The 72,089-nt window shown below is 38.1% G+C and overlaps 4 protein-coding genes and 2 long non-coding RNA genes across 12 annotated transcripts; all 6 read left to right on the top strand.

Moving 5' to 3' along the window:
- Positions 1-4,563: 4,563 nt before the first annotated feature.
- On the top strand, positions 4,564-6,272 carry LOC133732952 (E3 ubiquitin-protein ligase ATL31-like). Its single transcript, XM_062160860.1, has one exon. The coding sequence runs from the start codon at positions 5,082-5,084 to the stop codon at positions 6,219-6,221; it is 1,140 nt and encodes a 379-aa protein (XP_062016844.1). The 5' UTR covers positions 4,564-5,081; the 3' UTR covers positions 6,222-6,272.
- Positions 6,273-12,662: 6,390 nt separating this feature from the next.
- LOC133723564 (uncharacterized) lies at positions 12,663-27,775 on the top strand. The gene is made up of 9 exons (XM_062150420.1): positions 12,663-12,809; positions 13,104-13,168; positions 13,273-13,351; positions 13,485-13,603; positions 13,711-13,790; positions 14,744-14,813; positions 15,024-15,168; positions 27,121-27,184; positions 27,399-27,775. The coding sequence occupies exons 1-7, from the start codon at positions 12,791-12,793 to the stop codon at positions 15,054-15,056; spliced, it is 465 nt and encodes a 154-aa protein (XP_062006404.1). The 5' UTR covers positions 12,663-12,790; the 3' UTR covers positions 15,057-15,168; positions 27,121-27,184; positions 27,399-27,775.
- LOC133730819 (uncharacterized) lies at positions 20,888-23,996 on the top strand. Of its 7 annotated transcripts, XR_009857268.1 has the most exons (6): positions 20,888-21,366; positions 21,809-21,891; positions 22,334-22,381; positions 22,481-22,579; positions 23,190-23,262; positions 23,609-23,996. It is a non-coding gene; the product is annotated as an uncharacterized LOC133730819 (long non-coding RNA). The 7 variants fall into 7 exon arrangements; XR_009857105.1 differs by having other exon boundaries at positions 22,334-22,579; XR_009856736.1 differs by having other exon boundaries at positions 21,809-22,381.
- Positions 27,776-32,598: 4,823 nt separating the features above from the next.
- On the top strand, positions 32,599-35,464 carry LOC133730111 (probable E3 ubiquitin-protein ligase BAH1-like 1). The gene is made up of 6 exons (XM_062157970.1): positions 32,599-32,793; positions 33,442-33,692; positions 33,931-34,182; positions 34,315-34,452; positions 34,947-35,005; positions 35,135-35,464. Exons 1-6 carry the CDS (start codon positions 32,637-32,639, stop codon positions 35,235-35,237), a joined length of 960 nt encoding a protein of 319 aa, XP_062013954.1. The 5' UTR covers positions 32,599-32,636; the 3' UTR covers positions 35,238-35,464.
- Positions 35,465-49,220: 13,756 nt separating this feature from the next.
- Positions 49,221-51,311, top strand: LOC133724456 (protein FAR1-RELATED SEQUENCE 5-like). The gene is made up of 6 exons (XM_062151205.1): positions 49,221-49,397; positions 49,512-49,745; positions 49,834-50,472; positions 50,562-50,836; positions 50,919-51,143; positions 51,230-51,311. Exons 1-6 carry the CDS (start codon positions 49,221-49,223, stop codon positions 51,309-51,311), a joined length of 1,632 nt encoding a protein of 543 aa, XP_062007189.1.
- A 12,502-nt stretch (positions 51,312-63,813) lies between these two features.
- On the top strand, positions 63,814-69,943 carry LOC133729572 (uncharacterized). Its single transcript, XR_009856517.1, has 3 exons — positions 63,814-63,967; positions 69,588-69,731; positions 69,908-69,943. It is a non-coding gene; the product is annotated as an uncharacterized LOC133729572 (long non-coding RNA).
- Positions 69,944-72,089: the final 2,146 nt, after the last annotated feature.

Genomic DNA, 72,089 nt, shown 5'->3' with positions numbered 1-72,089 from the left:
TTCGTTTTCTTTAGCGCCATCTTTCTCTTTGCAGCAGCTTTCTTTGTGGTGCTAGGATGATGCGATGCTTCTAGACATTCTTGTGTTACAGGGACAATTTCATTTCCAGGTGTATTCGAATTAGTCGAATCCGAAGCCATTGATAAAAATTTCGGATTCGAGAATTGTGATGAATTGATGAAGTGTATACCAGATGAAATGATGAATGAATGAGGTGAAAAATATGGTTTCAAAGCACAGATGAATTCATGACTTGGAATAACAAATAAGGGGTGTAGGGTTTTTTGGGTTTCGAATTGGGGAAGAGTATGTTGAGATATTTCAGTTTGGATCTTTCTAAATGTACCCAGCAAATATCTAAGTATACCCAGCAAATTTTTTACACCCAATAAATTTATAAAATCTCTAAATACTTCCAGCAAGTTTTCCTATTATACCCTTTTGTTTTTTTTTTAACCTAGCAAAACTCATACACAGAAAACCCATGACGAAGAATACCAAACACTCAGTAGAGAAGAATTTTGCCATCAGACATTGATTGAGGAAAAACTTCATAAAGACAAAGAGTAGTTAGCCTATTGAATCCGTCAAAATCGGTTGTAGGAGGTCTTAGAGTACATGTCTCCAGTGACGAATGTTTTAGATTTAAGATTGAGCCAACAAATAAACGGTGAAAGAAAACATAATGATCTCCTCGAATCATCCAAAAACCAAGTTGACGATGAAGCTATTCAACCCCTTTAGTAAGTGCCCATTGAGTCCATTCATCAAGGTTGACAAGAGATTGTGCATCAAGTTCAAATTGCAATTTGAAAGGGTCGACATTGTTACCTTGATATTGCTGCAAATATATAGTCACTAATCTCATAAATTCATGGATCTCCTGCTCGGCTTCTCTACGTCTCGTTTTGGATATTTGCTCCAGAAAACGTTGAAATAATCGAATTCAAGATTGCATCTTAGGTTTAAGGTTGTGCTGGAAGAAATAACATAAATACAGTGAACTGCTGGGTACAAATAGAAAAAAGAGTTTCAAATTTTATGGTTTTTTTGTCATTATCTTAATTTATCATGACTTTTAATGTCATTTTTATGAGGCCACAATTGTCTTTTTATACAAAATTAATTTGCTGGGTGTACATAGATTTTTGCTGGGTACATTTAGAAAGACCCTTCAGTTTTGGGATAGTTTGATCGATAATCGGAAATAGGAGAACTCTGGTTGCATTTTTTTGGTATATATTATGTGTATCAAGTGTGGTCGAGACTATAGTAGTGAACCTAGGCTTTGCTGAAAAGCCACTAAAATCACGACACATGTTAACTACTACCCCCCAACACATGTTTTCTTAGAGGTTCCAAATTTTCCGAATCGGAACCAAACCGCAACATGAATAACGTTTTACAAAAAACAACGTTTTCTAATGTAGGAAAAAATTACGGTTCTCATATCCCAAGCTTAAGAATACCATCTTATGTGTTTAAAATCTGATGACTCTTAATTATTTTGCAATTTTTTTTTTCTTTTTATAGCACCCATGCTTATATTAAAACAACAAATCTTTTTTCTTCAATCATGAAAAGAAAAAAAAAATTCTTCATTATTTACTCATGCTTAGATTACAATTAATTACTGCCCAACCCTAGATCATATTGAATTTACATAGCATGACACCTAGAATAGAGTTATTGGTTTTTTTTTTTTTTTGAGGGAAACGGATGTATGTTCCATTAATAATAGCAACAACCTCTCTCAGTCAAGTTAGAGGGATTCGAGAATCCTTCATATTACATCTCGATGCACAAATCAGCCTACAAAGAGCAGAGCAACCAAAAACCAAAAAAATTAACTAAAAAAAGAAAACGCAAAAAAAAAAAATAAAAAACCTCTACTCCTATCCAACCTTAAACCGAAGCAGCCAACTTGACAAGCGTTAACGACTAAGACCTTCAATGGTGTATATCGCCACTCATCAATTCGCAAACAACAACGATCAAGAGCAATATAGGGTAAAAGTCGAGCGACGGTCAGTTATTCAAAGCAACAAAAACAAAAAGCCTTGCCACTCTCCACCAGCCCAAACCAACCCTGGCCCAAAAGAAAAGGAAAAGAGAATGGGTAAGCCCAACAAGATAGAGGCCTGTGGCCCATAGCCCACCTCCTTCCCTTCTTCCTTCAGATCGATCGGATCGGTGCCACTAGAGGGTAGCGCTCTGTCAACTCCTCTGGCGGCCTACCTCTGTTCTCCCCCATCTTCATGGTCTGGGAAGAAACTCCCGACCCGACCCGAACTTAAGTCCCTGATGGCTCTTCTACGATTCGACTGCCGACACCCGTCGCAGCTACCGCTGCGGATCTCAATGTCACAAAACTAGGCATAAGAGCACTGCGCCCTGGGCCTGTACCCTCAATCCCCTCAGTCGAAAGCTGCTATGAATCGGAGCCCTTACTGCCTGAAACTGGGTCGTCGAGCAATCCACCAGAACAACGCCCCCTCCAAATAAGAAGCTGCAACGCCGCTCTATCCCCTCACAGTCGCCGTCCCTCTGCTGCCTGGTCTGAAGACGGCAAGGTCACCGCCTCTATTTCTGCTGGTTTCTCCGATGTAGCCTGACAGAATGCGGTTCCCGCTAGCGGGTAATAAGATGGCTCCGAGACCCTGTCAAAGGAAATAGACAGCGTCAGAGGTACAGACTGAGCTGGTCGGTCTATACCCCTACGATGCTTAAGTAAGGTTATGTATGTAATTTGACAGAGTAACAGTGAGAGGTGAGAAGTTATTACCCTTATGAAGGTGGTTGAGCTTTATTTATATACTCTCAGCAGGGGAAAGGGTTTTCTCATATCTTCGATGTGGGGTGTAGTCCTTCATTTGACTGGTTCCAATGGCAGTTCTGGTGCATACTTTATGGAGCCCTACCAGGCCAAGTATTGTTCTACACTACCCAAGATGCCGCTTACTGTGGACACCACCTGGCTGGGTATCCACCCGAGCACCAAACTTAGGCTCTGGGTGGTCCTGCGGGGTCTTGTAGTGGTATGAAACCTTGTGACAGTCCGAGGTATTTGGTGATATGTACAGCCGCCGCCACACGAAACCATAGGTTTCGTCTCTCGAGGTCTCTCCATATATTACTCGGTGGCCTCCTATCTAAACCCTCTGTTTGTTTTTATTGGTTTAGTTGTTTTAATATTATTATCATAGTTGAATTTTTGACCTTTTATCTTGGGTCCGTTAATTTTGCTTGCGAGTTCTATGGACAATATTATAGAGAGATCAACCTCTTCTAGTCAAGTTTGCTCGTTTGTGATTTCTGATTTTGGTTGGATAGTGAATTGCTGAGGAGTGGTGGGACCAGACAGGAAGAGGCACCATTTGTTGGAAATGATTCCAAATCTCTGGTATTCAAGTTGAATCTAGATCTGTTTCTTGGATTTAGGTCGAGTTTTGATCAGATCACTAAATTCCGATCGGTCATATTTCAATTAAATTAAGCTCGAATTTGAAATCCGGTCCAAGTATGGATATGGACATTTCCACATCTTTTGACTCTAGATTTGAGATTTTTGACTCTTCATGCTCGAAATGAAGATTTGGTTAATTGGTTCTTATATTTTTATAACAGTAAAACAATTTCTTTTAGGTTTGTGATTACTTCATTTCTTGAGTAGATCATCTATATAATTCATCTAAATTTATATTGTCTTCCAAAAATTTTTACTTTTCATTTGTTATTGCCTCCACCCATCATGTCATTTGTAAACCTTTTATTATCACTGTAAAAAATCGTTTGCCGTCACATATTAACTGTTTACACAATATTTGAAACTGTGTTTTGAGTATCACACCACTATAAATTATTGAATTAACGTCCCAACTAATCCATCCCCATGAGTAAACAAAATAAATAAATAAAAAAGAGTCGAAATATAATTGACGGCATGGATTTCGGTAACACGTGAGTCATGCAATTATACTAGTCGCACTCGCTCCCTCCTCAATTCTTCCTTATCCTAAGCTCAACGATCGGTTGAATCCTAAACCTCATACATACATCAGTATGTGCATTGTTTGGTCCTCACCTACAAAACCTTATGACCTTCCTCCCTAAAAGAAGTAGATAAAGCCTACTATTCCCTTAGCCATACACAAAAAAAAAAACCTAAAAAGCCTCAAAATTGGCTTACGTTACTCTATCTGTTGCCTATGCACGCAGAAGCTAAACGCCTTCCGGTCCAAAATGAACTGAAAAAGGCATATAATAAAGAGAGAAAATACTATCAAGTGTTGGTGGTGAGTAAATTCGATTCCGTAACTTACCTTTTTAATTCTCTTTTTCACTTGCTTATTGGTCTGAAACACCCATAATAGGGTACACGGTTTTTGACTCCTCTGTTGCATCAATATTGTTTCGAGCTTAATTAATCGGATAAGTACATATACATATGCAGCGATGCATACCCTATTATTTTGTATACGAATACGCGACAAAATGCATGTTATCAACAAATCGAGACAAGAAAGCCAAACGGATCAAATTGTCATAATTTTGGAGGAGAGTCTAAGACAAGCAAACAAAAAGAAGATTTGGATCGAGTGCAGTCACTCGGAGAGTGCCGTTACCACCTTTCAGTCCTTTTCAGTTTTGCTTTCATCACTAATACTGCTTCGCCCATGGCTTTCCCATTTCTCTACAAGTCTACAGTAATCCCCAACCCACGTAGAATCAGATTCTTCCAGACATTTTCGTCTCCCTTATCCTCCTTCAAATCCATCGCTTTCTCGGCCAACCGTCTGATCTACTTACTTTATTACTCGCCGGTCAACCAATACAACAATAAATTAAAATGAAATAATTCTGGTTTCCAACCTCACACAAATCCCGTTCTTGCTTCCCAAGCAAAACCCTCGCTAGGGTCCCAGCCGCCAAGACACAGAGCCATCCTCACGCCACGTGGATAACCTGACTGTCACGACAAAAACCTCACTTGGTTAAATCCGACTTTGCTTTTCCTTCCTTCTTTCCCTTCTTCTTAGTATGAGCAGTACTCACTGTTTTTTCATCTCACAAGTTCAGAAATGAAGCTACATAGCTTTCTTCTTCGTCTTCTGTGTCTGGTTTTACTGACGTACACTGACGTCAATGCGCAGCAGTCGCCGGGGCCGATGCAGACCAACGGCTATGCCTACCTCGAGAACTTCAACTCCTCGATGGCCCTGGTCATCGTGTTCCTCGTGTGCGCCTTCTTCATCGTTGGATTCTTCTCCATCTACATTCGCCGTTGCGCCGAGACGCACATGGCCAACGCAGGCGGGTCCCTGGGCTCAGCGGCTGCCATTGGAATAGCCGGACGACGCAGAGGCGTCAACCCGGCTGTGATTGAGAAGTTTCCGATGTTCGTCTACTCCGACGTCAAGGATCTCAAGATTGGCAAAGGGGCTCTGGAGTGCGCGGTGTGCTTGAGCGAGTTTGAGGACTACGAAACGCTGCGATTGCTGCCGAAATGCCACCACGTATTCCATCCCGACTGCATCGACGCGTGGTTGGCCTCGCACATCACGTGTCCGGTTTGCCGCGCAAAGCTGACTCCCGACTCAAATCACCCACTTTCCGAGCCAAATAACAATTCGAATCACCAAGAAAGTACTGGTACAAATGAAATTAGTGATGATCAGCAAGAGAACGACGCGGTTGTTGTGAATGTGAGTGAAAACCAGAGCAGCGAAGCGATTGAGATAGAGAACCGTCCGGCGAGATCTGGAATATTCGGGAAGTTTCCAAGGTCACACTCGACGGGTCACTCGGTAGTTCAACCGGGAGAGAACACGGAGCGGTACACGTTGAGACTGCCGGATTCAGTGAGGAGGCAGCTGGTTTCGAGCCGGAACAATAAGCTCAAGCGGTCGAGTAGCTACGACGTCGTTCTACCGCGGCTTGGAAGTTCAAGAAAAGGCTATAGATACGGTGGCGAAGGGAGTAGTAGCAGTAGAGGGAAAATTAGTCTTGATCATCAAAACGGGCGGTTCGACCCGTGGGTGTTGTTGAAAACGCCACCGTTCTTTGGTAGGGGTGGTGGTTCCTTTAAGTCTCCTAAGAATGGTGTTGACGGAGATGGGTTGTTTGTAAAGCCTTTGTTAACGCCGGTGAAAATTTCGTTAGATTGTCAGAATGTCAAAGCCAACAGGTCTCAAGAACCGATGTCTCGGCCTCCGGTTTGATTTTCATTTTTTTGTCCGTAATATTTTGTAAATACTAAATAGTATCTTCTTAATTGGTACTTTTTTTTTTTTTCGATGACTTTCTTCAGTGGTACTTGGTTTCAATCTTGGAACAGGGTTAGAGATTAATTTGTGCCTCAATTATATTACGTTTATTTTTTTTGTCTTATTGGGAAGAACCACAGGGTTCATCGATCCGTTCATGTGTGATTCAAGGCTCGATTTTGAATTGGTGGCGGGTCCAAATGTTAGGCACAAAAATGAATGTGTTTGTCGATGTTACCAAACATTAATGATACTGTTGGGGAAGCTCACTTGCCACCGAACTTGAGCTAATTAAGAGTCTTGAGCTTCATCTTAAGTTAACTAATGACTACTTACTACCAATTTTCTAGTTTATGCTTTTTTAACCGACTATTCTAGAATCACATTCATCACATTACTTGGTTTCTCAGACAAGTTATCGAGGGTCATAGCATGCATAAAAGACTTGCTTGTGGTACCAAACTACCAACTCAATGTCTGTTTAACTTCATTGAAGGCTTGGGCAGTATGGGATTAGGACGTGTGCTACAAAAGCAGTTATTATGTACTAAGAGTATGAAGTAAAGCATTATTGCCATGACATTAGGGGCGTTACTTTTAGCTTTGTTAGGGATTCTCATCAATCGTAGTTGTACTTACGTTTCTATCTTTTCAATCACACTAATAAACTTTCTAGGCTGCTTCTTCTAACAAAAGAAATGAAAAGGTACGTTTAGTTTTTTAAGGGGTTCACATTAGGGCTGTCAATGGGTCGTGTCGGGTCAAGGTATTTGTCGTGTCGCAATATATAAACTCAAACCCAACCCATTTAATAATCGTGTCAAAAATTTAAACTCAAACCCAACCTGTTTATTAAACGGGTTATCCGTTTTCAACCCGCTTAACTCATTATTGCCTTGTTAGACAAAATGACCCATTTAAGCTTTAACAATGGGACCCATTTAACTAAAAAAATGCATAAATTAATTAAATTTACTAAAAACTCTACAAAACGAAGAATATAAATAATTATATATAATTCATAAATAATCAAATCTAATAATTAAAAAGTGAAATATTTCAAATTGTCTAATATTATGATCAAATACTCCGAACATCCAAAATTTCAAGATGAAACATAGCACAATCGGGTTACATGGGTTCACTTCGTGTTGGCAGGTTGACCCGTGACCGACCCATTTATTAAATGGGTCATGGCTGGTTGATCCACCACTGACCCGTTTTTTAATCGTGCGGGTTCAACCCGCTTTATTTCTTGCAGGTTTCGAGTCGTGTTATCGGGTCGTGTCAGAATTGACAGCCCTAGTTCACATTCATCCATACATTGATCGAATGCATGTTTTTCATATATGTTTTTCAAATAATTCTTATCTCATAAATGATCGATGAATTATTATTTTAGTAACCACCAAAAAAGTATTGTTCTGTCAATTAAAACTCACACTGAGTAAGATAAATTTTTATTTAAATAATTTACATATTATTAATATCGTAATTACATGTAATGTCATATAATACATAAATGAAAGACACATTATTAGTTAACATTAACAAATAAAGTGTAATGCCTAGAAACTTTATATTTTTGTTTCATCCAACAGTTCTCTAATCTATACAGCTGGTAAAGCAATTGAAATTAAACAAATCAAGTACTGTACTGAAAATCAACTATCCATTGACCGATCCAACAGTTTTTCGCTGGGGAAGCTACTTTTTTTTTAGGGAAAAGAAGTCAGACTTTATTGCAAACTAAAGGATTACAAATGAATGGTTTCAGCTGCTAACGCAGCTAATAAGAAAACAGGGGAAGTAGAAAAATAAAAGAAACTCTGCAGCTCAGTAGCAGCCCTTGCTGCCATAATGTGTGCAACCTTATTTGCATTTCTGCTGATGTGAACAATTTTCAGATTAGAATGGCTCTCCAACCTCAAAACAAGATCATCATACAAGCGACCCAACAGGGAAACATTACTCCCATCAGACTTAGTTAATTGCCTCTGCACGCTCTGTGCGTCTGTCTCCATGATAGCTGGAACAAAGCCATTGTCCACAGCAAACTGCACTGCCATATCACAAGCCAATACTTCAGCATGTTCAGGAGAAAGCAGACCATGTAGTGGTCGACCTCCCCTGGGGAAGCTACTTAAATGTACTAATTGCCACCTACATGGGCTAATTAAATAGTACGTCTCGTGCCCTATCTAAAGTTAATTATTTACTAGCTTAATACCAACCGGTATATATGCTTTTCTTTCCTTGATTATTCGACAATCAATTCATCACATTTGGACCTCATACTTGTAACGTTGCTTGGTTTCTCAGATAAGTTATCGAGGGTCGTAGTCTGGTCCCTTCTCGTTGTCTCTTTTATTATTGAACGTCTTAACAAATAAGCATATGTTAGGTTAGGATTCGATTTTCTCCAATGAAATAAAAAAAAAGAAAAAGAAAAAAAAAAGAAGCGCACAATTATTTTGAAGTAAAGCATAAGAGACACAGTTTTCAAACCATCAATGAAAAATAACAACTTAAAATCCTTCAGTTTTCTTCAAGAAAGTCTAGAGAAACTTTTATCTCCATCTCCTATTATCAGGAAGAAACTATCAAGTGGTTTGCTTCAAAGTTCGACCGCATTACTTTTTCACATGTTCTCCGAGAAGCTAATTTTGTCGCCAACTCTATCACTGCTGTAGGTTTTCGTCTCACCTCTCCTATTATCTAGGTTAACAAGATTCCAGCCTCAGCTACTATGGCTCTCAATCTCGATCCGATATGCTTCAATGTGGTTGCCCTAGAAACTTTTCATTGTAATTTTGTTTTCTCTTGAAAAAATAAAAATAAATTTTGCTCCATCTTATTCTACGAGAGTTTTCAATGATAGCGGACAAATTCAGTTTACCACTTGTTGTACTTTTCAATCTAATTAATAAAATTAAGGATCTTAATCATCGTATTCTATAATAGTTTACCACTTGTTGTACTTTTCAATCTTATTAGTAAAATTAAGGGTCGTATTCTGCTCAAACTAGGACGTAATCTTGTTTGATTTTATTGACATACCTACTGAACCGTACGCAGTGGCGGAGGCAGAAACATATTGACATGGGAGCGGAAAAAAAAATAAACGACTACAAGATAAAACTTCGATTAATGAAACAAAACTTCAATCGGTACATCTTATATCAAATAGATTGATCGATTTTCATTTAGTACATGAATTGAGAATAAAGCACCCAAATAATTAATATCCTAGACAATTGGAAGTAGATTATCTGAGGAATCAAGCTAACGAGCAAACCGAAACCATCTGATCCAAATACAATAATAAAAGTATATCTTATTACCAGAGCAAAAATGAAGTTTCTTCCTCTTTCTATTAATGATGGTATCATCTTTCCCTCTCCTCCGAAAACCATTTGTCTGATCATAATGATGAAGCCACATATTAACAATATGGTTGCAGGACACCCATCTGCTTTGATCAAAAGGGAACAAAAGCTTACTTGTAGAATGAAAATCTACATCTTTCATTGCTGCCGTTTTCCAACACTCAGTAAAAACTGAATCTTTTCGGTTCTCGTCTTCAATTTGGAGTCTTGGGCAATAGTCATTGGAAAAATTTGCATCTTGCTTGCTGTAGAAGGGGTACAGAAACGATCGCAAAAAGTACAGAGGGGTAGATCAGGGAAAGGAAGATACAAATGAAAGTTTTAATTTTTCAATCGGGTCCATTTAACAACCGAAGCAACCCAAAAGATCTTAGTATCAATAAGTTCTATACACGATTTCTACTTCTCCTTTAAGATGTGAAAACCTTTGTTGCAATACATAGATACGGTAGTTGAGTGGAAGGCACAGGTGAAGAGGAACCAGAATATGAGAAGTAGATAGAGGTGTGGATCAATGGATGCAGAATCCAAATCAAAGGGTCACTTAAGCAAGGGATACCAGAAAAGCCAGCATGCAAAGGGAATTAGATCGAGGAATGTTAGGGTTTTGACCCTAACTACTGGAAGTCACAGAGAGAGTAAGAAGAAAAGGATGAAAAATAAAGCAGGAAAAGAAATGTCTATTAGCTTGATTCCGTTTCTTCTACAGAATACCAGCATATATAGCTGGAAGTTGACATGCAAGATATGTGTCGCAGCGACATAGGCCTAGCACAAAGCATGATTCTTCTACAATGTTGAGACTAAACGACATGACACCTAACTTAATTAACTGAAACGCAGCGTTTCAAAACCAAACAACCAAAAGCAAATACATAGAAATTAAGTAACTTTCCCAGTCAACAAAAGAATTCCAGCTGACTTGACTTTCATAACAATCCACCCTGCTTCACAGAGAACTTGTCCTCAAGTCTCACATGAATCAAAATCCACTTAGAATAGGAGTCATCAATGTCTGCAAGAGAACTATGCAGAATGCACATGATTTCCTTCAGTTCATTCAAAGACCTAGTGGACAAAATCACAACCAACTGCATAATGGCCGAGAAATCACAGATTTGACCATCCTGTAGGAGTACCTTAGTAACCATATTAAGAGCAAACAACTTGGTTTTCATATCCTTCCAAGATATTGGTACATTTGCAAAAACCCAATCAACCAAGAAAAGCTTCTGGACATATAAACAAATTGCATCCGAAGTAGATAGAGCATGTGTTGAGAGAACATTCCAGACGGCCATAGTTCTATTTTTGAATGTCAGTAATAGCTGGTTCTCATACAGAATGATAAATGATGATGATGTCAGGAACTCAGCTCTGTTAACTTCCAGCAGCCCCACGTTTCGAACATCAAGAATCTGGAGATTTTCATTATCCTGCTTAACGAGAAGCTTTTCATTGAATTGTTCTATGAAAGACACCTTGTTTCGATGAAGAATGTTGTTAAAAGCTTTGAGAACTGTGCCATCTTCTATAGACATAATCTTCAGCAGAACATGGGTACTAACTCTATTGAAAATCAGCAGCATGAGACCTGGACTAATCTTGATTTCTTGTACATTTTTGTCTGGTATAGAGTAAAGCATGAGATAGTTTTTAAGGTTGAACAGCTTATATATACCATCTTGTGGTGAATGTATTGAGACCTTCCCATCAACATCATCAACTTTTGTCTTATCAAAGATTTTTGCAGCTTCTTGTAAACTTCCACATTTCAAGTGCAGATTGACCAAGGCACTTTGTACCATAGCTTCACAATCTAGAGCAACAGTTAGCACATGAGCATGAAATTGCTTGCCTTGAGCAAGCATCGCCATGGTTCCATAAACACTTGATACACGAGTAAAAGCATACTCATTTGGGTTTGGTACGTCCATTCTCATCACTACTACAAAAATCGAAACACACAACACTCATCACACAACAGAACTAAAATTTGCTGTTGTGTGTTAACATGAACTCTATCATACAACGGTACAAATATGTTTATGTTGTGTGAATGTAAGCAAACTGAAATTTTTTTTTTAGGAAGATATTGCACAACTGAGTTAAGAAGTTTCCGTTGTGTGAATGTGAAGCCTAAATGGAGGGAAATGAGCACATAATTCCCTCCCAAAAGGAGCTCAATTTGAACTATCCACACAACAGTTTTTTTTGATATCTGTTGTATAAGAAATGTTGTACGAACTTTTAGAAATCCTCTAGGTACACCAAGTGTAAGATTCACAAATTTGTACAACAGATTGTCATAGTTCTGTTGTCTGAGCATGGAAGCAACTCAGCAAGTTGCATAGCGCGGCAAAATTTCAATTTGATGAAACATATGTAGGCACAGGCGGCAAATTTTCCCTCCCAACCTGCTTTTTCATCACACTCTCACACAACGGTCATTTTCATCTGTTGTGGGAGAAACTTGAGACAAATTGAAGTTTCCCACCAAACAACTTCATTGAAGCCCGACAACCACTCTTATTCCTTTACTTCCCCCCAATTACTCCCACCAAGCCCAAAAATCCCTAGACCTAGCCACATATTGACCTAATTATAGAGAAAAGAAAACAAAAGCTCTCGACCTTCTCTCTCTCAGTCCTCTCTCAATTCTTGAACCCTCTAGGTCCTCTCTCTCTGTCAGACCTCGGCGCCGATGGAGGTCGCGGCATTCGTGCTGTGCTGGTGGGACGACATCAACGAGTCGACTCAGTGGCAAGACCGCATCTTCTACGCTCTCTGCATAGCCGAACCCCCTCGGCTCCTCCGTCGCTCTGGTCTCTCTCTCTCTGTCTTCTATTTATGATTCGATTTCGTGCTTGATTTTCTATGGATTTGAGTAGAGGTTTGGGATCGGTGAAATTGATGAATAGAAGTTATATCATTGTGTAGTGCAAATTCGATTACCCAAATCCTCTACTCCAATTTACTCTTTATCCTTGAAACCCTAATTCACCGGTTGTTCTTGCTCTCCAGCGGATTAGGGTTCGAATTGGGGCTCGCTCTTCACTTATCCAAACCCACCTCCAATTCAAGGCTTCTCGACCTGGTGATATTGATGAGCGCGAGGTTGTTACTCCTGATGTCATGACCAAGTATTTCATAGGTAAACCAAAACCAGTTCAGTTCAGTAGTATGTTTACCAATGCTTAGTACCCATTTTGTGCTACTCAAGTGACTAGTTTTGTTTCTCGTACGGTTGTGCTATGGTTATTGGCTTTATTAGTTTATCGCAAGATAAGCAATTGTTTAACTTGCTTATGTTGAAGATATTGAACTAGAATCAACTGAGAAATGAGATGGTTTGGAGTTTGTACTGCTAATGTTTAGTTTTGGTGGCTTGTTTGTGTTTGCTGTTTAGAACATTGGACAAGTTTTGATATTTGCCATTAATGCATAGGTGTCACACTAAAGGAAAGATCTCCAGACGGTGTTGGGAAGTTAGTTGATGTGGGCTTGAGTAAGGTATTCTCATTGTCTGGTTTTGCTAGTCTTTCACGAGTTATTGCCTGATACTTTTCTTAAATCCCGGGAGTTAGCGATTAATTGATTTTGTTGACAATATGCAGAATGTCGTCGTTGATCAAGTACTTGATCCTGGAGCAAGAGTTACAGTGGCTATGGGAGACAGTTGGAATTTGGATGCTGGTAATGAATGTTTTGTTCTGAATTCTTTTAACTATAATGATTCCTTTCTTAACAGTTAGTTAAGGTTTCTTTTCATCTTTTAGTATGAATCTTAGATACGTAATGGTTTCTTTTTCCTATGGCATTTATCTAGATATATCACGGCAGGTTGTATCATCATCCAAGCCAAGGGAAGAAGCAGGGATGTATTGGGGGTACAAAGTGCACTATGCTTCCAATATCACTTCGGTAATGATTGAATGTCCATACGAGGTATCCATACATTGACTCTATGCCTCTCTTTTCCTTATATATTCATGTTGTCTCTCTAATCGTTCGGATATGACCTTCCTTACCAACTTCTGTTATCTTAATGACAGGGTGGCTATGATCATTTGAATGGGACCTCAGAGCATGGTCAGATTATCAATTCCTCCGATCTCACTATACCCACTTTCAGGTACTAACCATTAATTGATAAGATTGTACTTTTAGATGAGGCGGGTATTGCTTTTCCTGGGTAGCTGGTCTTTAGCCACAAATGGCCGGTGGTTGTTCTCTTTGCTAGATGCATACTGTGTCCATAAACTAGATTGCTTATTTATAGGGAGACTCTTGATGTATGTGGGACAGGTTTTAAACATCTTTCAATCTGTCGACCTCTGATTTCTTTCAGGGCCAATTGCTTATTTATAGGGAGACTCACCTTTAATATCCTACTAAATGCATCATGCCAATTGAAATTTCTGAAGTTGGAGAAGTTATGAAAATGAACCATGCCATATTCTTCCTTCAATTTCATTTTTGCTGCATCTCTTTGCAACTTAAGGACTAGCTGGTGATAGCTCTATGAGGAACATCTCATCTCTTTCTCCATCAGGCTTTCGCAATTGAAGAAAATCCTTCCCTCCTATAACATGAGATAGATAGCGCACCTCACCCCACCTTCTCCATTTCCTTTTTTACTTTTCTAACAAGTGCTTGAATTGCTCCTTTAAAAATTGCTGGTTTTTGTTATTTTCCAATCAAGTAGGTGCCCTAGTAGCTTTTTCAAAGATTTGGCGTGAGGCAGCCATTCCTCTTTTTTTTTTTTTTTTTTATATTACTTTAAGAAAATATATCTATATAACATATGTATATATATGTACATATATATACATATATGTAAAGATGCATCAAGGTTAAAGGGGTTAGTAGGCATAATTCCTGTTGAATATTTTGGTTTAACAATTGATTGCTCTGAGTGTATTTAAGAGGACCATGGACCTATAATTAGTATCGATATATCAGGTTCCATTGCTTTTCTTTAGGAAAAATTAATTAAGACATGAAGCTAATGTATAGTTATATAAATAGAGATTTGTACCTGCTTATCCACTTATACTTGTTATTTGACTGAATGAAATTTGTTAGGTATCTATTGATTGCGTTTGGTGGACTTGCTGGGTTGGAAGAGAGCATTGAAGAGGATCATAACTTAAAGGTATGGTTGCTTAGGGATTTGGTTTGGGACTTGAATGTTAAACGCTGGGCAGGTGCAAGTCTTTGCTTCCTGTAATGCTAGAAATTAGCTATAAGCTCTGTGAACAGTTTTATGATCTTGGAAATGTTTGCTTGACAACTTGTAATAGTTTGTTTAACTGAAAGTAATAAGGTAGAAAGGAAAAGGTATTTAATACTTTTATTGACACAGGCAAAGAATGTGCGGGAGGTGTTTGACATATAGCATGAGAGCTTGAAGGAACAGCATGAGCTTCTCCAGAAAGTAGTGAAGCCTTTGACGGGTCGTTTAGAGATCTTAGCACCCAATGGTGGCCTTAACACTCACCGTTCTTCAGGTAACATTGTCTTCATAATTGTTTGTATGTTTTGTTCAATATTCAGAAATTGACCTTGCGTAGTCTACATTGTGACTGATCAGATGATTTTTTTGTTGGAAAATATAGGAAAGGATCGTTGTGATTGGCGTCATTAGACTGTTGATCACAATGATATGGTGTCTTTAATCTAGACACAACAAGGGAAATCAAATTACTGAATTAAAGTAACAATGCAAAGGGCTGAGGTTCTATTTATAGACCTCAACCATTGTACCTCTTGAGTGAAGAGGGGTAACTGATCAATCGTTATACCCTTTCATCATAATTGTCAGTATTCATGTACCCTTTCAAGATACGTGAATTTCCTTGTTCAAGTGTGTCTTGATGTACCAGTGTTATGGTATATCTCCTCACACATAGCATACTCATTGTGAAGCCACTTAATCACATGATCATATTCTAACATCTCCCACTTGATCATGATGATTCAAGTTTCTAAAGGCTTCTAGGTTCTGGATGTTTTTACTAAGTGTTGCTTGTTTCATCGCAATCACCTTAAACTATCCATCCTAATTTACTTTGGATATCCATTCTGAGTATCATATATTTGATTACCCGGGACTTTCCAAACGTCAGATAATGATTTCATTTACCACGTGTGCACACTTCTGAATCATTTTCCATCTGACCACAACTTATCTCATTTAATAAGTTGGCACCATTCTCATATATTAGGAATTTTAACCATCCACACCTAATATCAATGGTGACTTTAAAATCCGCGCTAACCCGAATATTTTACAAATTCATTCATGTTGACTCAAAGTGGATTTTACAGACAAGAAGATTTGTTATAATTTCGTTTCTTGGTTAGTGCCCTCTATCTTATTTTCGACCAATTTTAATCAGATAGAGTCGTATCAATTGTCACTTTAGGCGTCCCTAAAACACTACAATGATACTTACCAGCATGCTTAATCACATCTAGATGACTTTAAACCCATTTTACAAACATGCTCTCTGAATTTTTCTAGAGTTAACCCTTTGGTCATAGGATCAGCCACCATCTGTTCAGAGGGTACGTAGTCGACCTTTACTTCACCTCTTTCAACTATATCTTGTATATAATGATATTTTACGTCAATGTGTTTTCCTTTGGAACTATTTGCTCCACTTTTAATCAGGTAGATGGCGGACTTATTATCACAAAACACATCAACAGCCTTTTTAGGTATACCTATATTCATATAATCTATGAAATGTTTGGCCCATACTGCAGTACTTACCAATGTGCTACAAGAAATATATTCTGCCTCCATAGTTGATTTTGCAACACATTTCTGTTTCTTACTTAACCAAGAAACAGCCGCTCCACCAAATAAAATGATGTTACCGCTCGTAGACTTTCTGTCATTCAAGTCTCCAGCAAAATCTGCATCACTGTAACAAATCAAATTTAAATCACTTATTCCAAAACAGAGTTTCATATCTTGAGTACCTTTCAGATATCTCATAATTCTTTTAACGGCTTGCCAATGTTCTTTGCCAGGATTAGATTGATATCTGCTAACTAATCCTACAGCATGTCTGGTCTAGTACTCGTCATTGCATACATCAAGCTACCCACAGCTTGAGCATATGGAACATTTTTCATATAATTTATTTCTTCTTCTTGTGTAGGACACATCTCCTTTGTAAGAATCGTTCCCTTACTAATGGGTGTACTAACTGGGTTGCATTCTATCATATTGAATCTTTTAAAGATCTTATCTAGATAGTTCTCTTGGTCTAAGTAGAGTAGTTTGGAATTTCTATCTCTAGTAATTTTTATTCCCAAGACATAGGAAGCTTCTCCCATATCTTTCATCTCAAACTTGGAACCTAAATATGATTTTGTTTTAGTAATCATATCCATGCAATTTCCAGCAAGCAAGATATCATCTACATACAGAGACAAGAGACAAAACTTGTCTTGGCACTTCCAAGTATATACACAGTGATCTAGTCTGTTCATTTGATAACCTATCTCAAGGATAGCTTGGTGGAACTTTAAATACCATTGTCTAGATGACTGTTTAAGTCCATACAATGATTTCTTTAATTTATAGACTTTGTTTTCATGTCCATTTACATGAAATCCTTCCGGTTGAACCATATAGATGTCTTCCTTTAAATCTCCATTAAGAAAAGCTGTTTTGACATCTAGTTAGTGGAGTTCTAAATCCATTCTTGCAATAATTGCCATGAGTATTCTAATAGATTGAAACTTTGCAACCGGAGAATATGTATCGACAAAGTCTATGCCAGGTTGTTGCGTATAACCTTTGGCCACTAAACTGGCTTTGTATCTATCTAGAGTACCATCAGCTTTAAACTTTTTCCGAAGTACCCATTTACAACCAATGGGCTTCCTTCCAATAGGTAGATCAACTAGTTCCCAAACTTTATTTTTCTTGATGGAATCTATTTCCTCATTCATGGCTTCTTGCCATTGTTGTGAATCAGATCCATCCATTGCTTTTTTAAATGTTCTTGGGTCTCCCACTAATTCATCTAACTCTTCAAGATTGAAAACATAATGATCCTTCAATCTTTTAGATGGTTCCCTTTTTCTTTTTCGTCTCCCACTGTTTTGTGCATTGCTATCAGGATCAAATGACATAACATCAATATTATTTTGATCATCATTATTTATATCTATCATATCTATATCCATGCCATTGTCATGATCACCAATATCTATATCTCCCACTTGATCATGAACAATGGCATGATCACCAAGTTGGTCATGATCAAAGTCATCTGGATTTATTGCTAGGTCAGATGCTTGAATTGGTGTAATCACATCAGTAGTTTCTATAAAAACAGCATCTCTGCTTTCTATCAACCCTTTATCCTGGTGATAAAAACGATAACCTATACTATTTTCCGGATATCCAATGAATTTACATTCCAAAGTCTTAGAATTTAACTTATCTCGAAGTGGTTTTGGAATCAAAACATGTACTTTGCAACCCCAAACTTTTAAGTTTGACAAGTCTGGTTTTCTTCCATGCCATAATTCGTATGGTGTTAATGGTTTAGCCTTTGTATGTACTCTATTCAGTATGTATGAAGCAGTGGATAGCGCTTCTCCCCAAAAATGAAGAGGCAAGTCTGCATGGGACATCATTGATCTTGTCATCTCCATTAGGGTTCTATTTCTTCTTTCTGCAATGCCATTTTGTTGCGGTGTATACGGCATGGTATAATTGTGTCTTATGCCATGTTCTTTGCAGAATTCATCAAAAGCTTCATATTCACCACCTCTATCACTATTAAGAGACTTTATGGGTCTTCCTAATTGAGTTTCTACTTCTTTCTTAAATTCCTTGAATTTTTCCAAGGCATCCGATTTTTGTTTCAAGAAGTAGACATACCCATAGCGAGAATAATCATCGATGAATGTAACAAAGTATTCCATTCCTCTATGAGTCTTAGTTCTCATAGGTCCACATAAATCCGAATGTATAACATCAAGTAAATCAGAAGATTGCCAATGTTTAGAAAATGATTTTCTAGACATTTTTCCTTTGATACATGATTCACATATTTCAAAATTATTCAAATTTACTTGAGGTAACATTCCAATTTTGCTCATTCTGAGCAATTTATTTTTATTTATGTGTCCTAATCTCAAATGCCATAATAAAGTTGTATTTGAAGTAGAGACAAAAATATACTCGGAAGAAATATTTTTATTACTAATAATAATAATTGTGTACATATCATCGATTCTAGTACCCTTGAGTACTATTCGACCTTCCTTACCAATAGTGACTACACCATTTTTGAATCTCACTTCAAAACCCTTCTTTTCAAGCATAGCAACAGAAATAAGATTTCTTCTAATGGTGGGTGCATACAAGACATTTTTGAGAATCACATTTGTGCCATTACACGGAAGCTTGCAATCTCCTTCTCCAAGAACATCTATGTATGTATTGTTTCCCATGTATAGACGATGATCTCCTTGTGCCTTTTCGTTGATGTTGATGAAAAAGGATTTGTCCTTGCAAACATGTCTTGTAGCTCCGGAGTCGACACACCATTGTTCTTCACATTCTGCTATGAGTGCTTCAGAGATTGTCAAAATTAATTCCTTAGGCTTGTCATTGGTCCTTTGACGTCTGGGGCATTTTGATCTAATGTGACCAATTTCCCCACAGAAGTAACACCCATATTTTTTTCCTTTGAACTTGAAATTCTTCTTGTTGCTTGTCTTGTGGAGACTATGGTTTTTTCTTTTATTATTATTGTTATATTGTGGTTTATGCTTTTGTGAGTCCACGGCTAGTAGGAGGTTGCCTCTATTATTTTCCTTTTTCCTCTTGTTCATTCTCACTTCTTCAATTGCTAACATAGCAGGCAAATTATTCATGGACAACTCTTTTTGACCATAGGTCAAAGAAGTCACCACATGATCCCATGATTTGGGAAGACTGTTGAGAAGTGTAGAAACTTGCATTTGATCAGGAATAAGATGACCAGCATTAGACAAGTCCTTTGCTAATACCTCCATTTTGGTAATATGATCCACCATATCATCATTTTCGTTCATACGAGCGTTGTTATATTTCTCAAGCAACAATTGAATGTATGTTTGAGATTTAGGCCCGTATTTTTCATCCAACACATTCATGATTTCTTTGGCGGTCTCATATCCTTCATAGAGAGGAATCAAATCATCTTCCATATGATTGAGAATCGTAGCAATAGCTAATGCATTATCTTCTTCCCATTTAATATAATTTCGAGATGCAACGGGAGGCCTCTCAGTTTTTAACGTATATAACGTTTTCTCATGGGTAAGTAGATAGGTGATTCTTCTTTTCCATATGCGATGATTGATATTATTGAGTCTCTCTATCTTTCTATTTTCTGCTTTGCATTTACTGGCCATGACTCACAATTAATAATGAAAACCACAATAATATATATAACAAACAATAATACAAAAATAATACAATTGTAGTACAACTGTCACTAGGCCAATAACGTTAATATACAACACTTTTTACACAACGATTTTTTTTTTTTGGTTGTGTGATGAAGGAAAGTGAATCATACAACACGTCTAAGAAATTTTCGTCGTATAAGGCTGTTAAAATTCAAAAGTTTTTAGCTAGAAACTCATTGCACAACACTTACAAGAAAAGTTGGTTGTGTGAATGGAAAAAAAAATAAGCGGCACATTTCCCTCCTACTTCTGCTCAAACTTCCCTCTTGTATAGTACAACAGTCTACTTGTATCTGTTGTATGAGTGTAACTTGCAAAATGTCATACAACAGTTTTTTACTTTGTGCTGTCCAAATGAGGAAGATATATTGGGAAGGCGTGGATGTGCCCCAGAATGGCATTCATTCCCCCCAAAGCGAATAAATTTTGATTGAAATGTATGTCACATATATGTACTCCTACAACATAATTACTTATTTGTGTTGTCTGAATGAACAACACATATCCCTAGCGCCAAAAGTGATACTTTAATTGCACATAAGCGGGAATTTTCCCTCTTTGCTACCTCAATTCAAATTTAAAATGTAGATAATCAGACAACATAACTTGATTTATGTGTTGTCTGAGTCACTGGCATAAAAAAAAAAGAATCAAATGCGTGCCTTTGACAAATTAATCAGGGCTAGCTAGCTGTCGTACCATCTCTATTTTGAGTATTCTCTCACTCCCACTTAAGGGCTTAAGGTTGTTTCAACACTTTGACAAAAACTCTCCGTTTTCTTTGAGCCAGCACCCAAACTCTCCCTATTCAGAATTGTCTTCCAGCCAAACAGCCATCACTCACCCAATACGAAAATCAGTCTATTTGAATCACCCAAAACTAAAAGGGAAATCTTCGATTGGGAATCCGGGTCTTCAATTTGGATTAGTAGGTTAGGGTTCTTCAATTGGAAACCCGATTAAGTCACTCTCTCTTTCTCGCTCGTATTCTCCGGCGCGACACCAACAACTTGTCTTCTTCTCTATAACAATCATCGTTTCTCACCTTCTTCACCTCTATAACTGCCATGGAGGAGAAAGAAAGCACACAGATGAGAAAGAATTCGAGGAGAGAGAAAACAGATCTGGGATTTCTCTCTCCTCCATTGTTAACGAGCATGGGTATGGGTAGCAGAACCTCTCTTTTCGATCACCAAGTCCTCCTCTTGGCCTCACTGGTAACCTCTCTTTTCGATCTGTTCGTTTTTGAATGTTTAAATCTGTGGGTTATTCTTTGGTTTAAAGAAAGTGATTGAAATGTTTGTTCTTGACGTTTAGGTGCCTTTGGGGGTTGCAAAATAGTTTGCAAAGTCTTTCTCCCTTGTGATTGTTTCAGATGCTTTGGATTACCTCTTAAAATATCTGATAGGACTCTTCCAGAAATTGCAGGGGTGTGTCTATATAAATGTTACTCTATTTGCTTATGTTATAAGTTAATGGGTTCAAGTATACATGGTTATCCGGCAATCGACTCTATTTTATAAAAGGATTGACCTATCAAATCTTCTAATAGGTTGTGTTGCGTATCATTTTCTCAGATGTGTTGGGTTTTATTTTCTCAAAAAGGATATAATTGGTTTAGATTTGATTCAAATTTAGGGATAATTTGATCTTTTGCAGCAGAGAAAGCTATGGAGGTAGGAGAAGAGATGAAGCAAACAAAGTGGAAGGGAAGTGTTCAAAAGAAAATTTGGGGTTGAGCAGTTAAGTCAATTGGATTTTGCCTTTGTTTCTAATGCATAACACCATATCATGAGTCTAAAATTCGCCGGATTGATTGCTGCTATAGCTTCATATCTGCCAGAAATCACAATGAATGATTTTTACACGTCTTCACTTGCTGTCCTACTTCTACACAATGTGAACATATATAGATACATAACTCCATATGGTTGATTACATGGTGGTATATATGGCTAAGACATGTCCTCTTTATATAGATTGCTTGATTCATAAGTCAAAAGTAAAAACAATTAAGATGAGAGTAACTTCAATTTTGTGTTATTTGCAGTGTTTGGCTGTAACTATATGTAGTACGATAGGGTTTGCATTTTAAAATGAGTGATTATTTTACTTTGTGAAGCGTGTCTTCAATACCTACTGTGTGAATGGTAAGAGATTTGATTTTCTTGTTAATGGATTTAGGTGTTGAGTGCTCCATACCTCCAAAGCATGCCAACAGCTAAGATGCAAGTGAGATTGAGTGGGACATAATAGCAAGAATTGTCAATTATATTTTGAAATTTTCTTTGGGTTATATAACATTAATTGAATGTAATATGCCATGATTAGGTGACTTCCTAATTATCAGTGATGGTATTAGCAAAGTGGTGTGAAGCTCATGGATCAAACATGCTGCTCTTTTCTTCACACCTATGTGTATACTTTAAGGTCAGTACGTAGTAGGTTTAATTTTGATTTTCATTTATCAGGAATTACTGCCATACAGCTTGAGAAGCAGAGGTCTGAGATATGTGTTGGGCTGTAGTGTTTTTAAGGTATGAAATCTGTGTTATTTTTTTTGCGGTGAATCAGCAATTGATAAAGAAATAGTATTTATGAGACCTAAGGCTTCTATTCTTAACAAGTTACAGACTTTATACTCCCAGTTAGACTTCATACTTTACGTTACAAACTTTCTAGCTGATGATGTTCTGTTCTCATAGTAATATTGTTGACACTGTGGAAACATAATGAGATTTTGATATAGTGAGATTTTTATGTATGATTTTTCTACTTAATGTGAATCTTTTATAAGAAGTTCAATTCGATGTTCTCTTGCGTCGACTAAAAACTACTAAAGCAATGCATGCAGTGAGGTAAATGGAACCTGTCCTCCCTAAAAACTACTTTTGTCCTGGATTACATTACTTGTATTACTTGCTTCACTTTAATTGCTCCAAATTGTAGTACTTTTCATGCTCTTTTTAATAGAAGTGCCGAATACTACCTCTTTTCTCTTGCTTGGTGCTATACCTTAGACATGCTCTTGCTTTTGTAGGTAGCTGAGAGCTTGGAGCTGGTGAGAAGAAACTTAATTGTAGTTGATAAAGAGTGAAAACATTTGTTGCTTGGTAATTTTTCTGGATCTATGATACTTTGCAATTTTGAATCTGATCAATTTCAATAACTTGTACTTTTTTTTGTTTGATTCAGTGAGCCTTTCATTATTTCTTGGTTTTCTCATTTGTTTTTATTGACTGATGTTGTGACTTTGGGAAAATACTTGAGACCTTGACGATCTATATATGTTTGTTTTGAAAGAAACCTAGAAATTGAAATACACAACTAACTGGAATTGATTTTACAACTCTCTATTAATCCAATCTTTTCTCTTCCTTTCACAGATAGCATATGCTATGTTAACATAGTACAAATTAAAGTTCTATATTAATCCAGCCTATCCTCTGGCTTTTGCAGATAACTGAGATCCTCAAGCTAGTAAGAAGGACATACTCATTCTGGATTCTGCAAAAGAGAGGAAAAATATTGATCCAATGGGCGCACCATTTTCTGCTTCTGCTGGCATATTATAATATTCACATGCAGCAGCTACTCATGTTTTTTTCAATAATCATATTAGTTTTTGATGGTTTATGTATATTGATAATGGCATGGCACTAGAACGCTATCTTGTTTTGGAATAATTTGTATCAGTTTTGGATATCCCAAGTAGATGGGCATGTATTAGAATACTTATTTTCTTTTAATGTTGGCTTGGATGATTATTAGGAAATGCTCCCTTTTAACATTTGATGTATATAGAATGGGTTGGATTACTCATTTGATGGTTTGTAATGTGTTTTCTTTCCAATTGATCGCGTTCATTAGGTAAAATGGAGCATTTTTGTGCACAAAATATAGGAAATGAAAATGATTGTACAACAGTTTTATAGTGTGACAATTCAACGTCATCTGAATACACAAAATTGGGTCATTCACTCAATGCATTCTTTACAATCACACAACGGTAAAAACTGAACTCGGTTGTCCAAAACTAATTCACACAACAATCATACTGTACAACTGCAGTGTGATGGTATATCAGACGACGGTGAAATTAAAAAAAATATTGTCTGACTAGGCTTTCCAACAACAGCTTGGAAACAAGTTCTGTTGTATGAAGGATGCACATGCCACACACAGCACGGCTGCGCGGCAGCTGTGCCTGGCATCTGCCGAGGGAAGGCACAACGCATTTAACAAAGAAACTGTCGACTGTTTGTGTTTCATACAACGGCTTTCCACCGTTGTACTATTTTTCATCACACAACGCTCCGATACACAACGGAGATCGTCCAAATCACACAACGATTTTGGTCCGTTGTCTGTTAGCTTTTTTGGCCTAGTGTGTACTTGTAATGCTGTACGTTTGAATATGTCTAATATATGTAAATATATATATATATATATATATATATATATATATATATATATATATATATATATATATATATAAAATATGTGTACTTAATTGTAAATTGCTTACTGAGCACAAGATTAATTAAACCTTGTGTAATCAAACTTCTGCCCGTCGCTCGCTCCACTTATTCCCAACTTATCGCCCCAAATCGAATACCCAGCAAAGTTGTGATCCTCAACCAAATTCCGTGAAAAGTCAGGTTGATAATAGAAGAAAGAAGTGAAATTGTCTTGAGTTTTCACTTCTGGTATCTCTCTAGGTGCCGTTGAATCTGGTTCTGATGGGCGAATGGGAGACCAATTCGACTCATCGTTCTTGTAGATTGGAGTTCTATAGAATTGACGAGGCGAGATGTATTGATTCAATGATAGATCCGTCGGCCTTTGGGTCTGGTGAATACGAAGATTCTGGTCAAAAACGGGCGTCGAGTCCAGACGAAACGATTTGAAGTAAGTTGAATCCGAACCCAAATGCTTCGAGTGGTTGTTTTTCGGACCCAGACTGAATTCTTCTTCGCTTGTTTTGAACGACGTCTCTTTCTGTTGGAAGGACGCCTGTTTGCGATGGTTCTTGTTGAAACAGGGTTCCTGGTACGGTTGATTACACCACGGCGGGCCTGGAAGTCTGATACGTTTGGGTCCGTTGTTGCCGTTGTAGCGTGATCCCAAACTGGTTTTGTACTCAGTATTCAGACGACAAGAATGAAACTTGCAAGGTCTGAAACTTACTCTTCTTCTCAGGTATGATTCTCCTTTGAACCAACTGTTATTGTTTGAATGTTGTCTTTGTGAATTGTATGTGTATGAATTGCGATTTGATTTCCCTTGCATCACTAGAACTGCTCTGATGCCACTGTTGGAAAATATAGGAAAGGATCGTTGTGATTGGCGTCGTTAGACTGTTGATCACAATGATATGGTGTCTTTAATCTAGACACAACAAGGGAAATCAAATTACTGAATTAAAGTAACAATGCAAAGGGCTGAGGTTCTATTTATAGACCTCAACCATTGTACCTCTTGAGTGAAGAGGGGTAACTGATCAATCGTTATACCCTTTCATCATAATTGTCAGTATTCATGTACCCTTTCAAGATACGTGAATTTCCTTGTTCAAGTGTGTCTTGATGTACCAGTGTTATGGTATATCTCCTCACACATAACATACTCATTGTGAAGCCACTTAATCACATGATCATATTCTAACATTTTTTGGGTTAGGTGTCTGCTTACATATCTAGTATATATATTTCATTTTCTTGGTGTTCTGTCGGCCTCCCATATCAAGCTTCGATTGTTGTGTTTTAGGTTGGAACAAAGCAAAAATTTAGTCTAAGATAGGCAGTTTTAAGGAGCTCAACCCAAACTTCAATTTTGTTCCTATGAGTTATAATTAAACTTTATTGTCCATCATGACGTCAAGTCGTCCGTGATACTTCATGATTCCGTTGAGTACATGTGGTGCTGACTTAATTCTTTGATCTATGGACTCCCACAGACATGAATGATCTTTGGATAAACTTGTCGATATGTACTGTTTAGGAATTTAGGAAAACAACTTCCTGTTGTGCATCTAGACCATATTCCTTCTATTCTGTATAGGTAAATTTTTGGTTTGTACTTTGTAGCATAAAGTCTGTGACCAGATTCTGGAAGGCATCTGAAGATATTTTTATAATGTGTTAAGAGTTGATGCTGCCAGGCATTCTCTCTGTTTCTGTCATTGTCTCTCTCTATCTCCTGTTCTTTTTTCCTAAGTGAAGTGACTGGGTATCAACTGTCACAACTCCCGATTCTTTAACTTATTTGTTGCCTTTACACTTACTTCATATAGTAGAAGCTCCACATTTGTACATGCTATATTCTCTATAATATCTGTCTTGCCTGAGGAGAAACTTTTTAGATAATCATCTTTGACCTACAGATATTAACTTGTTATTTGATCCAACTGAGTGAAGAAAGTTCTTTTTGCAATAAAGAGTGTTTCTGTATTTGCATTTTAGAAATTAAAGGATGATCATGTTTTCAAAGATGTGTTGAATACATGAAAATTTGGGCTGTTCTCCAACCTACCTGTGACTCTCTGAGATTTATTCCTCCTTTTTTTTATGATTTTTAATGATTGCTTGCTTTTAAACTTGAAGTCCATTACCATTCTGGATTTAGGGTAATGCTGTTCATGTGGAAGCCTAGGATATTTTGCGGTTAAGGTTATGGTTACTATGAAACCAATGAGGCTGTGAATGTAGAACTTGCCAGAAATGTTGTGCAGCTAAGTTGGAGTTTTTCCGCAACTCAAATTTTCTCGATCTTTGCATGCTTTTGGACATAAATTATTACAATACAAAAAATGTTATTTCCACACACTCAACTCATTGTATTAACTTATCACTTTATGTGGCAGTAGATGTGAGTAATGGTTAATTATATGCTTTTTCCCAATTAGTCAATGCTCTACTTCATTTCTTATGTTTATTAATTATATTAGGCTTAAATTTCTTTTTCTTCAGCAAACTCGTCAATCTACTCAGAATGTGTGTTTGTGTATTATCAGGTGCAGCAAACACTAGTGAAGTAAGTTCCCTTACATTTCTCTTGAGCATATTTTGTTGGTCTCTCTTTTCCAATAGCTATGTTTTCCAACATACTTTAGTTGTTAATTTCTTTGGTAACCTGCTAGGTACTCACTCAGAACTTGTGTTCAACAGCGGCAAGCAATTAATGTCATTTTGAATGCATGGCCACAAGAAACTAATGTAAAAATTTATTATAATCTGCATGGTTGCAGACTTGCAGATATATGGGTACAGAATGGCATTGTGGGCAGAGCATTTAGGACTTGTTGAAGAATGTTTCAATCAGCCAGAGTTTTGAATGTGTTCAAAGGGTAAGGTCATTGGGTGAGCATAACTGGAGTCAATACTAGAGCTTCTGCAGGGTCCTTGTCCATCATGTGTAGGATCGATGGCTTAAGAGATCGAAAGACTGCTTATCATCTTTGCCTACAAGAGAGCTTCTGCAAGAACAAATGAAGGTGCATTAAAGGAAAGCAGCAGTAATCTATGTAGTTTAGGTCTTCCTAGCTAGAACATTTTACAAGTACAGACAATTCTCTATGTTGTCCTAGCTTGAATTATATGGATTATAGTACTGTTTCTATGGTCATATATTGAGCATTATTTCTGGAAGAAAGTTTATATAGAGATTCTTGTTGTCGAAGTTTCATTCATACAACACAATACAAAACAATGTGTTGTATGACTGTAAAAGAGTTCAAAAGTAAGGCTTTTCCCACAACAATCATTGGTTGTTAGCCAATTTGATTACGATATTCACACCACAGCTAACCAAATATAATTGTTGTGTGAACTAACAACCAACAACAAAAGAAAACAAAATTCTGTTGTGTGAGATTCATAACACACAACAGAAATAAAATCATCTCTGTTGTCTGAGTGATCAACAGACAAGGGAGATAATTTCACTTTGGTTGTGTGTTACATATCTTAGACAACAAAGAATGAGTTATATCTGTTGTGTGTTATGAATCTCAGACAATAGCAAAATTTCTTTCTATTGTCTGAATGTGCCAAGGCATCCCCGCGCATGCCATGCTAGGCACATGCCTGCGCAGAATTCGTACAACGGAAATAATTATCTGTTGAGGAAATGAATATTGCACAACGGTGATTTCACCGTTGTGTGATTTTCAATCACACAACACTCGTTTAGACCACAGTGAGGCTGGTCATCACACAACTCCAAATATATGTCGTCTGATTAACTTATTGTAGTAGTGCATCCACGACAAATACTCAAAAGCTTCTTCCACATAACCTGCTTGAGAATACCCTGCAATTATAGTGCTCTTGGCAAGACCTCGCTCTTGTTCATGAATCAACAACAATCCATCTTGAAAAATGATGTGTACAACTGAATGAATATCACTAGCAGACATTAAAACAATTGGAGCAGAAGAGTACCTCACAGAAAATAATTCTGGATTGACTTGTACATGAACAAGGAGAACCCAGTGATGAATCAAATTGAACATTGCAGACCTGAAATCATCACTATCCAAAGGAGAACGTAGTAGAGAAAAATACCACAGTACTATAGAAGCTTCCACAACCATAGAACAATGCTTATAGATCTCACCTACGAAAGCAATGACTTCCTTCTCGGAACCAAATGCATCCATTGAACAATATCTCTGGAAAGCAAGACTTTCCTTTGTAAATTTTATTACCTTTGTCCCTAGAACTTCGCTTGTTAGAAAGTCCAGCCAAGCATAATGATCAGAAACCTCACTCACTCCATCCATAAGAAAACGCTCATCTCCCAAGTGTAAACATGGGTTTTTAGCAATAATTACATTGCACTCAATAGTAAAATTGTCTTGGCCTGCGGTTGAAGTAGTGCTGCCATTGAAGATAGCATGATCAGAACATTGCACAAATACCTGACCATATTTCAATGTCCTGGTTTCATATAGACATTCCATCAGAGAGCTTCCATTTTGAACAAAAATTTGTGTCCTGCTATGTAGTTCTGTAAATTTTGATGCACATAATAACTGTAGCATCAATGAGAGAAACCGCTCTGCAGTTGGCTTATAACACAACAACACTTCCTTTAAAATGTTGGTTGCCTCTCCTTGGAACATCAATTCCAGTGCTTCCTGTGCTTTCAATGGATCAGTTAGAATTCCTTCCAACTTATTTAGTGCCTGCTTTTGCTTCTTCTCAAAAATAGTATCCTGCAGTACATGGCTCATAAAATATAACTTTGAATTGCTTTTGAGGAAGTCAACAGCTGCATCAACCAAACCATAATTTCTCAGCCTTCCATCATCATCATATAGAGCCCACACCTGCCCTTTCGCAAAACTTCTCTTATCTTTCTTGCAATAATAAAATTGTGAATCCTCCACAACACCAACAAAATCACCATCACAGCTTTTGTACTTAACGCCAGCCTTTTGGCACAACTGGGAATAGTGAGTCACACCTGCACTTTGCTCATGATCTCCAAGCATGTGGTCTTCTACATGAATCAGCTCAAAATCTCCAAGCACCAAACTAGGCTTGCAGAAATTCTTAAATTTAATCTTCACGGTGGGCAATCCACCACTATCATCCCAAAGCCCATGCATCCAAATCCAAATTTCCCTTTGAACTCTCCGTCCTCTTATCAGAACTCTCTCCCTCTCCAATATCTAATTTCTCATCAGAATGTTCACAAAGGATTTTCACTACTTCAACTTTGGCATTCACAATTTCATCCTTTTCTGTATTCAGAGATTTAGATATTAAAGGAGTTGTGAAGTCTACCTGCCCCTTATCTTCAACGAAACCACCATCGTCCTGCTTAGCACTGACAGAACATATCGCCATCTCATCAGAAACATCAACAACTTCACGATGGGTAGTAAGTCCTCCACCTTTGTCTCGAATGCTCATAGGAGCAATAATGGTCCTTCCTCCATTACACATCCCATCTGGTTGCAGCATTTTATCAAACATGTAGAGTGCATGGTAGTCTCTTCTTTTCCCACATAAACTTGGTCCCTGATCATCTTGCTTAACAATAACACTCTCTAGCTCATTGAACTCTCTACCAACCTCACTATGCACCTTAACCATCTTATCAGAATTCTCTCCCTCCCCAATATCTAACTTCTCACCAACACCAGTTAATTTAGCACCACACACAAAACCCATACCACCACAATTGAACTGATTAGAAACACTTGTGTTAGTACTACTTACTGAGCAATAGGATGCAGGGGAACTGTTCGGCTGAGCCGAAACGGCGCCGTCGATCAGAGGTGGCGGCTTGGTGGTGGGTTGTGCTGGTAGGGGGTATGGATCCGCCGTGGCCGGTGGTGGTGGTGGCAGTTGTTGCTGCTGGTAAGGGTATGGATCAGCCATGGCCAGTGGTGGTGGTGGCGGTTTGTAAGAATCGATGGTCCCAAATTGCAACCCCGAAGAGACAGGCTGAGTTCCTGACAAAGATATGATCGGTACGGAAGAAATCGGCACCGAAGGCTCCATCACCTGAGCCGGTCGCTCTAATCGAAATTGCCTCATCTCGTTTATTAACTCAGACCGGAACGACGCCATAGTTTTCTGGAACGACGCCATAGTTTTCTCAAGGTCACGGCGCCAGGCAGCTGTCTCTTCTCTCGAGGTTTGGATCCTCTTCCTCTTCCATTCATCTAAGTCAGGTGGACACGGCGGTGTTGACGAGTATAGTGGTGGATTCCCAGCGCTCCTAAGCCCCATGATGTGGGCTCTGATACCAGATTGTTAGGGTTTTGACCCTAACTACTGGAAGTCACAGAGAGAGTAAGAAGAAAAGGATGAAAAATAAAGCAGGAAAAGAAATGTCTATTAGCTTGATTTCGTTTCTTCTACAGAATACCAGCATATATAGCTGGAAGCTGACATGCAAGACACGTGTTGCAGCGACATAGGCCTAGCACAAAGCATGATTCTTCTACAATGTTGAGACTAAACGACATGACGCCTAACTTAATTAACTGAAACGCAGCGTTTCAAAACCAAACAACCAAAAGCAAATACATAGAAATTAAGGGGGTTGTATTGTATTTGGATTTGTGCAGACTTTTTTTAAATGACAGACTTTTTGAAAAGTCCACAGACTCTTTAAAAAGTTGATAGACTGTTATGGATTTCTTAAAACCATTGATTTTAGCAACAGACTTTTATTGATTCATGAAAATCTATATACTTTTATTATGTATGACTTCTACATATTTCCTAGGATGTACAAAATATATATAAAAACAAAAAACAAAAAAAAAAAACAAACAAAAAAAAAACAAATGCAACCCAAACACAAAACAAAATAATAACTTGTTGTCTCTTCAATGCTCCAGTATCTTCTAATAGAAATTGACTCAAATAAATGATTGTTCTCATTCCTAATCTCCCAACAACATAAATATACAATATAGATCACTTGATGTTTATGGTTAATTATTCTCATCAATTTTGTTTTCGCCGATTAACATATATTGTAGCAATATTGGTCAATGTCTTGATCTATAATCAATCAATTGAAATTCAATTGTTCAACCTTTTTTTGAACCATAATATAAATTCAAATTAATGAGAATAATTAATTAATAAGATAAAATTTAGTATGGTTCAAGGTCTTAGGGTTAGACCACAATATTTGAGTTTTAGGGTTTCATAAATCATTTTTATTGCTATTAGGGTTCGAAGTATCACAATTGAAAAAAAAAAAAAAACAAAAATCACATTCAACAACTACAATGAACATGTTGGGTATCAAAAAAAGTTGATATCATAAAAGATTAGAGAAAAGACAAAAAATTAAGAAAGAGAGATGATGAAGGACAAACTTCTTCGTGCGTAGAGAGAAGAACTTTGATAGACTTTTTTTTTTATTTTATTTTTTTGAAGAGGAAACTTTGATAGACTTTTTGAAATCTTTGGTCTGGAGGCTGGAAAATTATTGGAGTTTGGTATGTATAGTTAACACTACAAAGTCCATGATTATCCATGATTTTCTAATTCCATAAGTATGAATGATATTTTGAATACCTCTGTACTTTTATTCATTTTGAAAAGTCCTAATTGAATACCCCTAGATTTTGGTAGAATTCATGAAGTCTTTAAAAATCCTAATTGAATACCTCAAGACTTTCATGGACTGTTAAAAGTCTATATTGAATACACCCAGACTTTTAAATTCCATAGATTTCTTTAAAAGATTCAATAATTCCATATACAATACACCCCCCTAAGTAACTTTCCCAGTCAACAAAAGAATTCCAGCTGACTTGACTTTCATAACAAGGAAGGAGGAGGAAGAAGGAGAACAAGTATTTGAATATTGATTGTGGGGGCAAAACGGAGACCGGTTCAACAAAAATTTAAAATCACTGGGGGCCACTGCCCCCACTCGTGCCTACGTATATGTAGCTAGGAGGGAGAGAATGGAGGAAATTGAGAGAGCTTGAGTAGTTAAGAAGATGAAATTCGCTGATAGATATCAGCAATTTATGAAAGAGCAAAAAGAAGAAGTACCAGTCATCCGACTAAGCAATCTCAAGGCTGTTTTGAAGAACTGTGAGATCAAGGACATGCACCCCAAAGATAGAAATACTGAAGAAGACTGTGATTGTCCAGGTGATCTGAATTCCATATTTTTTTCTTCATATATGTTGCAGTATTTCCTTTTGTTTCTTTCTCATATTTCCCCCTTCTATTAAATTGTTTTAAGACTTGAGGTCATTCATGAAATCATGAGTAGTCAGAAGAAAGAAAAACTCCATAATCCATTCATCATTAGTACTCTTTCTGTCTCCTGATTTCAAATAAACGTAGATCGTTCTAATATTAATTACCAATCTTCTCTGAACTGGAAGAATTCTTTCCTATTCAAGTATTCAACAACAACTTTCTTGTTTTCTTTCTGATGTTGAAGGGAATGTGTAATGAAGTAAAAGTCAACAATACAGTCATGCCCACTATATACTGTCTTAACTCTTGTTGAGAAGAGGAATTATTCTGTGGTCCGTCAACAAGAGGAATTACTCTTGTGGAGAAAGATGAGTCAATTTTTTTCACAGTGTTGATCGTGATAGTACTGAGAACTAACAACACTAAGTGGCCCGTCAAAAAAACGCTCCTCCAAACCAATTCTACTAGAAACCGGTCACACTAAGAGAACAACAAACTTAGTCAAATGAATTTTTGTCTAGAGTGTAGTATGTCTAGAGCTAAGATCGATATTTAATATCCCTAACCATTCAATTTTTTTTTTTTTTTTTTTAGTATGTGACAGGACATTTTTCCCTTCCATTCTCAAGGACATGTCTGTGGTAGTGAACTTCTTTAACAAGCGTGCACAGGAGATACTATACTCCCATTTGGCTTCTGGCTTTAAGAAGTACATTTTACGTCTTAAAAGGAAGTTAAAGTTGAAAGCAAGCCATGAAAATATGATAAAAGAAGCGCAAGACCTTGTAGGCTACGCTACAATTACTGCTTTTGCTATACAGAAGATCCTGAAGAAATATGATAAGGTCTGCGCTTTCACAATTGATGGTTATAGGTTTTAATTACTAATTAAAGTATCTAGCTTCTATAATTTTAACAAAGCTTACCATGCTTGGGACTGGATTATGTGATTCTTCAATCATATATTAGATTCAATTCAACAGTTGAAAAAACATCATATACTCCGAAGTATGATAAGAGTTCTCAGATTTTGAACTGAAGTTGTTTTTGCATTGACTGTATTGATTTGGTACATATATGAAGGTTCACTGCTCGAAGAAGGGACAAAGGTTTAAATATCAAGCTCAAACTATGAAACTTGAGCTCCTAAAATCCCCATGGCTTTTGGAACTAATGGCATTCCACATTAACGTGAGTAAAAACAGAGATGAAAGCAAGACAATTTGGTTTGTTGACTTCTCGCTTCACAAAGATGATGAGCACAGACCACTGTTTTTGGTTAACCTTCCCCATTCAATAGAGCTGAATCTTGATCTAACATGCCCAATTTGCTTGGTGAGTAAATTAACCTTTGAAATTAATTAATTAATTATCGTCATACAATTAATTAATGGTTCATAACAACCAAGTCTATTAAGTGCATCAAAATATACAGTCGATTATATTGTGATTTTGTTTATGCAACAGGACACTGTCTTTGATCCAGTTTTCCTCACCTGCAGCCATATACTCTGCCATATGTGTGCTTGTTCGGTTGCATCAGTCACCATTGTTGAGGGACTACAGGCTGCAACTTCTGCAAAGAAATGCCCAATTTGCCGAAAGGTATGTACGTAATATTAATTACAGGGTTTTGTATTTCAATTAATAGAAATCGCTTATACATTGAAATCATAAAAATCAATCCTAAGCATAAAATTTTGATCTATATATACACAAAAGCTATCCTCCTGAAGGAAAAAAATGAGGCAAAAATTGGCTCAGCAGAATCAAGAGGTCCGACATATACGCTTGAGCTTTAGTTGTTCAAGATAATATACCTTTTGAGTTTACAAGAGAAAATGCATGGATGTGCATGGTAAGATCCTTTTGAATTAACATATAGTCAGATAATAATTTTGGTTCATCATAATTTGTTATCTTATATATTATCTTTAATCTCTTCAGTTTAGAAAAAGTTCTTCATAATCAAGTTACAAGAACTAGCACCATCCCTTATCATGCATGGAGTAGACTTCTCATTTACATGCGTACGTGTATGTGTGTACTCATGATCGATTTATTCAAACTGAAACTCATTGATTTTTCATTCTGAACAGGGTGGGGTATTTGGAGGCGCAGTGCAGTTGGCTGAGCTAAGCATGCTACTGAGTCGAAGGTAGTTAAATAACAATATTTGCTATGTTATACGATTAATTCAAACATCGAACAATAAAGATTGATCTTTTGAGCTAGCTTTGAATGTAAACACACTGTTTTTGTTTATTTGCATGTTTATTGTACGTAGTATGCCAAAGTATTGGAAAGGACGCCTTCAGAGGGAACGACAAGAGCGAATCAAACAAGCAAAGGAGTTCTGGGAGTCTGAGTGTCGTTTATTTCTGGAATAAGAATGAAAGTCACTCCTAGCAATCTGCTCATTTGCTGTATAAATATTCGTAGCTTTCTGTTGGAATGAGTGACCGTTTCTTATTAGGAATGTAATTAGTCTAAATATATTATCACTTATTGTATTTAGTACTTACCCAATATATACTTATAAGTTATAACCTTGGTGTATATAGAGAACCTCCTTAATTGTGAGATAAATAAAATATCACGTATTCACTCAATTTCATTTTCTTGTTCTCAAGCTGGTATTGTAAAAATAGAGTTTGAACATGAATACAATTTACATAAAGACTGACAAACTTATTATTGTTTGCAGAATGAGTAATCCGAGATAAGACATGACTCCTAATCCTTGTATAATTATGTTTAAGATAAGAATCACACTTATATGAGAGGAGATCTAATTAACTTGGAAACCAAGTAATAAACATCAGATAAAACTATAGTGTAGCAGTTTGAATAGAATACATAAGCCTCTTATGGAGAGGACTCTATTGACTCTGTTCACTATATATACAAGGTCCCTTAGACCTCTCTAAATACGAGCTTTGCAAAATGCTGCATATTACACTCATTGAACTAAACACTGCGTTTAGAAACTAACATAGAATACTCCTAAGTCAAACAGGAAAGTAATTAATGTTGACTTCCATAACATCCCTCCACCCTTCAAACTAAACTTGAGCTCAAGTTAGACTGCAGAAACAACTTGATGCTTACTGTGCTGAAGCTCCCTTCTCATTGCTCACATGTGGATCAAAGGTGGGGTACCTCATCATGATATGTTCTGCATCTTTCCATGTAGCTTCTTTTGGTTAATTAGTCCCTAGCCAATGAATGAGTCACTAAGTAGTTGCAGCACTCTTTTTCTTGAAAATTCTTTTTTCTAGCACAGCCATTGGTTCCCATTTTGGATTCTCCGGATCCGTGATATGAGGCAGTTGAGGCTCAACTAAGACAGTATTCCCTAATTTCTTCTTCAACAATGACACTGAAACACATTATGAATTCTTGCAGTAGTTGGAAGCTTCAGTTTATAAGCAACATTTCTCATCTTCTCAATCACTTGAAATGAACCATAATACCTTTGTGATAACTTGTGAAACTCATTTTTGTGCATAGAGTGCTGCTTATATGGTTGGAGCTTAAGATAAACCCAATCATCAACTTCAAATTCCCTTTCAGTATGTTTCTTATCATAGAAACCGTTCATCCTGGACCGTGCTAACAGCACGTTCTGCTTAAGGGCAGCCAATAATGCATCTCTACTTTTTTGTTGCTGATCAACCAAAGCTACTGAAGTGCAACTAGATAAGTAGAGAATAATAGATGGTGGTGCATAGCCATAAAGGGCTTGAAAAGTAGACATCTGGATTGTAGAATGATAAGCTGAATTGTACCACCATTCAGCCCAAGGTAAAGCCTGAACCCAAGTCTGGGGTTTTTCACCAACCACACACCTCAAATACTGTTCTAAAGTCCTGTTGAGATTCTCAGTCTGTCCATCTGTCTAAGGGTGGTAAGCTGATGACTTACTTAGCTTGGTTCCCTAGAATTGAAAGAAAGATTTCCAAAAAAGGCTAAAAAATATTAGATCCCTGTCAGAGATAATATGTTCTAGCATTCCATGCAACCTGAATTTCATGAACAAACAATTTTTCTATAGATGCAGCTGAGTATGGATGAGCCATTGGAATAAAATGACCAAATTTTGTCAACTTGTCCACCATAACCCAAATCACTGTTTTACCTTTAGAATTAGGCAGACCATCTATGAAGTTCATAGATATATTAGACCAAGCCTTTTCTGGTATGCTATTAGACTGTAACAGACCTGGAGGTTTAATTGTCTCATAGTGGTTAACTTAGCAAGTATGACATTTAGAAATGAAGTTTTTTATGCCACTCAACATACCAGGCCAAGCAAAGGTTCTGCTGATTCTTTTATAAGTCATGGATCTTCCTGCATGTCCTCCTATATAACCATCATGTAACTCAGTAATAATTTTCTTCCTCCACTCATTAATTTTAGGCACAAAAACTCTATCCTTGTAGTACAATTGTGAGTTGACCAATGTGTAGTGCTTCCAATTCCTAATACCTTGCTGCAAATCTTGTAACACCTTTGAAGCCTCAGTATCATTCAAGCAATCATGTTGTATATCTTCCATAAATTGATGAATTGGCTGTGATATTCCAGTTAACACATATAACTCAAGTTTTCTTGCTAAGGCATCAGGAGCCACGTTACTCTTTCCAGCCTTGTAGTGGATGAAATAATCATATCCCGTTAGTTTGAGCAACTATTTATGTTGAGCAGGAGTTGTAATTCTTTGCTTTAAAAAATGTTCAATCGTTATGTGATCAGTGAAGATTTTGAAGTGGTAGCCAAGAAGATAAGGCCTCCAGTACTCCACTACAAACACCATTGCCAATATTTCCATGTCATAAACTAATAAAACTGAGTGTTTTGGTGCTAATCCTTTTTTAAGAAAAGCAATTGGATGACCTTCTTGAGACAATACAGCTCCAATTCCCTTATCTGAAGCATCACACTTAACCACAAATTCTTTGGAAAATCTTGTATTGCTAGTACTGGGGTAGAAATCATAGCTTCTTTAAGAGCTTCAAAAGCAAGTTTTGACTCCACACTCCACTTGAATCCATCATTTTTAAGCATGTTTGGCTATCATCCCAAAGTTTCTTACATATTTTCTGTAATACCTAGCCAGTCCCAAAAAATCCTTCAGACCTTTCAATGTTTTTGGTTTTGGCCAATTCTTGATGCATTCAATTTTTGCAGGATCCACATCTACACCTTCTGCTCTAATGATGTGTCCCAAATACTTCACCTGAGGCGCTTCAAAGCTGCATTTACTTTCTTTAACCTTAGGAGCATTCTGTTGCAATTTCTTAAAAACCATTTGTAAATTAACCAAGTGACTGTCCAGATTGGCACTGTAAATAAGTATATCATCAAAGACCACCAACACAATTTTTTTTTTGTTTAAATATTCCCTCAACACATCATTCATAACTAACTAGAAAGTAGATGGTGCATTTGTTAATCCAAATGGCATCACAAGAATTTCATAATGACTGGTGTGAGTTCTGAATGCAGTTTTGTTGACATCACCATCATCTAATGACAAGTGGCTGAATTGAGGGATATATAGTCCACACACATTCGCCAAGTTCCTTTTTTTTTTTTTTTTTTTTTCTTAACTAGCAAAACAGGAGATGAAAATGGTGATACACTTGGTCTGATTATCCCATTATCTAACATCTCTTGCATAATTTTTTCAATCTCTGACTTCTGAAAATGGGGATATTTATAGGGTCTGACATTTATCGAAGAAGAGTTTGGCAATAGTTCAATTATGTGGTCTTGTGTTCTTGCAGGAGACAATGTAGTTGGTGGTTGAAACACCTCAGTATACTTGACATGACCCACCCCGAATTTCACCCTGAAATCCAAGGTGGCCCTGTGGGACCCACCTTAGGAATAACTTTACCAAAAATTCGGCAGAGTCACCCCTAAAATGGACTACCCAAAATCTGTAGAAACACCTTCACACTTCTAATAAGTCATCCTTATTCTTCTGGAGCCGCCCTGCTTCCCAAATCACAACAACTCCACAATTAACTATTGAAATACGAACCATACAACATAAACCAAATACACAAGTGCAACTCCCAAACTTTACAGCATTTGTCCCACAGGTTATCAGAGCAATCTAAAGGAGAAAAAGAATTCATAATACAAGTAGGTTCAACGATTAACCTACACTATCTAAACAACAGCAACAGATGCTATGCCCCAAATCCTACTATGCCGAACCAGCTACTCTGCAGACTGGGCATTTGAAACCGAAGGGCCCAGGGGAAAGTAGATAAAAACGTTAGCGTGAGTGGACAAAAATAAATAATTGTAAAGAAGAGGGAGTTTATACTTTCCCACATTTATTCCTTTATAAAAAAAAACCCATGCATGCAACATTTATAAAACACATTTCTTTAAGCTCGAAAACTCGTGAGAACATACCAGCCCCGCTGGTTAAACAAGATCAGACTAGCCCCGCTAATCAAGTAACAACAGAGTATGAGGAAGAAGTCATTACCATATGAGTAAGGGAGCCTCCCAGGCTCGGGTCGGAGTGTCCCACACTCTTGAGCATCCCATGCTCCGCTCAACTCACCCACAAACACATACTAAGCGGGGAGGAGTACTAATAGGCTAGCTAGCAATAAAATAATACGACCCAGGTATGGTGGGTTAAAATCATACGCAAACCGAAAAACCAATAAAGCTTCCCCAAATCTCACGGGAAAAATAATATATATCACTGACGTGGCCCCGCACGCCAAAATATTCTCGAATTCATAAACTAATATGCGAGGTTAAAGTAAATCCATGAATCCCAACGAAAATCCCATTTTCGAAGATCCTTTGGGAAACTCAAAATCGACGAATGAAAACAATATTTAATTCCGGAAATCACCTCGGAAAATAATTTGTCCAAAATCATTCTAAATCATGAGTTTAAAATCGAGCATAACAATTTCTTATCCGAAAGTCCAATCGAACAAATAATTCAATATTTAAAAACTCGGATAATACGCTCAATAATTTAAAAGGATAATTTAAATAAATTCTTAATTCAGAAAATAATTGCATGCATTATTGAAAAACAAACATCCACTCACAGTATACGGCTAACGTGGTATCCAAGCGTAAGGATCCTCGTCGAGCGATGAGTCAGTACCTCGCCCTGTACACAATTATATTCCGTAAACAACAATTCGACAAATAAATACGATTCTAAAAAGAAACCCGAAAACCCCACGTAAACCAACATCTCCATTTCTTTCCGGATTCAAGCCAAACTTCACCACTAATATCAATCCGTCGATTAAAGTATTCCATAGTGGAAACAAGGGAAATCCGAAGGTCGGATTCCCACAAATCGACATTCGAAACTCCAAACTTCGAAAATTCACAATCAATGTCAAACTTCTCCAAAATTCACCAAAATCACATATCCAACCTCTACAGCAATTAAGGAGAAGTTTGAACCCGAATCGTAAATAGTGACCCGTAGCTTCTAGCCGTCAGTTCTTCCTCTACGTTTCAATTCTCGGCAAAAGCTTTGGGGAGGATGCTCTTCTTCTCAATGCGCTCCTAATGGACCTGGTCTGACCGTTTTTGGTGGTCGGAGTTGGGAGATCGATGCGTTGACTCAAAACGGGGCCGTGGAGTTCTCGGCTGTCTCCCGCCGTTTTCCGGCCAAGGCACGGTGTTCCACCGCCACAGACGAGTCGAGGATGAGGAGAGGAACCGATCGATGGTCGTAACTCGTCCCCAGGTGGCCGGATGAGAGAGATGGCCGGAGTTGCAGAGGAGAGAGAGAGAGAGAGAGAGAGAGAGAGAGAGAGAGAGAGAAATGAGAGTTACCGAGCTCTACAGTAAAATTTCAAATTTATACTACTTACCATCTACAGTAACTTTCGTATTTCGCTTATAACTTTTGTATACGAACTCCGATTTTTACGTACAACATATGCACGCGCTCGGTTTAACGTCTTCTACGACTTTCATGAAGAAAATTTTCTCAGATTTTGACCCGAACAAAAAGTCAACTTTTAGGACCACCAAAAGTATCGAAACAAAGTAAAAAGTGAAAGTAGTTGTCGTTTACCATCCAAATGACTAGTAAACAGGTAAATTAAGATACGGGATGTTGCAATACTGTTGTACTAGTTTTTGAATCTCTGGGTGTACCGCATCTTTTGAACCATGCACAGTTACTAGACTAAGTTGTACCATGATAGCTTCTCTTTCCCTCTTTAATTGTATGGTCATTACCTTGCAACTGATCACATCAGCTTTTGATTTGGTCTCACCCTACAACTGGTATTTAATTTGACCACTACGAAACTGCATTTTCATAGTTTCAAAGTTTCAAGTTATGTCCCCCAATGTTTTAAGCCAAGTAGTTATGTCCCCCCAATGTTCTAAGCCAAGTAGCCCCCAGCACAACCTGAAACTGGTAGAATATAAAAATCAGCAAAAAATTAATATTTGTGTAGTTGCATTTCCACCCTTACCTGACCCTTTGTCTGCATTAGAGCACCACTTGCTAGTCTGACCTTCAATGGTTTAATGTCAACCACTTTGGTTTTTATGTGCTTTAGTAGAAACTGATGTATAAAGTTGTGGGAAGCTCCTGTGTCAATCAATACATGCACCTCCTTTTTACTCAGCAATCCCTTTAACTGCATAGTATCAGTGTTGTTCTGTTCACCCATAACTTGCAGTTGTAATTCAGATTCTCCAAATTCTTCTATATTCAAAGTGTCATCAGGTGACTCTTTGATCACATGTCCTGGCAGCTCAATCTCTTCTTGTACCACTTCAATTACCATGATCTGTCCTCTCCTGCAGTTATGACTTGTTCTAAATATCTCATCACAAAAACAAAAAAAATTCCGGCCCTTCTTTCTCCGTACTCAACCTGAGTAAGCCTCTTACTTCCAGCATTATTATTTGGTGCAGTTGGTGGCTGCACTGGTGGATGAGCTCTTGTATTAAAGTTATGAGTTCTAACCACTTGACTCACAGTAGTAACCAGTGGAGTTGTTCTATCAACTGTTTTAATGTTACTTTCAAGCTTACTTCGTTCACATGTCATTGATCTGTGTTGATTTCTATAGCGCATTTCCCTTTCTTCATATATTTTGGCTAGCTCACAGGCTTCATAGAAGTTTTTTGGCTTTCGGGCTTTGACATCAGCTCTAATTTCACTCTTTAAGCCACCCAAAAAACAAGATAACATTACTTGTTGAGAGAACCCTAAGGTTCTTCTAGACAATCTGGTGAACTGCTCCTTGTATTGTTCAACATTGCCATTTTGATTCATTCTAGCCAAAGCAGCTTGGTAATCCACAACATTATGTCCACTAAATTGTCTCATTAACAAGTCAACCACTCCCAACCATGTAGGAGGAAATTCATGCTTGAACATATACCATATATCTGATGCTTTGTCAGTCAAATGCATAGTAACATTTGTAAATTTCTTATCTTCAGGGATTTGATAGAACCCAAACATTGTTCTGCCTTGTTAAACCACTCTACTAGATCGCCCTCATTGAACACACTAAATTCAAACCTTATGTGTCTCATAAATTGACAAATTTGGATATGTTGGAAGCTGGTATGGATCGATGTGGGAAGTTTAGATTATAATACTGAGATGGTATGTTTGGCTGGTAATATTGTCGTGGTGGTGGTGGTTGCATCACATGATAATTAGGCATAACAATATGCATGTAAGGTAGCTAATTAAGGTTACTATTGTGAATTGGACGTGCAAATCCCATTTGGGGTGAGACATGAGAGTCTAGGTAAGCAGGCATTGTAAATGGCAATCCAGGTTGCAACTATGGTGTCTGTGGATAGGGTCCAGAATAACTCATAACAAATGGTTCTATATCACTCAAGTGAGAGGTTGGTGCAAAACCATATGAAGGTTGGCTATAACTATTATTTGTAGCAACAAAAGAACCAGCAAAATGATTAAATGACTATGATCCAAAATTAGTATGTTGGAAAAAATGGGTTTCCATCTGATTTGGTGGACTACTCTGTTGACTAGTGTTAATTTGGGTGCTACTCATATTATCTAAAGCAGTTGACCTTGATAGGATCACCCCAGATTTCAACCTAAAATCCGAAGTGGTCATGTGGGGCCCACCTTAGGAGAAATTATACCTAAAATTTGGTAGAACTTTCTCAAAAAATAGACTACCCAAAACCTGCAAAAATAAACTTAACAATCCTAATAGCACCACCCCATCCTCAATCCTTAGAGCCTGCCAACTCCCCATGATGTCTACCACACCCAAACTCAAATATAAAAGGGGTTTAAAGCACATCTGAACTCAATCATACATATACATATCATAACACACATTAGAAACCTTCAGAAGCTAGTAAAATGGTGATCTATACTGCCACAACATCAAGGGGGACAAGTCACTACTCACGAACCTACACCGCTACAAACAAATACCAGACCGCGGTAACACCATCCGACCTTGCACTCTCGCTCGAAGAGAGACCCCTCAAGTTCTAGAATTCGAAGGAGGTTATCATATATATGATAACCAAGAACGATATAGTCCAGCTTGATAGTCCAGCTTGCAGGTCATTGCATTGATCAGTACTTCAATTCCAATTACTCTGAGAATCAATGACAGATCCTAAATCAAAGTCTATTGATTTTCTGATTGTTAACCGTTTCTTATATCTGCTTTCAAACCAATATATTCTGTAAATCACACAATTAGTTCTTACCTTAGATAGTCTAAAGTCTTTGTATAAATCCAACCTTTGTACTGTAAAAATATCATAAAATACAAATAGATTATTCCAATCTTTTCCTCTGTTCTTTATGGTATCAAGAGCCTGATTTCTATTTTTTTTCCAATCTCCGGTCCCATGGCCTCCTCATCCTCCACTGAAAACACTCCTTCTGTTTCCAACTTCCTCACCATTAAGCTTGAACGAACAAACTATCCCCTATGGCTTGCCCAGATCACCCCCATTCTGAAAAGTAGAAAACTATGGGGTTTTGTTGATGGTACCAATCTGTGTCCCCCTTGCTTCCTAAAAGACAAAGCAGGACAGCTCACTGATCAAGTTAATCTGGACTTCGAGCCTTGGATTCTCCAAGATCAAATGGTCCTCAGTTGGATCAATGGTTCTCTTACTCCCAAAGTCCTCTCAACTGTCGCACGCTCCACCTCTTCGCATGCTACGTGGACTGCATTAGCTACCCGATTTGCTTCTCAATCACAGCACCGTGTTCTTCAACTCCGAGCCGACCTCCTTCGCACCACTCGAGGTACTATGTCTATCTCAGATTACCTGGACAAACTCAACTCCATTGCAGACAACTTGGCCCTTGTCGGTTCTCCTGTTCCTGATGCGGATATTGTCAACATTGTCATGACCAATGTTGGCCCCCTATACGAAACAACAGTCAGCTCCGCTCAAGCACGTGATTCTCCTATCACGTATGAAGCCCTTGAAGCTCTTCTCCTTAGTGTGGAACGCCGCGTCTCTGAATATGCTCATCCTGCTGCTGCCGAAGGAATCCATGCCCTTCATGCCACTCAATCTAGGGGACGAGGTCGGAACACATTCATCTCTGGACGTGGTGGTTCCAACCGTGGAGGATCATACTCTCATGGAATGACTAATTCCAATTCTGCTAATTCTAGAGGGCGTGGTACGTTCTCTCATTCTCGTGGCTCCTCTGGGTCTCGTAGGTCTTCCATCTTGGGTCCAGCCCCAGGTACCACTACCAGCAATGGCAACTCCTTCTTCAATACTGGTCGCATTCAATGCCAAATCTGCTCTCGCCCAGGCCACTCTGCTATTGACTGTTTCAACCGGCTAAATTTGTCTTATGAAGGTCGTGTCCCATCTTCTCGGCTAAATGCCATGACTGCTCATCACTCTCCTTCTGAAGAAACATGGTTGACAGACACCGGGGCCAATTCTCATGTGACACCAAACCTAGGTAATATTGATACTCCTAAATCTTATAAAGGTCTTGATAATCTTGGTGGAATTAATTCTGATTCTGGATTGTCTATTAAACACATTGGCTCGTCTAAGCTTAATTCTTCCTCTTCTTCTTTTCATCTCAATGATATTCTCCATTGTCCCTCTGCATCTACGAATCTTCTCTCAGTCTACAAATTCACTATTGATAATCATTGTTATTTTATCTTCTATCCTAATTACTTCTGTGTTAAGGATCTGAAGACGGGGAAGATGCTCTACCACGGGAAGAGTGAAAATGGCCTTTATCCATTACGGTTTCCTTCAAAAACATCCAAAGTCTCTCGTTCATTGGCTTATGTTGGCTCTCGTGTCTCCGCTGAAACTTGGCATTCTCGCCTTGGTCATGCGTCTTCTACTATAGTATCTAAAGTATTGTCTAATAAAGCTGTTCCAGTATTGGGATCCAGCAACTTCTCTTTTTGTCAATCATGTCCATTAGGGAAAATTACAAAACTTCCCTATCAATTATCAGATTCTGTTTCAAATTTCCCATTAGAATTAATACATTCGGATGTTTGGTGCTCCTCTCTATTATCTCATCAAGGTTTTAAATATTATTTACTCTTTGTCGATGACTATTCCCGATACTCTTGGATTTATCCAATGAAACAAAAGAGTGAAGTCTTTCAATTATTTATCACCTTTCGTACTCACGTGGAAAAATTATTTAATCGTTCTATCAAAATACTTCAGTGTGATGAAGGCGGTGAGTACAAGAGTCATATTTTTCAATCCTATTTATCAACTAATGGAATCTTCCAAAGATTTTCTTGTCCAAAACACCCTGAACAAAACGGTTTGGTTGAACGAAAGCATCGCCATATTGTTGACACTGGACTCACTCTTTTAGCCCATGCACATATGCCATCCACGTATTGGGTTGACTCGTTCAATACGGCAGTGTATATCATCAATCGTCTTCCATCCCGAGTTCTTAACTATGCCTCTCCCTATGAACAACTTTTTCATCGTGTGCCTCAATATCACTCTTTAAAGGTCTTTGGTTGTGCTTGTTTTCCTTATCTTCATCCCTATAACTCTTCAAAATTACAGTTACGGTCCAAACCTTGTGTGTTCTTGGGTTATTCACTCAATCATCAAGGATATCGTTGTTTTGATCCTTCTTCAGGTCGTATTTATTTGTCTCGCCATGTGTTATTTGATGAATCCAGCTTTCCATTTACCGAACCTAATCTCACTTCAAACTCCTCCATTAATTCCTCAACAGATCAGTCCATATTAATTTTTGACCCATTATCAGGCCCAAGTCCATCTCTATCTTCAAGTCCTTCTCCTTCTCCTTCTCCACGTATATCTGATCCTCCACATCAATCTCACCCTTCTTCCCTATCTGCCGCAAACGCTCCTCCTCCTCCAACCCATGAACGTCCACCACCCACACCGTCTTTACAAGTTTATACTCGCAACCCACAACGCCCAGTTCTTACTTTTGGTGATTCCTCTCAATCTCACTCTCCATCTTCCTCTTCTCCCCCAAATCAGAGTATTCCGACAATAATTTCGCCCTCCTCTTCCCAAACAGATGCATCACCAATTACCCACACTGATCCCCATTCATCCACCTCCCTCCCTACTAACAATCCAATTCCACCATTGTTATCCTCTCCTTTGGTGTCACAGGTGCAAAATCATAGAGGCATCGTAACTCGCAGCAGACATGGAATTAGCAAACCCAACCCCAAATATGCTATGCACTCTACTCTCCTCGCTCTTCCTCTTGAGCCTACTTGTTATACACAAGCTACAAAGTATCCAGAATGGCGTGAAGCAATGAATCATGAGTTCAAAGCATTGCAACAGGCAGGTACTTGGTTCTTAGTTCCACCATCCTCCTCAATGAATATTCTTCCTAATAAATGGGTATTCCGAATCAAGAAACGATCATATGGAAGTGTTGAGAGATATAAGGCCAGACTCGTCGCCAATGGCTTTCATCAGCAAGAGGGCCTTGATTATACTGAAACATTCAGTCCAGTTGTTAAGCACTCCACTATTCGCCTAGTTCTTGCTCTTGCAGTCAGTCATCGTTGGCCAATTCGACAATTAGATGTCCAAAATGCTTTTCTCCATGGTTATCTCAATGAGGACGTCTATATGAAGCAACCTGTTGGCTTTGTCGATCCTAAATTCCCACAACATGTCTGTAAGCTCCGCCGTTCTTTATATGGTTTAAAACAGGCCCCTCGGGCTTGGTTTCGGTGCTTTTCGGATTACTTAGAAGAACTTGGCTTCCTGGAATCACGGGCTGACTACTCTATGTTCACATTCAACAGTAGAGGCATCTATATCATTCTTCTCATTTATGTGGATGACATATTGATCACGGGTAACAACTCTTCTCACATATCACACCTCATTCATACTCTCAACTCCTTATTTTCTATGAAAGATTTGGGCTCTATTCATTACTTTCTTGGTATTGAGGCTGTCTATAATGGTGATCATTTGCATCTGACACAACATAAATATATTGTGGATTTGTTGAAAAAGACCAAGCTCCATGATTCTAGACCTTATCCTACACCTGTATTATCTGGCAAGAAGCTTAGTGTCTATGATGGTGTCAAGTTAGAGGATCCTTCTGAATATCGCAGTATTATTGGGGCTTTACAGTACCTCACTCTCACTCGTCCTGATATTTGCTATGCTGTCAATCAAGTGTGTCAATTCATGCACTCACCAACTAATGTTCATTGGGTGGCAGTCAAGAGAATCCTACGGTATTTGAAGTATACTCTTAATCATGGTCTAGTTTATCAGCCAGGTTCTCACAAGTTAGTTGCCTATTTGGATGCCGATTATGCCGGTGATCCGGATGATCGTCATTCCACTGGTGGGTTCTGTGTTTATCTTGGTCCCAACTTGATTTCTTGGAGCTCAAAGAAACATAAAACAGTCTCCCGGTCCAGTGCTGAAGCTGAGTACAGGCAGCTTGCCTACACAGCTGCTGAGTTGTCTTGGCTACGGTCTCTGTTTCGTGACCTTAATGTATTTCTCTCATGTCCCCTGATCTGGTGTGATAATATCAGCTCTATATCTTTGGCCTCCAATCCCGTATTCCATTCCAGAACCAAGCATATAAAAGTTGATTACCATTATGTGAGGGATAAGGTTGTTCGACAAGAGCTGGCAGTTTCCTATGTGTCTACTGCTGACCAAACAGCTGACATCTTCACCAAGGGCTTATCTACTCAGCGTTTCCAATTTCTTGCATCCAAGCTTCCGGTCCGTGCTCGTCCTCTCAGCTTGCGGGGGAATGATAACCAAGAAAGATATAGTCCAGCTTGATAGTCCAGCTTGCAGGTCATTGCATTGATCAGTACTTCAATTCCAATTACTCTGAGAATCAATGACAGATCCTAAATCAAAGTCTATTGATTTTCTGATTGTTAACCGTTTCTTATATCTGCTTTCAAACCAATATATTCTGTAAATCACACAATTAGTTCTTACCTTAGATAGTCTAAAGTCTTTGTATAAATCCAACCTTTGTACTGTAAAAATATCATAAAATACAAATAGATTATTCCAATCTTTTCCTCTGTTCTTTAATATATATATATATATATATATATATATATATATATATATATATATACAGCAAGGTTCCAAAGAGGACGTCCTTGCTATAGTTAAGCTGCGGATGGGTCAAGCACAACCGTCCATTGCTTTAAATGAAAAGCAACGGCTCAGATCGATCTCGATCTTCCCAAAAACCATCGCGGGTTGAAGTAGAAAGCCTCAAACGAACTGTAGACTCTCCACTTCGATGCAACCAAAGTCTCGTTCTCCATCTCCACCCAAAATCCAGGTCTTCTCGTCTCCAAATACTAGAAACTCATCTCAGGTTGCACGATTGTTGCAACCGAAGCTTTCTTTTTTCCTTTCTCTCATGAAAATTGTAGCTCTCTTATGGTCCCGACATCCCTTGGAGTTTTCGCGCCAAAAGTTGGAGACTTAGAAGCAGAGAAACACATCTAGAGTACGGATTCTCTCTCTTTTCTGATTTGTTTGATTTCCAATTACAAAATTTAGGATTTTTTCCATATTTGGGACTTTTCTTCTTTCTGTTTCTGGGTTTCTTTTTTGTTTTGATTGTTGATCTTATGTGTGCTTTTCAGTTTCAAATAAATGGAGTCAGAGGATGATCAAGTTTATATTCCTCAAGTAAAGGCAGAGTTGATGCCTAAATTATACCAAGAGTTTGAAACAATAGATGATGTTGCTGCTTTCTACAATAGATATACAAAAGAAGCAAGGTTTAGTATTAGAAGTCATTCTAGTGCGACCAGCAAAGATAATTCCCAACTTATGAGGAAAGAGTATGTCTGTTATATATAAGCAAGGAGATTCCAAAGTTCAAGGAGAAAAACGTAAGAGAGGATTACCAAAAGTGGGTTGTAAAGCAAGAATTGCAGTTGTGAGAAAGAAGGAGTCTGGAAGATATGCAATCTCTGTATTTGTCAAGGGTCACAACCATCCATTAACAAGCCCGCCTAGAGTACATTTGTTGAGATCGCACTGTCGTGTTTCAGAAGTTAACACAGTTCTATCACAGCAACTAAGCTTGGTAAATGTGGAGAAACATAAATAGTTTGAATGCTTTGGTGTTCAGGCAGGTGGCATTCAAAATATTGGTTTTATACAGCGTGATCTATATAATTATGGAAGAACTTGTCGTGAAGAGAAGAAGGGGCATGATGGAGATCTACTGTACATGCATTTTCAGAATGAGAAAGAAAAAGATTATTCTTTTGTCTATACAATGGAGTCAGATGAGGAAAACAAAGTAACATGGTGCTTTTGGGCTGACTCAATTTCAAGACGAGTTTACAGCTTTTATGGAGATGTAGTTATCTTTGATACTACATATATACAACACAAATCGATATGGAATGATTTTTGCACCATTCACTGGTGTTAACAATCATGGGCAGACAATCATCTTTGCTTGTGCATTCTTGAATGATGAGACAGCTGATACTTTTGTTTGGTTATTCAAGGAATTTCTAAATGCTATGCCAGGAGATGCACCAGAAAATGCCTCCAAGATGATCATTACCGACCAAGATCCTGCTATGACTAAAGCCATTTCAGAAGCACTCCCACAAACATTTCATAGATATTGCAGTTGGCACATTCTTAATAAATTTTCTAAGAAGCTAGATGCGATTAAATATCGGGATTCCTACCAAGACTTTCATAGCTACATATGGAATTCAAGTAGTAGAGAGGAGTTTGACTCAAGATGGATTGAAATTATTGAGAAGAGTGGGTTGAGTGATAACAAGTGGCTGGAGTTGATATACGAAATTCGTTCATCATGGATACCAGCATATGTCAATCATGTTTTCTTAGCTGGAATGTCAAGTAGTCAAAGAGCAGAGAGTCAGCATTCTTTCTTCAAGAATTATGTTTCTAAGTGGAATTCATTGGTGGAATTTATGGTTCAGTTTAAGAAGGGACTTCTTCACCAACGACATTATGAGTTAGAGGAGGATCATATTAATATTGATGAGAAGGCAAAAACTGTCATGTCCCTTGACATAGAAGATCATATGGCCAAGTTTTATAACGTAAACTATTTTATGAAGTTCAAGAACAGTTGAGAGAGAGCTTCAAATATAAACTTGAACTTGTGTTTGAAAATGTCACTCAAGAACAGTTTAAGGTTATACGAAAGAACATTGATACTTGTAAGTCTCGTGAACTTACTTACGAAAAGAAATTTGATTTTGCATTATGTAGCTGTAGAAAGTTTGACAGTGAAGGGCTCCCATGTCGGCATGTTTTGGCATATTTGATTAAGATCCAATATGTTGATAAATTGCCTATTCAGTACATCTTGAAGAGATGGACTAAAGCTGCAAGACAGAGAGTTGTGTTAGATTCTAATGGAATGGAGATAAAAGATAACAAAGCTTTACTTGCAAGGTTATGGTGAGTGATGAGGCACCCAGCTCTTTATGGAAGCATTGGATGCTTTTTTGGAGAATATTAAACCATTAATTAGTAATGAAAGTGGACAAAGTGCAGTAGGTTTGGAGACCGAGACCAAGACTGCTACTATTCAGCATGTTTTTAATGAAACAAATCAAGTGAGAGCAAAAGGGTGTGGGAGAAGGTTGAAGAAAGGAAAAGAGAAGAGGAAAGTTAAGGTAAAGGCCAGTCAAGGTAGGCAATGCCATGGATGTGGACTATTTGGTCAGTCACATGACAAAAGAAATTGTCCAACACTTCGTGGAAGGTAAAATACCTGTGTTTGATATTATTGTTTATGGCAACATTTTTATCGATTGATATTTATCACTTTATTTTTGCTTATTTATGTAGACCTTATATTGATGAAGATGGGGATTCAAGTTCTACTAGTATGGATGAGGATAGTTGTTCATCATCTCATTTGGCAAAATAATGTCTCACACAGATCAGTTCACTACCAGAAAACATGCTCTCTATGGTAAGCTTTGAGTTTTCTGTATTTGGTATTTTTTAGATTTTGCATCTGATTTGGTCAGTTTAAGGGATATGGATTTTGTGGTGTGTTTGATTTGTTGAGAAATAGCTATTGTCATTGGTTTTGAGTTTGTTGAGAAATAGCTACTGTGCTTGTGTTTCATTTGTTGAGAAATAGCTACTGCGATTGGTTTTGAGTTTGTTGAGAGATAGCTACAGTGCTTGTGTTTGATTTGTTCAGAAATAGCATTTGTTGATTGGTTTTGAGTTTGTTGACACTATGTCAATGAACCCATCAGACAACAGCCGAGGACTGTTGTCTGATTCAGAAAATTTCTGTTGTCTAGTAGCCTGATATCTCTTAGGCCTTCAGACAACAGATATTACCCATGATCTATATTTCACTCAAACAACATAGGCCGGCCAATAATCTGTTGTCTGATTGTGTCGAGATCTGCCGAATTACAACTTTCTGAGGTTGAAGATGTAATCAAACGACAGTAATATGTTGTTATAAAAGATTCTGGACAACATCCATTCATAAAACTCTATCGTATGTATTTAGTTAACACGACAAAAATCTGTGGTGTGAATATATAGAGTTTTGATCTATCTTGGTTATTTTCTGTTGTGTGAATCTATTGTGGACGACATATATTTATTATGTTTTATTGTTTCTTTTTTATTCAAACGACATAATTAAATCGTGTGAGTAAAGAGTTTCTTGAGCTGTTCTGTTGTCTGACTGAGTTTCACACCACAGATATATGTCGATGTACAACACTATAAACAATAGTTTCAAAAGTTACTGTCGTTCTGAGTTTGCTTTAACAACATTGGTTTGTACGTTTTGTTGTGGTAATTAACTTTGAGCAATGGATTTTATGGTTTTCTGTTGTCTGGTTGTCATAAGGAATATACATGGCCCGTTTCTTCTGTGGTCTTCTGTTGTTTCAGACAACAGATATTTGGTTAAATTCTGTTGTTTGATTTCAGGTTTAGTATCAGTTTCTTGGTTATTTATGTTGTCTCAGTTGTCTTATAACCACATATATCTGTTGTCTGGTTGTCATAAGGAATATAGATGGCATGTTTCTTCTGTGGTCTTCTGTTGTTTCAGACAACAGATATTTGGTTAAATTCTGTTGTTTGATTTCAGGTTTAGTATCAGTTTCTTGGTTATTTATGTTGTCTCAGTTGTTTTATAACCACAGATATCTGTTGTTTGATGTTTTGTTCAACGTCAGTTTAATTTGGTATTTATGTTGTATGATTTGTCTTATATCCATGCCTTTCTGTTGTCTGATGTTTAGTGCAACGTCAGCTTCTTTCGGTATTTATGTTGTATGAGCTGTATTATAACCATAACATATATTGAAAAACCTGTGTTGACTGGTAAGCACAATAACAACATCCAACTATAACAATTCAAAAACCATTTCATTTAAATCAGCCAGCAAACTACATCAATATTCAACATTACCATCAATCCATCCTACAAGTTGAGTAATCTGTTAGGAGGTCAAAATATGATCGATAAAGGAAAAAGTCGATCATATTAGTTAGGCAAAAAAACCCTCCATAATCTAGCTATGCATTCAATGTCAATATGCACAATAACAGCTAGCCCTAACTATGCATATACCACAGACCCTCTTTGTGCGCACTACACTTGTGCAAACTTCATAACATGCTTCGCCCATTCAGCCCGAACTTCATCAATATCCTTTTCTGTGTAAACAAGATTTGTTCTTCTATCCCACATTCCCACTGCAAAAAAAAAAAAAAAAAAAAAAAAAAAAACATAGTATATATGATATATGAAGATTATATTCATCAAACCATGAAATAAAGTATATAATGGTATTGGAAGCTGCTCAAATACCTTAGTAGCAAACTCCAAATTTGTGTCTTCCACTATCTCCTTCATGTAACGCATGATCCAATAACCACAACTCTTGCCACCATTTTGCTCAGGAATGCCCTGAAAATAACATAAGGCACCATATCAGAAGAACTACTTACTATGTCAAACATTAAGAGGCTGGGATACTTCAATGTCCCTTTATCAACTTACAACAAGATTTTTCCACTGGATTAATTTCCTCCCTTTCCTATTCTTGTTCGCATTGTAGATTTTAATGGAGCTTCAAAATGAATAGCAAAACACCAACATAAGTAAAGCATTTATATAATGTATCCTTAACATCAAGTACTGATCAACTTATATAGTGGAAAAGAAACGTACTTATCCAAAATTGTTTTCCATTCACCAGTTATGAGGCGCCTCTTTAACGGATCCATGAAGTAAATGATCTCTTCATCGGGATTCACAACAGACAACATCCAATGAGAACTATGCCACAACAAAACTCATTTTCAGTTTAAGATAGTTTATATAAAGTAGGTACCTAGAAGCAATATAACATAGCAATCTCATTATTGTAATCCAGTTTACATACCCTGAGTTATACGGCACCAAATAAATCTGGCCAGGCTTTCCCTTTTGGAACCGATTAGACAAAGACCGAGCTCGTTCAGTAGGATTTCCACAGCCAAGTGCACCCGTTTGATCAGGATCAACAAAGGCTACCATCTCAGTCATCTTAGACCTCTTCAAAACATCATGAAGGTAGCTACATAAACATTTCAAATTCATAATATGAATTGTTTCACGGGATTGTCTACAGTACATTAATGTACTGATACATCAAGTAGATTATGTTCAATATAGAGATAGACTAGCTCAGTACATGGGTAGACATGCATGGAGTTAGTCTACCCTTGTACTGAGTTAGTCTACATCTGTATTGAATCTAGTCTACTTGATGTATCGATACATTAATGTACTGAAGTATTTTCCTTGTTTCACTTATACTTCTTGCCTTCTTTGCCAGAATTGTTTTGTTTATTCTGCTTATTATTAAATTAACCATTTATCAATCTAAAATTAGCCAATTAGATCAATATATGAAATTTATAATACCAAATCCCACCACAATATATAATTAATTAACATGCAATAATAAAATACAAGCCCCAAATATTTTGAGAAGAAACCGGTTTTAAAATGCATCACACAGATCAAGCAAGGAAAATATGTACCATATAAATCATAAGTTATATGGTTCTGTTAATGCATGTGCAAAAATATTACCGGTTGGTATAAACCAATGGAAGAGTAGTAGTTCAGTAGTGTACATACTTGTTAGAACTGACAGAAGAAGATCGAAGAAGAATTATGATAAGGATGTTGATTATGACCAATAGCAGATTTCACTTTGGGCTGACCAATAAACCTTTCATTGTGGATAATCTGAATCAAGAGAAAACAGTAAAAATTAATCCAAAGTGAATGAACATATACACATACTTCCACAAACACAGCATTACAAAACACTATGAAATCCATGTTGCATTAGTAGTAACTATTGAGTTTCACTGATCACCCACATAAAGAAAACAAGACACAATAGCCATTTGCTAAAGTTCATAATCTTCAATAGATTGTATGGCTCTGGAGTGGACGATTTCTGGATATCAGAAAGCACAATTACACCTTCCTTGATCATTTTCCTTTACAACTCGTATCGTTTTTCCACCTTTCTTAGTTCCACCATCTACTTTTTGAAACCCTGAGCCCACTTCCCTTTACATGCTACTTTTTATTCTAATGCATTTGGATGTCATAATAAGGTTATATTACAAAAAGTAACACTCAAACACCCCCCCACTCCATAGAGCCAATTATATGAAAATATGTTTAGTTCCTTCTTTTATCACACATAGAACTACCCAAACAGCTTAAGCCACTACTTTGAAGAATCTATTGAATATCAAAGCTACACTGCATATAAACATAAATACGACCTCCACAAATCAATGTTAACTTCATCACTAAAGAAGTAATTTGTATTTCAATTTTCTATCTCAGATTACTGTTCTATAACTACAAGTAGCAATGCCCTCAAATTGCAGCTGGTGCATGAAACATTTGCAAACTATCCCAGTTATTGAGCAAACACATGACTTAGTGATCAAAGAAATTGTCAAAACAAGTAATCAAAATCTCTTTCTCTCAATTCTTTGAGAGACATCTACTCGAAAAGACCGAAAATTAATCAAAATCTGAAGCAAATTTTTAAAAGGATCTAAAATCAAGAGCGAGAAGGAGGATATCGGATACCTTGACTCTTTTTGTGGCCACCACTTGTTCCACTTCATGCACAAACTGATCGAATAAGTAATAGGGCAGCAAATGAGAGTGCCACTCTGTGTACAACCCAATTAGGTTCCCCAAATCCCTAACCTGCAAAAAAACATTGATATAAAAACAAAACAAATAAATTAAAAAACAGAGCAAAGACATGGATAAAACTATATCATTGATAATTTAAGTTAACAATTTCATCACATAGATGAGGAAAGAGCGAGGACCGCAGACGGAAGGCCATACTGCCACTACCAGTAAAGCAAGAGAAAAAAAGTAGGAGTAAAATTACCTTTTAAGTTTTTTTGAACCAACTAGCTTTGAATCTTCAACTGAACCCCAAATTCAAAATCGGAATGTGCAAAACATGTACAAATTCATCTACATCTGGAAAACACCAAGAAGCTGAGACCTTGCAAATATATATATAGAAATAGAGGAAAAAGTGAAAGAATAAGAGAGAGATTGAATACCCATCTCTTCGTGAGTGGAGAAGTGGTAGTAATCAGTGGGCTTGCCCTTGAACTTTTCTCTTTAGCTTTTGGATTCAACCCATCTCTTCATGTACAAATTCATCTAGATCTGGAAAACACCAACAAGCTGAGACCTTGCAAATATATAGAAATAGAGGAAAAAGTGAAAGAATGCGAGAGAGATTGAATACCCATCTCTTCGTGAGTGGAGAAGTGGTAGTAATCAGTGGGCTTGCCCTTGAACTTTTCTCTTCAGCTTTTGGATTCAAAAGATAACAGGCTCCGCCTAAACCGCCTGTGTTGCCGCCTAGGCAAAGTGAGATGAATACTTAGGGTTGATTCATTGAACAAAATAGTTGGAAGCTCGTCGAGCTTATCGAAGAGGAGTCTGCAAATAAGGGAAAGAAGAAGATGGCTAAGATTCAAGCTACCATGAATCGATCGAGATTGATGTTGGATTGGGTTTTCAGTTCAAAGATTTCTGTTGTGTACCAGAGCGAGGGAGAAGATTGGTTTGAGAGCGAAAGCGAGCTGAGAGACTGTTTCTAGGTTTCTATCAGTTTGACAAATTTTTCGGGCCAAAATATCATTAAGTGTTAGACGAATATGTCTTCACGTTGTGCCAAAAAATCAAACTGAAAGGAAGGGGAAAAAAAAAAAAACCAAACAAGTGAAAATCAATCTCAGTTTCTTGCACAACAGAAATCTGTTGTCTGAAACACAACCTTTATAAACAGTTCCTTTCAGAAAAAAAAAAATCCCAAACAACCAAAACTAAATCAATCTCAGTTTAATGCACAACAGAAATCTGTTGTCTGAAACAAAACCTTTTTCAGAAACCTCATTTACCATGATATACACTATATTCAGACAACAGAATTTTTTCATTCTGTCGTTAAAATTATTCAGACAACAGAAAACAATCATTCTGTCGTCTGAGCTCTGTCGTCTGATGGGTTTATTGACATAGTGTGAGAAATAGCTACTGTGATTGGTTTTGATTTTGTTGAGAAATAGCTTTGTGATTGGTTTTCAGTTTGTTGAGAAACAGCTATTGTGATCTTCATTTACAAGTTTGGTTTTGAGTTTATTGAGTCTGTTTGATTCTGCAGGTTTTGGGTGCACTGATCAGTCTACAATAGGTTTGTGGTCTGTTTGATTCTGCAGGTTTTGGATGCAGTGATCAGTTTATGGCAAGACGATTTTGTGGTCTCTTTGATTCTGCAGGTTTTGGAAGACATTTTGGATCATTTCAAGATTATATGGCAGAGTGAGGATCATAGTCAATTCATTATGTAATGGTTCAATTGTGGATACTCAAAAGTTGCTGATTGTAATGATTCCAGATGATTTGTAATGATTCCAGAAAATGAGGAGTGGAATGACTTAATATGCAATGTTAGACTCAAAATGTGGAGCAAAATGACTTAATATGCAATAAATCACAAGAAGTTCAATAAATCTCAAAATGTTCCAATCTGGAGCAAAATGACTTAATATGTTCCAATAAATCACAAGAAGTTCAAATCAGAAGTTCAATTCTGTTGCCAAAGTAGACAACAACCACAACCAACAAAACAAAATGCTTCCAAAGCAAAGCTGATACAACCAACCTTTCTCAATCGGATACAATATACAAAGACTAAAGCCATTTCATTCCTTCTATAATACTGTAAAGTACAACAAATGACACCTTCTCCAGCATAGCAAGAGCAAAGCTCTATGATCCCAAAAAATTCACATTACATTCACATGTTCTATACATTGATTTCGTAAAGCTAAGAGGTCAATACAAGCATTCTACAAATAAACACAGTTTTCCTACCCCACAGCCAATACATTATGCAGCAACCAATCCACCCAGCTCAGATAGAAATCGTCACTAATTGCCGGTGCATCCAAAGCTTGAAGAATCAAACAGATCACAAAATTCATGGAAGCTAAATCACCAATAACAGTAACAATTTCTCAACAATATCGAAACCACCACAGAAGCTAATCAATCAAGCCAATAGCCAACCTGAAATCATCTTGCAAATCCAAAACCTGAAAAATCACACACACCACAAAACCCATAACCCTCAAAATCTGAAATCTGAAAAATCCCAAATCTTCAAACTCAGAAAACTCAAAGCTTTACCTTTAACAGCGACTTCGGGACCTTCATCGGGGTCTTCACCTGTGATGAGCTCCGTTGACCGCGTCATCGTCGAACCCAAACGCCAGCAGTGAGGAGGACTAAAGAGATGACAAGGTTTGGCGGGGACTGATATCGGGCGTCGCCGGTGGAATCACTCCGGCGCTGTTAATGGTTTTGGGTGAGAAGAGACTCATCAGAGTGGAGAACGAGACTTTGGTTGCATCGAAGTGGAGAGTCTATAGTTAGTTTGAGGCTTTCTACTTCGACCCGCGATGGTTTTTGGGAAGAGATCGATCTGAGCCGTTGCTTTTCATTTAAAGCAATGGACGGCTGTGCTTTACCCATCCGCAACTTAACTATAGCAAGGACGTCCTCTTTGGAACCTTGCTGTATATATATTATCCAGAGCGAAACTTCGCTTTGAAATTAAAGTGCGCATTTAGAGTTTAGGGTCACTTTTCGGTCGCATATCCACATCTCGACCGTTCAAGTTTTAGATACTAATGTATAGATCATCTCTGAAAATTTTCAGCCAAATTGATGGTCGTTAAGACATTGATAACTGCCTTAAAGGTAGTACGGTTCAGGTTTGATAGATTCAGTTCGTCCATTGGTTTTATATATATATATATATATATATATATATATATATATATATCATAACACATAATCATAGTATATGTATCTCAAAACAACGATCTTAACAGCCCCCAGTTTATCCCCTTGCTCCTGGTGCTACAATAACAACATCGGCCACCAGTCCATCCCCTCTATCCTGGTGCGAAAACTACAATATCAGCCACTCTGTTGTCACAACTACAATATCAGCCACCAGTCCATCCCCTCTATTCTCCAGCCATGACCACCAGTCCATCCCCTCTCTTCTCCAACCATGGCCACTAGTCCATCCCCTCTATCTTGGTGCCACTAATAGAGACATCTAGTCCATCCCCTCTCTCCTAATGTCTCTAATAACACAACACATTCAATCCATATTTCACTAATAATCCGAGCATCCATAATTCACAACCAAATTTTAATCCAAACCATTTATCCAAATTCACACTTGTTAAGATAAACTCAAATAATGACCATAAAATTCATAAATCATAATAAAACTAAACCTGAGAAACATGATTCACAACTAGCATACAATCTGAAATAATCAACGAGAATTATAAATTAAATAAATAATACACAAATCTCAAAGATTTTTCAGAATCATAGATCAAATTTGACATCAAATCCAAGCAATCGCAAATAATAATTAATGCTCGGATACGATACTCTCGTCGGAAATGAATTAATATTTAACTATATTCACATTCAAACGAAACCCTGAAACACTAATTTAATAATTCGTCTTAATTCTTGAAAATCCAAAATCACATCTGAATCGCCTCAAACTTCAGAGGTTTCGTCAACTCGCTAATTCTAACAATCTAGTGAAAATTCACGACGATCCAGTGGGATAAAACAGAAGTCCAGAAACGGCGACACGCGCCACCATCCCAACTCCCAAATCAGGTAGCAATACCTTTGCCAAATGATTCATTTCATCAAGCCCAACCATTCTTCAAACTATAAGAAGGTCCAATTCGAAGCAAGCCATCCGAAAATTACCTCGAAACATTTCCAGGCTAAAATATTAAAATCCTTGATTTGCTCTCCTTTGATCGATTCGAGCTACGTCATTTGGAGGGTTTACTAAGCACTTGATGCTCTCCAAAATCTAGTAGGTTTTGTCACCTGAGGTTGCCGGAGATAGGAATTCCGATCGGGTTAAGAATAAGGGTCGGCCGAGATGGTTTTTGGCTCAAAACTCCTTCCCAACTGCAAATAGAGACGATTGAAGGACAAGGGTTAGGTCGACGTGGAAGGACGTTTCAATCCCGACCGGTGCGGCGCCCTGGGTCAGTCGGACAGCTGAGAACCCATCGGATTCCGATTTCGGGTCGAGCTCTCTCTCCGAGCGGAAAAGAGAAAAGTTTTGTTCTATTTATAGTATTGAAGGGAAAAGAGAATTTTGCGCCAGGAGGCTCAGATGAAATACTAAAACTTATATAGACCATTCATACGAACTAAGATTATAGCGTGCCACATATCCACGAACTCGATTTAAGTGCTCTACAACTTTCGAGAATGAAGTTTTCTCAAAAAGTGAACCGAATAAAAAGTCAACTCTAGCTCCCCAAAAAGTTTGAAATGAATGTAGAAATAAAGATTTTGATCGTTTACCATCCAAATGACCAGAAAATCTTGATACGAGACGTAACAGATCTAGCAATCATAGCACTAGTAACTTTTTCAACCTCAAAAAATTACATCATTTAAGAATAAACCGCACTAGTGAACCCTAGAATAACATCACTTTCTGCAAGATTAAGAGGAAGACCATATTGAGGTTTAGAAATTCTACCATTCCTCACAGATTGAGCTCATGCTGAAGGAGTCGTTGTTTAGTATGCTGAATCAACCTTGGTACCAATAGTAGGGGTACCCGTAGTGGGAGGTAGTGATCTTAAACTAAGTTTAGGTGAGCCTTGTGGTGCTTGAGATTTCCTTGCCTCCAGACACATCTGTCGCATCTCATTCAGCATTTCTATATGCAGAGCTGTAAAAGAGTATTGTAGAGCTCCGATTTGAGCTGTATTTTCATCTTTGTGGACTTGAAGCTAGAATTCCACATGATTGAGATCATCGGAAGGGTGTGACGGCGCTCCACCGCCCTTTTATTTGAGCATCGCTAGTCTCTGATACCAGAATGTTAGGGTAGTAACCATAATAGAGCAATTCTACAAAGAATACAGAGATAAATCTAAAGGAAAGAAAAAAGATATTTCATTGCATAACGGCTCTGGTACAAAGCAAGTAGCTAAATAACAACTCGGCCATGAAACTAGACACGTGTCACACAACTAGAGGTGACCCTCAACAACCCTGATAGCTAAAATATTCTCTCTCGAGATAGCCAAAAGGCTGCATATTACAATCATTAAACTAAACAGTGCGTTTAGAAACTAACATAGAATACTCCTAAGTCAAACAAGAAAGTACTGCTGACTTTCATAACACTCTATCTCTCTCTAATGGGATCGACGATAAGATATGTAGTGCGCTTCGATCAGATTGTGCTATTTCGAAAGGAGGAGGTGCTACTCGTGCATTTGTCTAGCGCTATGGATATGCGACGGCGGATCCAGGTCTTCCGTCAGTTTGTGTTTTCGTTGATGGTAGAGTGTAATCTGAACTTTGTGTTTGAACGCATGAACGTTTTTTACCGTGATTGTGGGTTGTTTGAGTTTGGATCAGTGGAAATGGAAAAGCTGAAAACTCAGCCTCTCACGGCAGCACTGGCAGCTTTGTCCTTATCTATTGCTACTAGGGTTCCGTCGCGTGGGGTGGCGGTGACGTCACTTCCAATGCAAGTGAAACTGAGTTTCGACTGTAGTCTACAACTCTCAAATTCATGCGGGATTGATTGCAACTAGTTTGTTGAAGTTTGAGAAACCAGCACATTATATATACACTAAAGTAAAATGGGTTTGGTACTATTCATTCAAGAGTGACTGGACCATTTTGCCCTTGCATTCTTTAGAATTTTACTAAGCTAGAATGGGTTTGGTACTATTCATTCAATAGTGACAGGAACATTTTGTCCCTGCATTCTTTGAAATTTTACCTGATTACTCCTGACAAGTGTCCGTCTTCTGTTTTACTGAAGGGTGTTTTCTCTTCTTTACTCCACCGAACGACAGAGGGAGCTGAGGGATTCCATCTGTTTCTTTTGCTTTGCTCCGCTATGCTCTGTTTGTTTTCCACTTTTCCTTCACTTGCGCAGAGAGAGAGAGAGAGGGACGATTCTTCTTCTTCTTTGAAAGAGAGGGGGGGGGGGGGGGGGGGGGAGAGACAATTGTTCTTCTTCTTTGCGAAAGAGAGGGATGGAGAACTGAAAAGCTTTCCAATCTAAGGAAGAAGATCACGAATCTAGGTATTTGATTTTCGATTCGCTTTTTTTTAAGTTTCTTTTGGTTTCTCATGCCTTGGTTTTTTGTTTTGATTGTAATACTTTCATACTAAATAGTACGAACAAGATGAATTCGAGTTACTTGAGCAGAACACGAATTGGGGGCTTTTTTGTTCTCGCCCAGCAAAGGAAAAGACTTCTTTCTATGTTGTTGTTACTTTGTTTTAAGTTTTCAAAAAAAAAATAGGCTTTTATTCTTATGTTGCCCTGCAGCATATGAAAAATTGAAGAAAAGAATGCATTTTTGGTTGTTTAGGGTAATGGATAAGCTGCAATACTCTACTATACTATTAATGTTGTTAAGGGTCTCACATAATGATGATTAATGACAAGAATTTAATTCGATCTTACTTTCTAACCTCTTCATGCAGCATTGACAACACAGTTGGTACATCAAGTGAAGCTAATTCTTGAGGACACATCAACGATATACCCTAACATTATCACAAATGGTACCTGAACTTTTCCTCTATTTTATCGATGGTACCTGAACTTCAATTTTGATCACAACCAGTACCCGAACTTTTCGATTTCATTTTAAATGGTACCTAAGGCCACCTTCGGTCACTATTCCGGCCAAAAAACCCAAATCTAAAAAAATAAAAAACAAAAAAACAAGTTCAAGGAAAGTCTATTACCAAAAAATCATCACTATATATGATCGCAACCCTTGAAATCATCAAAAATCATCACTATGATCGCCTCCCTTGCCGTTTTTAGTCGGAATAGTGACCGGAGGTGGCTCTAGGTACCATTTAAAATGAAATCGAAAAGTTCGGGTACTGGTTGTGATCAAAATTGAAGTTCAGGTACCATCAATAAAATTGAGGTATAGTTCAGGTACCATTTGTGATAAAAACCCTAATACAAGTAGATGGACAACTAAGTTCAAATAAGATTTCTACCAGATTTTCATAGGCTGATGCAATTTTCCTTCGCCTAACTTTTCTAATATATGTTTTATAAAATCTGTCTTCATTTATAACACTTTGTGAGCTTTATGTAATACTCTGAGCAATCTTTCAATTACTTTTGAATTTGAGTGCGTACATCTTCTGGAAATTATTATGAACATGAAAGGGAGTCTCTTTCTGATATCTATTAACACTTTGCATATGTGGGTTTTAATAGGTACAATTATGTAAATTTATAATGACAATATAAAGCTTAGCAAACAAACAAACAAACCGCGGGATGAGAAATTTGCCAGTCCAAAACTGATTACAAGTAATTTGTTTACTGTTGGTGGGATTGCGGCAGACAAATGGATTGCTAGGTCAATACTATTGGATGCAGTAACATTAACCACGTGGTAAAAACAAAGAATTAAATGAACCCCAAATATAGGTTATGAACTCCTAGATGATGATGGGAAAAGCATCCAAGATCAATAATATACAGATGACATTCTTCCGTAGGGTAATTGGCATGATTGGAAAGGACAAAGAAGAAATATCTGGATCTCGTTAATTCTCTCTACAAATCTTGATAAAATTTATCGAATAATTAAGCACAACTTCAATCGTAAGAAGAATATGACCACTTCACAGGAAATTGACAATTCTACCCTTGTATAGAAGATATGTAATGATCAGGCAAGGAAGAGTCCTCGACATTTCAAGCGGTAATTAACACTATAGACCCCATCAATAAAATGGGTGCATAGCTTACCTGCAAAAACAACGAGCAAGCTAGAAAGCGGAGGAAGCTGAGAAATTTTTAGCAATATGGAGGAGACTCAGATCACTGACGAGCAATCTGTCAGGTCTCTCTCTCTCTCTCTCTCTCTCTCTACTTTCCTATGATTATAGAATGTCAAGAATAAGAGAGAGAATATGGTGGTAGCTAGATATCTATTCGTATGTTGTAAGAAGGAAGATATTTACAAACCTGTTTCATTAGTTATGTACTTATGTCAAGTACTATAGGCGATTGTATTGTTTGCTCTATTCGATCATCAATAATATAGAAAGGCTAGCTAAACCATTCTCTTTCGACCCAACCACCAACATTTTTAACTTCTCTCCTCATCCGGGATTGTAGTTCCATGATTTTGAACCATTCATTTTTTAGAATATCTTTTAAAGATTATGTCTGCAGTAAATCAACAATATTGAAAATTATCTAGACCAAATAAATGTTATGAATAAAGTAGTAAACAATTGGGGCACATTCTATGTGGTTGGTGTTTTGCAGAGATGAGATGCTTAAAACGTGATTTAGAAAATGAACCGTTCTTATGAAACTAATGCATGTAGCCATGTAGGCTAGGATGAGAAGAACATAAGAAAAAGTTGGTGAAAGATATGTTAAAAGGAAAAGATTGGTAGTATTTATCTTTCGAGTTTTAAGCTCACTTTGAACTCATTTATATTCACAAAATAAGATAGTACATATCTACCGCCACTTTCTCTTGTGAATATGTTTGGTTCCTCTACTAGTTTGGATCAATAAATTAATGAGATACAAGAGAGAAATGAAAGTTGCAAATCCGAGATATTAATACTTTTTTTTTTATCAAAATGAACTTCATTAATAATGAAATATTACAACGATTTGTGGAACAATACTCGACAAAAGTACACCGACATGGTGACTATTACTCGAATAGTGATCCAACTAGACTTCGCCATGGAAATCCATACTGACAGACTGATGGAGCCAAGAAGGCCCCGACTCCAAACAAAGCAGAGGTTGACTAACTTTTAACGCCTCTTTTGCAAGCTGGTGGGCAACCTTGTTGCCTTCCCGCTTCACAAAGTGGCAACTACAAATGGGAAAAGACTTAACTAAAGACTTAACTTCATCAATAATATGACCTTCAAAACTTAGATCATCAGAACTATCATGTAGAGTGTTGATGACTGAGAGAGCATCACCTTCAACCTCCAGGTTTGAGAATCCAACGTGGATCGCAAAGCGGAGTCCATGTAATAGTGCTAAGGCTTCTACTGACCTGGGAGGAATATTGCCTACCTGTGGAACAGCTAAAGCCCCCTTTAACCACCCTTGATGATCCCTGAACACCACGCCCAGGCCACATACGCCGTTTTTCACATCACAGGCCCCGTCAAAATTCATCTTCAGAGACCCTGCTCTTGGAGCTGTCCAAATCACTCGATTTTGGAGACCTGTTGCATGTCCAGCTTTATTGGAATCCCTTATATGCACACCACAATTGTGCCACTCACCCACTAAGCTAGTAATCTCAGTTGGGTCCATTGTCTTTTCTCCATGCCGAGAGAGATTTCTATTCCGCCAAAGCCACCAAGCTATAGTACAGAAATAATCAAATTCATTACCTACTGCAGTGGAAAGAACATGGAGCACAAGATCCATAAAGGTAGGTTCTTGCCACACTTTGCAAACCCCACGTAGAAAAGTCTTCTTCCATGTTTTTTTTACTTTTGGGCAGTCCCATAATACATGCAAGACCGACTCCACAGGGTGACCACACTGCCAACAGCAAGAATCTTCTAGAATCTTCCTTCTTTTCAAATTTTCCGCGCATGGCAAGAAATTTTGCATTGCTCTCCACATAAATACTCGCACCTTATGTTGTGCATTGATGCTCCAAATTCTCCCCAGCACTTCCTTCATTCTATTTGAGCTCGGACTAGGTGCAGCTCCCCCTTTACAATCATGCATATCTTTCGCCACCCAGTATCCTGACTTCACGCTATATACTCCATTTTTGGTGAAATGCCATACCAATTTGTCTGGAATAGTCTTTAAACCAAGTGGCATACTCAGGATCATTTCAGCTTCATGGGGCAAGAAAGTAGCTTTAATCAAAGGGACATTCCATGCTCCAGAGTCCGTGAATAGAGACTCTACCTTTTGCTCCCCCGAAAGCGGAACCGGGCTAACCACTTTAAAATGAATCGGACAAGGCATCCACCGATCAGAAACTATACTCACCCGCTTTCCATCACCAATCCTCCACCTTGTCCCCCTATCAATCACCTGTTTACCCCAAAGCAGACCCCTCCAGATTGCAGACGGCGTACGTCCCAATGTCGCGTTCAAGAAACATGTACCTGGAAAGTACTTAGCCTGGAGCAGAGTACTAACCAAGGAGTGCTTCCCCCAGAAAATCCGCCAAACCGTCTTTGCCAACATAGCTTGGTTAAAAGCCTGTAAATCCCGGAATCCTAATCCTCCTTCCTCTTTTCTTCTACACAACCTATCCCAGCTACACCAATGGATGCCTCTCGAATCCCCTCCGTTCCCCCACCAGAATCTACTAACCTTCGATTGGAACTTCCTACAAACTCCCACTGGCAACTGGAAAACACTCATAGAATAAGTGGGAATAGCTTGAGCCACTGCTTTAATTAGCACAAGCTTACCCGCTTTTGAGAGAAACTTCCCTTGCCACCCTTGTAGATGAATGTCCAACCTATCATTCAACTTCTTGAAGACATCTTTTTTATTTCTCCCAATGGTTGTCGGTAATCCCAAGTACTTCTCATGAAAGTCGACTACAGGTACATCAAGAATTTCTGTTACTTCCTTCCTCACATCATCAGCGACATTGGGTCCAAAAGAGAGAGCAGACTTTTGGAAATTAATTCGTTGACCTGCTGCATTTTCATAATGGAGAAGGCATTGCTTCAAAGTAACGCAGTCCTTCACCGTTGCATTAGTAAACAACAGACTATCGTCTGCAAAGAGCAGATGAGAAATCGATGGTGCGCTAGGAGTCACTCTAACCCCGTTAATGAGAGCCATATCATCTGCATGTTGCAGAAGCCCAGATAAACCTTCCGATACAAATAGAAATAAATATGGGGATAATGGATCCCCTTGCCGGATTCCTCTAGATGGCTTGAAGAACCCCACAGGTTGACCTTTCCATAGTATCGAAAAGGATACAGAAGTAACACATTTCATGATCAGATGCACCCACTCCTGTGCAAAACCTAGCTTCAACATCACCTCTCTCAGAAAGCTCCATTCTACCCTGTCATACGCTTTACTGATATCCAATTTAAGTACCATTTTGGGTGACACCGTGTGCTTCTGTGTTCTGATGGAATGGACTGTCTCAAATGCTGCAATTACATTATCTTGTATATTTCTACCAGGAACAAACGCACTCTGAGTACAGGAAATAACATCTGGGAGAAACCTCTTTAATCTGTTGGCTATTGTCTTGGAGATGAGCTTGTAAACGATGGAACAAAGACTAATAGGTCTAAATTCAGTCACATGCTTGGGGTTTGAGCACTTCGGAATAAGTAAGATTAGTGTATGATTAAACTCACCAATATCCTTGCCATCATTTAACACCTCGAGACAAAAATCACAAACAGAGTTGCCAACAATGTGCCAGTAATTCTTGAAAAATAATGCCGGCAATCCATCAGGCCCTGGTGACTTTTGTGCTGCCATATGTTTCAAGGAAACCTCAATCTCCCATCGTTCAAACTTTGCCATCAATTTAGTATTCATCTCATTAGATACACGACGTGGAATTTTGTCAAGTACTAAGTCAAGGTTACCGCATCCCTCCGTGGTATACAGCTTCGTAAAGAAAGACATAAAGGCTGCTTGTACTTCATGTAGTGCCTCACACCAATTACCATTCTCATCCTCCACTCCTTGCACCTTGTTTTGCTTACCCCGCCCCTTAGCATAAGCATGGAAAAACTTGGTATTTTTGTCACCCTCCTGTAACCAATCTATCCTAGACTTTTGCTTCCACAAAGCTTCTTCCATCTCAGCGTACTTCTCAATCTCTGTTCTAATAATCATACGCTGATGTCGATCATTGTCACTCAGCACATCAATTGGAAACTGCTGAAGGGAGGCTTTCAGTTCAGCAATTTTCCTAGGTACATGCCCGATTACCACTCTATTCCACCTAGACAGCTCCTCTGCACACTTATTAAATTTAGCCATAAGATTACTGGCCACCGTGGCTTGATCCTCCCACACTTCCTTCACAATTTCACCACATCTTTCTTCCTTAACCCAAAAACTCTCAAATAGGAAACGTCGCCTACCCCCAGATTTCTTTGGAAGACCAGCTCCTATAATATCAAGGACTAATGGCAAATGATCACTAGCTCCAACCTCTAAGTGAAATTCGTGAGCTCTTGGGAAAACAGCGAAAGCTTCATTATTCATGAAACTCCTATCCAACCTTTCATTAACTGTACCATTACTCCAGGTGAACATGGGGCCCGTGAACTCCAGTTCCTGTAAGAAGCAATCATTAATAGCCTGATTGAAGCTGTCCATTTGAGAGACCGGTCGTAGTCTGCCTCCACTTTTCTCTTCCAACTTACGTATCTCATTAAAGTCTCCGAACACGAACCATGCAACATGAGGATACAACTGGGACAAACGTCGTAGTGCTTCCCAAGAATGGTGTCTCTCCCCGGTTTCCGGGTTCCCGTAGAACCCAGTAAGTCTCACCTGTTTGCCATCAATTAACACCATCACATCAATGAAACCTAATGTTGCATCAATCACCTTCACACTCATAGTATCCCTCCAAAAGAAAACCAAACCACCTCCTTGTTGCCCTGTTCGTTCCACTACTCTACAATTAGCATACCCCAGCTTACTACATAATCTTTCCATCACCTTCTTCTTCTTCTTTGTCTCCATAAGGAACACAAAGTCGGGATCTTGAGCCCTTAATAACTTCTTAAGAGCATTGAATGTGTTCGGGTTCCCAAGCCCGCGCACATTCCAACTGATAAGACTCATTGTTCGTGGTGGGTCCGCATCTCGGATCCCACCACTTTAGTCCCTGACACAGGACTTGCGCTCGCTGCACCACCCATCTTCTTCTTCACATGTTTATTTGGAGAACCAAATATAATCTTCTTACTTGGGGAGCACGAAATAGCAAAACCCTTGCTATTCCGACCTTTAACCGGTTGAGTACTCCCCTTCTGCATACCTCCCTTAGGTACATCTCCTGCATCCAGATTCTGCTTCCCCTTTCCACGTCCTTTCTTCATGGTGAATGCACCCTGAGTTCCCACTACTTGACTTTTACCGCTCCCTTTTTGTTTCTTTCCAGCACATGCCGAATTAGCGAAACGTTCCACAACAAACTCACAACTTGTAACTGGTACATTAAATAACTGCAAGGAATCAGTCACGTTGACTTGTGCCTTTCCCTGCACCTCATCTCCATTACAAGCCAAAACAGTTTCTGATTCAGACATTAACACCTCAGTCGTAGGTTGCTCCCAATTTAGTCGGCGTCGTTTCGGTAGAGGACATGGCACCAACATCCCCACTTTGTCAACCTCCCCCTCCAAATCTCGGTCCTCCATTTCACGCTCCGTTTCGGTAGATATTAATACTTTAATAGAACCTAGCTTGGGGAAATCATCCAAGTGTACTATATATTCGTGCAGGTCTCTCGCAGTGGGAGGGAACTCTGGCACTAGCAAGGCATTTTGCAAGTGTGGCGAAGGGTGGAAATGTGTCATCACAAGGACTGAAGGACCTGATTCCGGCAAGGCCTTCTTCAAATGTGGTGAAAGTTGCACCTGTGTCATGTATGTCAAGATGTCAATTTATCTCTCTACAAATAACTCAACTTGTTCTACATATATTAAATGAGTCTTGTTGTTTGTTTGCCGAGTCTAATTTGGACCTTATTAGTAACTTGAGCTATTTCTCTATTTCGGTCTACTTAACTAATAAACTTCAATCATGCTTAATTCCCCTGAAGAGATGGAGATGGTACAGTGAAGGAGCTAGAGACAAGGCCTTCTTCGAATGTGCTGATGGTTGCTCTTGTCTCACTAATGTCTGAAAAAGATTAGAAGAACTCCGTTGTGCATATTTGCTGCTTATTATATAGCTTGCGAACCTTGCAGGGTCTGGCTGCAAGCATATATGATGTATGTGTGTGGGGGCGCGTTGGCTGCAAGCATATGTGATGTAATGTATGTGTGTGGGTGCGTCTCTTTAATGCCGGTGTGGCGTAGAATGGGATTTGTGAATGAGAGTTTGATAACTCTCGAAGAATTCGAATCATTATTCCTGGAAGATCCTGTCGAGCACAACTCGTTGACACTTCTCGTGCCTTAGGGGTATGAGTCAAGGAAAAGTGGATCTTCAGCTACTTAACCTACTGAACAAACGGAACGATAATCCTCGCTTGGACATGTCAACTTTGAAATTAAGTAAGAGGAAGTGATTGTGCTTTAGTACTCGCCATTTGACGTTGCTTGTGGCATTTTAGGATTGTAAAATCTGAAAGCATGGGGGAGAGAGCGAATTGCTACTGGAGCGGCCTCTGTCCCGAAATCTAATCAGGGATTCAGCGAGTGGTACCATATAAGGAGTTGTTTTGGGGTAGCCGAGGAAGCTACGCGATTAGAAAATTTATAGGTTTGACTAAGGTCACCCTATGATATACCTGGTAGTGTGTAGACCCCCTCGGGAATGCTTTAGCAAGATAATGGGTTTTTAGCATGGGCCGGAAGCGTATCATAAGGGAAGAAGGAGAAAAGGTGTGTGTCACCGTGCAACTTCTATGGTGACTTCTCGAACTATGTTTCTTCGACTCACTTGGGTGTGAGGCAGAAACTCCATGTCAATTATGGCTACATTTGATTTGAGTTTTTGGTTGTCGAGATTCGCGTACGTACGAGGAAATAAGGCTACTTTGTTTCGTGGACCAAACGGCTCGACTCTGGATGAAAGGTCATCAAGTAATACGTCTTTCAAGGAATGGCAGGCGACTCTCTGGGATTCTGGTAGTCTACAACAGTACGTATTACCGATAAGAATCCTAGAAGGATTGCGAGTATTTCTTCCTTGCTAATAGTTGCGTTGGCTTTTATTTCCCTTGTTTGGTGGATGTTGTTCTACAATTTTCCTGCACTATTAAAGTTCTGGTTGTGGTTGAAATCATGCTAGTTCAACATTTAGACTTCTCCATTTCAATTGTTTCCAAGGATTAAAAGATCTTGTGTTTTGAGAAAGCTTTTCAGGTTGCAAAAGTATTTCGATTAAAGTGATTTCAAAATTGATTTCAATTCCAACAAATTTCAAGGTGAGAAATTATAACCCTCCGAATCAGTCTCAAAGCTGAAATTTTTAATCTCAAAGTTCTGCAGATTTTCCATTGCAGCCACTTTGGAATCAGTTTCAAATGACTTCCAGAGCTTCGAACTTTTTGAAATCTTAACACAACAATGCTCAGCATCTTGGCCAATGATCTGGAAGATTTCACTTCGTATCGACTGAACATGAAGTCGTGGCAATTTTTCCAAAACTGCTTTACGAGAAAGGAAAATTTGAAAACTTATTGGCAAGTTGTTTTGGTAAAAAAAATAAAATAAAAAAATAATAATAAATTTCACTTTGTTTCTCTTCCCTCCTTGGAAGTATATGGATTTGGTAGTGAAAATCATTTGAAATTTTCTATAGTGTGAAATCCCTTTCATAGGAAATCTGCAAAGTGAAGTTCTAGCTTTGTTTTCGGTTGCTTATTCATAAAAGTCAAGTTCAACGTAAACTGTAGTAAGGGAGGATATTCTCTACACTACTAGACGATCGGCAACCGACGGTCAAGAAAGAAATGTGCGAAGAACGAAAGGCGGAAAGCTTGCTTCATCACCATCAGAAACGCGACTTGCGTGTACTTAGCTATTTGGCTTGACAGGGTCTTGACGATGTGTAGACTAGAAAAGTGTCTTAATGTCAAGTACGTTACGAGTGTTGTTCATGGTTGCTTAACTATCAGTTCCTTTGATTTTGGTAAAGCTTTCAAGATCGACGCTGTGCTATACGTTGAAGCGTGTGAGCCTTCAGTCTTCAAGAGGTAAACCTTAAACGGTGATCCTCAAATTTTGTTAAATCGTGACAGAAGCGCTTGTTGAAGCTCGTTATCAAGACTGATC

Source organism: Rosa rugosa, chromosome 1 (genome assembly GCF_958449725.1).
Source record: "Rosa rugosa chromosome 1, drRosRugo1.1, whole genome shotgun sequence".
Lineage (NCBI taxonomy): Eukaryota > Viridiplantae > Streptophyta > Magnoliopsida > Rosales > Rosaceae > Rosa > Rosa rugosa.
The sequence above is the reverse complement of the archived record's forward strand: the minus strand, read 5'-3'. Positions and strand labels throughout refer to the sequence as shown.

Coding starts and splice junctions, on each gene's coding strand:
- LOC133723564 (XM_062150420.1), top strand. Junction 13,604..13,710: donor TGATTGAATGTCCATACGAG/GTATCCATACAT, acceptor TCTTAATGACAG/GGTGGCTATGATCATTTGAA. Junction 13,791..14,743: donor CTCACTATACCCACTTTCAG/GTACTAACCATT, acceptor GAAATTTGTTAG/GTATCTATTGATTGCGTTTG.
- LOC133724456 (XM_062151205.1), top strand. CDS start 49,221: ATGTCTGTTATATATAAGCAAGGAGATTCCAAAGTTCAAGGAGAAAAA. Junction 50,473..50,561: donor ATATGGCCAAGTTTTATAAC/GTAAACTATTTT, acceptor ACTCAAGAACAG/TTTAAGGTTATACGAAAGAA. Junction 51,144..51,229: donor TGTCCAACACTTCGTGGAAG/GTAAAATACCTG, acceptor TTATTTATGTAG/ACCTTATATTGATGAAGATG.
- LOC133732952 (XM_062160860.1), top strand. CDS start 5,082: ATGAAGCTACATAGCTTTCTTCTTCGTCTTCTGTGTCTGGTTTTACTG.
- LOC133730111 (XM_062157970.1), top strand. CDS start 32,637: ATGAAATTCGCTGATAGATATCAGCAATTTATGAAAGAGCAAAAAGAA. Junction 34,183..34,314: donor TAACATGCCCAATTTGCTTG/GTGAGTAAATTA, acceptor TTTATGCAACAG/GACACTGTCTTTGATCCAGT. Junction 34,453..34,946: donor AATGCCCAATTTGCCGAAAG/GTATGTACGTAA, acceptor CATTCTGAACAG/GGTGGGGTATTTGGAGGCGC.